We start from the raw sequence: 60,948 nt of genomic DNA, 5'->3' as shown, positions 1-60,948 counted from the left end.
CATTGACAGATCAAGATAAGCACATTATGATTAACCAGATCTACGATCTAGTGAATCTAAAAGAATATTGAACTGACTCCTGGATGTTGGATGTTGGATGTTGGATGTTGGATGCTGGATGCTGGATGCTGGATGGTGGATGCTGGATGCTGCATGAAGCAAGAATGAGCACAGACGTTATGATGCTTGATCCCAAATGATACACTTTGTTGAACCAATGAAGATGTGGTGACACAACAGGAACAATGACACTTAATTATGTTGTGCAGAAGTGTAAAGTTGCAGAATGTAGATGTTGTATTGCTTAATCAACAACCTACAAACGCAATCCTAGATGTAGACATAGTAATAAAATAATGACTAAAGTGATGAATATGCAGCACAGATGTGATAACAGTAGGCCACAGTTCCCAGGCATTCGAGCATTTAATGATTTAGGATCAGCTGGGCAGAGACCATTATCATTGTCATGTATTGATCATAAAGCACAATCGTCTAAAAGGGATAGCAAACCACTGCAGCAGTATGCAATAGTATTGGGAAAAGATGCTTCTCAATATTTCTTTTAACACCACCAAAGTCGATATCCTTCACAGATTGTGAAGATGCATCTTGATTAGGATAAAGACACCAAACCATGCATCTCCCTGTATTTTGAAAGGCTTTTTGCATACTTTCTTCATGTTCACAAATGCCAAAAAAAGGTACAAATGTGCATGTTCAACTCCAAATATTTGGCACAACAATTTTCCAGTATCATTTTGTCGCAGAAAATCCTTTGGGTGCATGTATAGCCAAAACCACAATCCATGCCATAAAGAGCAAGGTACAAGTTTCGAACATATACGATCTTCTTGAAGAGGGAGCCAACACTTTTTGGCAAAGATGTCCCCTACTCTCAGGTACACGATATGTTATTTGACGAGCAGCAAAGAATTGCAGCTTCTTTTCAGAGTCTATAAGAGCCTGGTATACAACTCGGTGTTGTTTTTCCTCTTGAGCCTTTAAAGTGCCAGAGTGGAGAGAAAATGGAAATCAAATTGTGTGCTAAGTGATAACATCTGTCATGTACATCAAGACGAAAAGTTAAATCATACACCACCAATCGCTTTGACCCCAACATTCATAGGATTCCACACCAAAACCTCACATCACCAGTCAATAATAGATTTCTTTCCAGTCAGTATGCGAGCAAGGTGGAGACTCCTGCTCAATGCCTCATTGAATAAGATCCATGTCTGCATTGATTGGAAGCCAGGCAACCGAGATAGGAGGGTTGTGGGAGCCATGACCATCATACCGAAAAGTATATCATATAGGCGAGCCAGAGCAACAACAATATTCCACACAAGAGTTTTCGCCAGCAAGGGCCTGAGCACTAGGGCTATTGATATCAAGCCCCACCCAGTGGGGATGAGTGCCAACAGACTTGTAAGCACGTCAACAAACGTGAAGCTAGTGAACTTCAACAAGAGGACCAAAACTAAAATCTCAAAGACTGACAAAGGATTGAATAGCTCGGTAATAGATGTGCTCCTTTGCAGCATACCTTTCTCTAGTATAGGACACAACTATATAAATTGCAAGGACCACTATCACATAAACCCAGGAAATTAGATACACTGATATATTGGTGTTGATGAAGAAGATGCCAATGCAAATGCTATGAAATGCAGAGGATTTCAGATGAAAAATGCAATGGACAGAAATCTAAAATGATGGACATAAATCTAAAATGATGATGCAATGAACAAATGCAAGATGATGCTGAACAAAGAATAGAATGCGTGAGATCTTGATGCACAAAATAAGAAGTGACTAGATGATGTTGGATACTTCTGGATACTTGTTGTGCAGGTCGGATGTCACTAAATGCAAGGGAAATACCGTGTTGGACAAACATGATGCAATGAGATGGAATGGCAATTGGTGCTATGCTATGAGACTCCAGCAACTCGGATGCATATGCTATGCGATGCAGGATGCTAACACAAAGCAACTGATGATGACGTTGATGAGCATGAGACACCAGATCGATACATCCATATATAAAATGCAACGATATGCAAAGGATGAATCAATGCAGAAAGGAGAAAATGAGGTATAATAATGGATGTAGAATGGGTGAAATATGAACGATGAAGAAAAACAAGAGATATGATACAACGAAATGGTGATCAATGATGATGTTGAATTGAAAATACTGATGATGATCTAAACAGATTGTGGAGAAGCAATAAGAAACTTGATGATAATGCTGAGAATGGAGGCAAATTAAAGATTAGAAATGCACATGAGGATGAAACAGAAGATAAGATGTATGTGTCGATGGACTATTTAATGCAGATGTAGAGGAAATGATGCAAATAAAGGGCTGGTGATGAATTGCAACAGAGTGTCGAGTCTAATGTGTAGTAGTATGAACATGTATCAAATGTACATAAGCAATAAAAGTTTAGCAGCAAATTGCCAAAAAAATTGTTGAAACACAAGTAATCTGAAAAGAAAAGAAATGAAACGAAAGGAATCGACATCATGTTGCATTATACAGATCGATACTGCTATAGGCATATCGATATTGTATCATATGCTTCCAATGGATAATGGAGAATGAAAAGAAAGAACAGAATGGTGCAGTGCTCGCGAGAATGTGTTCAATGCAACATATATTGCGATAACGAAATCAAAGCCATGGTGAAAACAAAATCACAACAAAAAGAAGAAACAAAAGGAATTGAAACTCGTAGGAGCATAAAAAGCAAAATGCAAAACTTACTACAATCGAGGAGTGAGTGGACCAAGTTCTCGATAATCTTTGGTGAAGAGGGGCAGACACGAAATTTTCGATGAAGAAGAAGGAAGGAGAGTGCAAGAGGGGAAAAGGGGAGAGGGAAGGGAAAAGAAAAATGGAGAAGGAGAACATCTCGATGGGGGATGTGAGAGGTGGATGATGGATGAGAGAGCGACTCCCCTGTGTTGGCTTATAACGAGGGAGGCCGTTACAAAATTTTCAAAAGTGGTCCTTCATTTTCTTGAAATTTTTCAAAAAGGAGGTTTCATTTACAATGGTTTCTCAAAAAGAGGGTAAAGCTATTTTCTGAAAATTTTCTTTTATGTTTTTGAAAGAAAAAGCTAAAAATATAAGAGAAATGTGAGGGATTTAAGAGATGGGGTCCATATGAGATTTTTTTGAAAAGTTTACGAAAGTATTGAATTTGAAATTTTGAGAATTTTACAAAAAAGGGGAGTTTTGAAATAGCAGGGGAAATTAGATTTTTAAACTAGATCATGATCCTAGATTTTTGAGCAAATATCGAGTTTGGATCTTGAATTGAGGAAATATGAGAGGAACGGATCCAAATGGAGATTGGATCTGGATAAAATACCTGAGTCGATATAGAGAATTGGATTCTGAAAATAGAAGATTCGGGCTTAGAATTGGATTTGGATATCTGATCTAGATCTAAGATTGGGTCAAATATAGAAAATGAAATTGGATTTTGGATCTTCAACAAGGAAGTGAATCCGAGAAATAATCAAGAGTTGATCAGAAGTTGACCCAATTACTCAGAAGGTGAGGGTTAGGGGCAAAAAGGGAATTTTTGAAATTTTGAAAATTTAGGGTATTCATAGATGCCCCTCTTTGTTGCTATGCCGGTTGAAAGGTGAGCTTAGTAACAAAGAAAACACACCAAATTTTAAAACAAAAATGCCCCAGTTAGAAAATCTAAACTAAGTGTGGAAGAATTGTTTTGTGAAAATTATTCTCAGGTTTAGCACCTTATCCTGAACGGCTTGGAAAAATATGAAATCCTCGAGAATAAAATAATTGAATAAAAAAGAATGAGAAAATCATGATGGGACTTTTGGATGAAGATCCCAAAATTGTGACAAAAGGAAGATTCTGAAGAAATCTCATGGTTGAGGCAAAACTAAGTTTTTTTTTTTTTAAAAAAACTCAGGTTTAGCCCTCTACCTGGATGGGATGAAAATATCTCAAAAAGTTGAGGTTCAGGTTTAACCCTTACCTGAATGAAAAAGAAATATATGGATTTCTCGTCAGAATGTGGAAACCATGATTGGACATTTCTGAAAAATACCTCATGAGACGAGGCTTAGGTACAATCCTTACCTAAATGGATATGAAAAATATGGATTCCTCATCTGGATGAGGAAACCATGATGGGCCTGAAAGAAATGCCTCATCAGAATAAGGCAACTATTTAAAAGATGTAAACAATGTCAGGTTGTATTAGAATAGACATCGAGTATTTATTTTATATTTGAGTAGCCAGAAAATTTTGCCAATAGGATGAAATTGTAGTTGATTCAAATGCTTCAAAAGTGTGCATTTATGTGCAAAAGGTATTCTCTCTTTTACCTAGAGTATTTTCTCCAATGAGGTTAACTCCATAGATTTCAAGAATCAAATTCAAATTTTAATGCTATTGATTTTCTTCAAGAAAGCTATCTATTTCCTTGATATGAAAAGAGAATAAATATTCTTAATTTCATAAAAGCAAGTAGTGAAAAGATATTGATAAAAGAATTTTGCATGAGAAAAGATGATTCTTTGCAATTTTGGCAATTTGATATCTAAGATATACTTTTTGCACTTTATGAGACATAAAAATGAATCATTTTATTGGGGTTTGGCGAGAATTTTATCATATCAACCTTCAACTTGGAGATGCTCTGATTTTCCCTAGAAGAACACTTCATACTCCTTCAACTTGGAGATAATTAGAGTCTTCATTGTCCCCAAAAATTGATAAAGATGTCTCTTTTGATTGAAATCTTTTGATAGTATGAATCAAATATCTTTTAGGGTTGGTTGGGAGGTTCATCGCATTGGCCTTCAACTTGGCAATGATTTGAACTTTCCCTGGAAGGATACGACACACACTCCTTCAACTCGGAGGTGATCTGAATCTTCTTTATCTCCGAGAGTCTAACTTGCATACCAGTCTTCAACTTGATGATAGTTGAGAGATCCCTTTTGCAGATAATCAATTATACTTGCTTTATTGAGAATTTTGAATGGATTCTTTATTTCTCAGAATATTTTTACTGCTTTCTTGTCAGAAGAATCAGCTTTTAGAAATGCATCATAGCTATCATCAATATCAATTCGCTTCTGGCTTTTTAAAATCATTGGAATTTTTTTTGCTCATCATACCAAGGATATTTCTCTTATCCTTTTGGTTGATCAACAGAGAAAATGTTTGAATTTTGTTCCTTTTCGCAGCAAGCTTCACCTTTTAGGAAAGAATACTAGAGATAATCTGAGGTGATTCTTTTGTACAATAAAATATTAAAATCGATGAATGTTTTTAGCAAATTGACAAAATATTCGAGAATCCTTTGTGAAACAATTACTCAACATCAATTTTGATAGAACCTTGGGTTGAAAATTAGATTTTGAAAATCCCGACCAGTAAAACCGGATTTTGATAATTCCGACCAATGAAAATACTGGATTTTGAAATCCTGACCAGTGAAAACACTAGATTTTGAAATCCCAACCAGTTGTAGAAATTGAATTTTGAAATCTTGACCAGTGAAAATACTGAATTTTGGTAATCCCAACCAGTTGTAGAAACTGGATTTTGAAATCCCGACCAGTTGTATAAACTGAAATTTGAAATCCCAACCAATTATAGAAACTGGATTTTGAAATCTCGACCAGTGAAAATACTGGATTTTGAAATCCTGACCAGTTATACAAACTGGATTTTGAAATCCCAACCAGTGAAAATACTAGATTTTGAAATCCTGATCAGTTATAGAAACTGGATTTTGAAATCCCGACCAATTGTAGAAACTGACTTTTAAAATCCTAACCAGTGAAAACACTGGATTTTGAAATTCCGACCAGTTGTAGAAACTGGATTTTGGTAATCTCGACCAGTTGTAGAAACTGGATTTTGAAATCCTGACCAGTTATAGAAACTAAATTTTGAAATCTCGACCAGTTGTAGAAACTGGATTTTGAAATTCTGACTAGTTGTATAAACTGGATTTTTGAAATCCCAACCAATTATATAAACTGGATTTTAAAATTCTGACCAGTAAAAACACTAGATTTTGAAATCCCGACCAGTTGTATAAACTGGATTTTGAAATCCCAACCAGTTGTATAAGATAGATTTTGGTTGACCTACAGATCTAAAAATGATTGGTTGAACTATGATCTTAATGAAAGACTGGGTTCAGAAAGAATTCAACTTAGAGATCATGTTTTTGAGGAAGAAATTGGTTCAGAAGGGGATTCAACCCAAGAACCGCAAATTTGGAAAAGAAATTGGTCCGAGAAGGGATTTACCCTAAAGCCAACAATTTTGAAGAAAAGAGATCGGTATGAGGACTAACCTCGAGAAATAGGCTTGATCTAAGATTGAGAATTTTGAGAAATAACCATTACGAGGACTGGGTTTTGCAAATGATTCAACTTGAACTTTGATTGAAAATTTTGAGAAATAACTAGTGCGAGGACTGGATTTTGAAAAATGGTATGATCTAAGATCGAAAAATCTGAAAATGACCAGTTCAAGGACTCGGTTCTAACAATGGTTCTATCTAGGATCAAAAATTTTAAAAATAACCAGTTTGAGGACTGGGTTTTGCGAAGGATTCAACTTGCAAACTAAATTTGGAAAATAAAGATTCTTGATGAAGATTCTGAATTTCAATAGACCATCATAATTAACTATATGTGGCCCGCTTTCAGGATTGTCCCCTTATCCGAAATGGGTATTGACGATACAAGAATTGATTTGATTTTGCCTGCATATAGAAATTTTGAAGTAAGATGAATGTATATAAAAAAAATACCCCAGTATAACGGAGAAGAATGTTGGGATAATAGGAGATCATTGTTATTGAAAAAGGCTCTTTGAAGAATACAAAGGCTGAAATGGATATTTTAAGTATTAAATTTCTTCAAATGTAGAGCATTGACAGGATCTGACAATTCTACCCCATCTGCATTGATCAAACAATATGCATTGTGAGGCAATGCTTCTTTAACCACGTAAGGACCTTACCAATTGGGTGACCATTTGCCACGTGGGTGGTGCTTGATATGAGCTATTGATCTGAGTACCAGGTCATTAACTAGAAATCTCCTCTTGAAGACGGACTTGGCATAATGCTGAGCTATCCTTTGATGATAAGCTTGAGCATGTTCGGCTGCCTTGAGTCTCCTTTCATCCAGTAGATCAAGTTATACCAATCTTTGTTGTTGATACTGATCAAGTGGCAATTCTATAAGTGAAGCAAATTTGAGAGCAGGTTTTTGAATGTCGAGAGGTAAAACCGCCTCAGTCCCATAAACGAGCTCTAAAGAAGTGGCATTGGTCGGAGTCTGAATAGTAGTTCGGTATGCCCAAAGTGCATCATGAATTTTTTTAAGCCAATCACGACTTGTTTTCACAGTTCTTTTCAAAATACGAAACAAAATTTTGTTGGTGGCCTCTGCCTGACCGTTCCCTTGAGGATAATAAGAAGCAGAGAAATGATGGTAAATTTTGAACAGAAGATCTTCATCCCCTCATTCTTGAAATGAGTGTCATTGTCTGAAACAATGTCATGTGGTATGCCAAAATGACAGAGAATATTTTTGTGAATGAAAGGAACCACATGGCGGCCTTCTACTATACGCAGAGTAACAACTTTAACACATTTGGTGAAATATTCTGTTGCGACAAGAAAATATTTGTGACCATTGGAAGCAGAAGGAGTAATTGGGCCTATGACATCGAAAGCCCACATAGAGAACGGCCAAGGAGAAACAACAGATTACAAATATGTGGCTGACACATGAATGGAAGGTGCATGCATTTGGCATTTGACGCACTTCTTCACAAATCGATAGCAGTCTTGCTACATGGTTTTCCAATAATACCCTACCCAGACGATCTGCTTGACGAGAGTTTGATAACCATCATGGCCACCATAAATTCCTTCATGTGTCTCTTGGACGATTTCCGTAGCTTCATCCTTGTCTAAGCATCTGGCATACTCATCACTGAATCCACGATGATAAAAGACATCGACAAGAATGAAATAGTGGGCGAACATACGCTGGACCGCTTGTCTTTTCTTTTTTGGCATTTTCGATGAAAATTCACCGGTTTCAACAAAATTCTTAATGTCTTGATACCAAGGCTTCTTCTTTTGATTGACTTGGTTTACTTGCACGGCTGAAATGAAGGCAGGTTGATCAAGTCTGCCAATTTCAAAAGAACGACAGGATTCACTGTCTTTAAAGGACAAAATGGCGCCCAGACTGGCCAAGCCGTCGGCTATTTGGTTGTGTTCTCTCCTGATGTGATTGAGCTAAAATTCTTTGAAGTTGTCTATAAGAGCTAGGACAATCTTTTGATAAGGGATTAATTTTGGATCTTTCACCTGCCACTCAGTGTTAACTTGACTGACGACAAGCAACGAATCGCCAAAGGCATGCACTCTCTTGACATTGAAGTCTTGCAAAATTTTTAGGCCTTGTATTAGAGCTTCATACTCGGCCATGTTATGAGTACATTGGAAACCAAGTTTGAGAGAATAAAAGATCATTTTTTTCTCTGGAGAAATCAATAATATTACAATCCCTATACCAGACATATTTTTAGAGTCATCGAAGAATAGGTTCCAAACTAAAAACTGTTGAACATTGCAGATACGATCATCAGGAAAATCATGTTTTGCCTTGATCTCTTCTGTCAAAGGAAAATCGGCGAATTGATCTGCGATAGCTTGGCCTTTTATCAACTTTTGAGAAACATATTCTAAGTTATATTGCATTAGAAGGACTTGTCCTTTTGCAATCCGTCCAGTGAGAAATGGTTGTTCAAGAATGTATTTGAGATGATTAAGCTTTGATAAAATTTTGACTTCTGTTGCCAACAAGTAATGCCTCAGTTTCTGACGCATCCATACTAAAGCTAGACATGTCTTTTTCATCTGAGAATATTTCTTTTCATAATCAATGAAAGTTTGCTCACATAATAGATGACATGTTCTATTCAACTGCCTTCTTCATACTGCACGAGACACCCACCACAAGCAACTTGATTAATTGAAATATACAACAGGAGTGCCTTCCCAATTCTAGTGGCTTCATAACTAGTGGATTAAGGAGATATTGCTTGATGCGCTCAAACGAAAGTTGACATTCTGGTCCCCATTCGAACTTTACTCTTTTTCTTAACAGATAATTGAAATGTTCGCATCTCATGGCCAAATGGAGATGAACCGCCAAATGGACTGAATGCGCCCCTGGAGGCTTCGCAACTCTTTGAGATTAGTTGAAGGTGGCATATCAATAATTGCTTTTGCTTTTGCTTTAGCAAGATCCATCTCTATTCCTTTCTTGCTGATTATGAAGCCAAGTAGCTTACCTGATTCTACCCCAAAGATGCATTTCTAAGGGTTGAGTCTCAATTTGTAGAGAATAAGTCTTTCAACGACTTGACCTAAAGCATCAAGATGATCCTCTTCTTCTTTAGACTTGACCAGTATGTCATCCACATAGGCATTCATGTTTTTATGCATTTGATCATGAAAAATAACGGTCATTGCTCTCTGATAGGTTGCCCCAGGATTCTTGACTCCAAACGGCATGACTGTGTAGCAAAAGGTTTCCCACGGTGTGGTGACGAAAGTTTTTGACTAATCATGAGCAACCAACTTGATTTGATTGTAGCCTAAATATCCATCCATAAAGAAAAATATGGCATCGCCTGTCGTGCTGTCGATCAGAAGATCAATATTGAGGAGTGGATAATCATCCTTCGGGGTGGCCTTGTTGAGATCCTTAAAATCAATATAGATTCAGACTTTTCCATTCTTTTTTAGAACTGCCACAATGTTTGCCAACCAATCTGGATAATCAATGGCTCAGATGAATCCCGCTTTTAGCAAATCTTTAAGTCCTTCCTTGACTTGCTGCTTAACTCGAGGATCCAATTTCCTTAGTTTTTGCTTGATTGGCCTGGAATACGATTTTAATTTGAGGCAATGCTTAAATAACTTGGGATCCAATCCTGGCATATCTTCATAAGTCCAGGCAAATACTTCTTGATGTTGCTTAAGAAAATGGATGAGTCTTCCTTTCTCATTTGAATTTGGACTTGAGCCAGTTTTGAGGATTTTTGGATCATCTTCTTAACCAATATTGATATCTTCTGTTGGATCCTGAACAAAGGACGATGATTATCCTGCTTCTAAATATGAGCGAATTCTGACAATTCTTGAATAGTCGAGTCAAATTCTGTTGGCTCTTCAATCTGTTCTATCACTTTGATGACCTCCACTCTTGCCTTTATCTTGTGAATCATTGCTGGCTTGGGGTTATTTTGAGAAAATTTAGGATTGATAATGAGCTTTTTTATTGGTTTAGGAGTCATGATTCGACAATCCTAAAAATGCAAAGAAAAGATTTTTAAGGAAAACTGTAAACCCCAAAACAACCGTTTGTACGAAAGCAAATGAATAATGATATAGACAAAATATAAGCAAGAATGATAGGCACCGAGATATAAAGAGAAGATCAAATTTTCATTGATTGAGTAAAGCTGAGAACAGCGACTGAGTATTTGCAGAAACTGACAAAAGACATAAAAGGTTGGGACTATGTTGTCCCTACAAGATGACTGAAAACAAAGAAAGAAACCAGAAAAACTATGGCATTATCCTTCTTATTTTGTTCCTTTGATGAATATGGTTCCTTTTTTGGATGTCTGGCCGGTGAACCCCAATCCTGAACCAGCGAAATGTTGAGCAAGGATGATTGGCTCCACCTTGTCGTCTTCATTCCTTCCCAGGCCTCTGAAGGGCTGATAGTCATGCTTTAGCAGAAGATCAAATCCTCTTTTGGCTTTAGAAAACTGAGGGAATAAGGGATGATCTTTGAAAGAAGTGCAAATGAGACATCCTTCTAGTTTAAAGAAATGTGGTCCTTGTCATTGGACCACCGCTGCGACATTTTTCTTTGTCTGAACTTCCTTCAACCTCAATATTTCCAAACTATCACTAAGATTGATTTCATCACTTTCCCTAATGCTAGGGATGTCTGCAGTAAAAGTAGGATGGGGGATCATGGGTTGCGGGAGTCTCTCTTCTGGATCTTCCCCCAGAATTGTGGTGATCATGTCACCTTTAGACCATTTAATGCACTGGTGAACGGTTGAATGAACAGCATTTGCATTGTATATCCATGTACGTCTCAGCAAAAGATTGTACGTTGGCGGCACATTAACGACATGGAACAAAACTGTATGCACTGAGTAAAAAAATTCCAGAAAGATCTTATCCTTGGTTGTATGCCTATGATTATCAAAATCGTAGATTATGATCGGGTCTGGCACGTATTCTTCTTCTTTCAGACCCAATGCTTTTGCAGTTATTTTTGGGCAAATATTGAGGTTGTTACCTCCATCAACAAGCACATGTGGAACCGTCATGCCTCTGGTCCTTACCATGATATATAATGCATTATTGTGAAAAGCATGAGGTTTTGGCAAATCCTCATCAGAAAAAGTGATAGGCGCATTGGTCATCGCCCGATTCACAATTTGTGCCATATCTTCTGGGGTGGTGTCTGGCTTCACTTTAATTTTCCTCAGCAAACCATTTAACATCTCATGATGTTTTGAAGAATCATGAGTTAGTTCAAAGATTGAAACATTGGAAAGTGCCATAACTGGCTTCTGGAGGAGTTTAGCTCACTCTTCTGCTTCTTTAGAAGTTTCTGCTTTTTTCTACAGGAATCTGTCTTTTGTTGAATTTCTAGGGGAAAGTAGGGATCTTTTTGGTTTCAGCTGAGGAGTTTATCTGATTCAGGATCAAGATGATGTCCACCTTCTTGGAGGCAAGTTGTGTTTGGTGAAGAACCATAACCCAATGCTGGAGACTTATATCCTCATTGGAGTATGAAAATATATGATTTTGTGGCAAAAAAGGATATTTTGAAATGGTCATTGCTGAATGATTTAGGAATGGTGCTGACAATATTTCTAGCTTGTTTTCCTCTTCATTTTCCACGAGGAGATTTTTATCAATGCAATCTTGAATTAAATGTTTGAGTATAAAGCAATACTCTGTATCATGCCCCATTGTCCTGTGGAATTTGCAAATTTGTTCTTTAAATCTTTCCATGATTATGGGGGGGTCTACAATTTTAGAGAGTTTGACCATTCCCTGAGCCAACATATATTTCAGGACTTTCTCTAAGGGCTGATCCAAAGGAGTGAATGTGCAGTCTCAGCTCCAATTGATGTGTTTGGGTTTTTCTTGAAGATCCCCTTTCTGTTGAGGGCCAGTTAGAAGGGGCTTATCATTGTTCCTAAAGAACTTTCTTTTTTGACCTTTGTTTTGATCAGATTTTGCACCGTTGTTGTTGTCATTCTTATTGCCCTTATTACCATGATTGTTTCCTGACGTGTCAGCTGAGTAGGTAAAGTATGCCTTCTTCTTCTTATCCTGAGTATTCTTGACAAGAGTAATACCTTCATATACCCTATTTTCTATTCCCATTTTGAGCCATTCGGCTCGCTCTGTCAACTCAATGAACGATTTTGATGGGGTGGTGGAGATAAGACTTCTTAATGGCTGAGAGAAATTATTGAGAATAATTTGGAGGACATGCTCCTCAGAAATGGGAGTCCTTATTTTGTTACAAATGCTTCTACATTTGCAAATAAAATCTCTAGCCTTCTCATTGTTTTCCTGCTTGAGGTTGTACAGATGATTGAGCGTGAGTCGAGCTTCTGTGTTGAACATGAATTACTCGATAAACAAATTGACAACCTTATCAAAGTCTGGCAATTCAATTGGATTAATGTGCTCTGCATACCATTTGGCGGTTGCGCCCTCCAAACTGCGCGGAAAGCATAAGAAGAGAGCATGGTTGTCCTCCTTGAATCTGACACACTCTACGAAAAACATTACGAGATGGGGTTTGGGATCGCTGGATCCGTCGAATTTAATGAATTTCCTATGGAGGTTTTCCAAGCTATCATCACCATCTAATCTAACATAGAAGTCTTCTCTGGTGTATACTTTCTTTCCCTTGTCTCGTACTTATAAGTCCTTAACTATCCTGGTCAGTGTCTGGATTGGATCTTCCATTGGGACCCCATATTTGGGTTTATTTACTGATTCAGGCTCTTCTGCCATCTTCTTAGACTATCGCAGAGGGTTTTGGATGAACACAGGATGTTTTTCTTCTGAATCCTCTTCTGTTGATTCTTTATCTTCAGAAGCATTGTCATATTGGACCTTCTTCTTGCCAATCTTAACATGTCTTTTCACAGGCTTTCTTATGATTTTATTTTTGGGAGATACCTTCTTTGGATTTGCCCCAGCCTGTTATGATATCATCTTTGTCATCATTTTCTGAAACAGACTGTATATGACTAGATCAACATTGTCTTCTGCTTTTTGGCCCTGTGCTCTGGATGATCTGGGGGAATTTGTTTCTTCTGCCTCACTGTCACTGTGCTGCTGAACGGTTTTCTTCCCCATCCTTGTCTGAACCATGTTAAATGTCAATGTTTCTCTGCAGAGATACATGAATGGTTAGACCACTGAAGAAGTTTTAGGATGAATTTGAGTAAAGAAAGAATTAGAGATTTGGTAGACAATTCAGAGATAATATCTCATTACCAGAGATTGGATCATCACAAGAATTGTGACAATTGCGTTATTATTTCTATAATAACTAAAAATGTGCCTTATTACCTAGGCGAGGTCGTCAACTATGATAAAAGGTATTGAAGAAAAATAAGAGAAGTATGAAGACTGAATTTGATTTTTAGAGAGAATGTCTCATTACTAGGGATGAAATCGTCACAAGAATTGTGACCATTTGTTTGTTTATTAGAAAGTAAAATAAAATTTGTCATGAAGCTTTGAGAGAAAAAAAGTAAATTTTATTGATAATAGATCAAAAACAAAGAGAGGGCGAGCAGACAGTTTGCCACCACTCTTGATATTCAGAAGATACATTGGGTCTTGGAAATATGGAAAGGGGAATAAAAGAATCTCAAGTATATTTGGCTGCATGGTATGCTCCATACCACTAATCTGACTGTAGATCGAATTATGGCATAATGTCTGTCGGGAAACGAGTGTTGATATGAATCTGCCGCTGCAAAAACTGTCTTAGACACCTTTCTGGCTGATAATCGACACAAAAGAACGGACCAAGTAATCGGTAACGCTTGCCACGCACATAGGTATAATGAGGAACTGATTCTTGTTGGTTGAAGTAGTCCTAAACAATCTCCTCTTGATGCAGACTTTCGATCAAGGCTCGATACTGAAGAGTGGATTATGGCTTATTGTTGTTGAATCTGAATGAATTGGCCTTTGATGGCACATGTCGCAGGAACCATGACTGTTGGGCATAGATGCATCCTTCTACCAAGATAGTCTCTCCAAGAGCAAAACGAGTTAAACCACGATAGAGAAAAGCTAAGGCTGTCATAAAAATTGAAATATGATGGGTCTGCTTACTTCTCCATCTTCACAGGAGTTGGATAACTCTAACATCAACAAATTTCTAGCCGTTTTGAAAGAAAGTTAATCCAACTGTGCATAGGATCATGGCATGTTGAATCCTTTCCTTGGTTGCTCGGGACAAGGTATCAACTTTTTCGTATGCCCCATACTTGCGATAGAGTCTGAATAGATCAATGAACTGACTTCCATCAATTTCAGTGAGCGGCCAAGATCTACTCCCAGTTGCTTTAGCTAAGGCATCTTGAATATCCACCTCTTTGACATTGATCAGGAACTGCTGCTCGACGGGATCATCTGGCTGACCAGCTAGCTCTGGTAGTCCCATGATGTCATTGAATTCATCCATCAATAGAGTCATCTTTCCCCCATGGAAACCAAAATATGCAGGTGCGTGGTTCGACCATTCTGCCAAGGCTTGAATCAAATTTCCATTGAAGGTTTGCTTGCATACTGCCGATGCCAGTTCCAATCCACAGTCATCCAAGTGGTCCGGGAATATACGCGAGAAGGTGGCAAACCAAGAATAATATCACTGAGGAAAGAAGGGAAGAGTATGAATGGCCCGATGATCTGGGAATCCTTGTCTTATCTCATATGAGATATGATCCTTGGGAAAGATAATATCAAGTGAATTGGATGCCATCGAATAATACTGGGGCAGAAAAAATGAAGAGGATTAGACAAAATGCAGGACTTTGTAAAAATAGAAGATAGAATTTAAAGAAATTGAGATCCAAAAGGAAGAAGAGATATACACCTGGAATTTTAAAAATCAAAGGAATTTTTAGAAAAGGATTTCTAGGGTTTGGGGAGATTTAAAGAGAATGAAGAAAATCTACACCTGGGTTTTGAAAGTAGCGAGGAAATTTTAAAAGAAATACCCAAGGTTTTAGAAAAAAAATAGTCTAGAGAATACAAGAAAATGTAAGAAATAAGTGAATATCACAGAATCAAGGTTGTACAAACAAGGCTGCGCAAGCAGCACTCCCTAAAAGTTGACTCTAAATGCAATATTCGAAAAGGCTCGTAGAACCTTAATCCTAACTCTAAGGTTTAGATCATCTAAATCCAATCAAGATACGCTAATATACTCAAGCTGAAGCTTGAAGTACGTGACATAAGAATAATTCTCCGGTTCTAAGGTAATGGTTTTTCCAACATCCTTGAGCACCTGCTGATATACTTCAGACTATGGCCCTTAGTACGTGGTAGGGGGTATTAACCCAAATAAGTGCTCCAGTTGTGAGACTCTTTCCCGAACTATGGTTCAGTGAGACAACTCTGCAATATGAAGACCGAGACAATATAGGTGGGGATGTTTTCGAAAACATGCTCAACATGAAAGAAATTAGATGGTTCTAATGCAAAGTCCTAAAGAAATAGAGTTTTGAAAATCATAAAGAAGCACAAACTTGCATACATTGTTTTCATTCAATCCCTAGATTGAGGAAAGTTGTATTTCAGACCTAAGTGTAAGTAAGCATGAATAAATCTCCTATATGCATTAATGTCAGCTGGGTTTGATGCTTGGTTTCTAAGGTTGCATGAAAATGAAGTTGACATTTGAAGAATAATAACTCAGTCAAATTTAAACAAGGCAAAGGCATTAATTTGATCAAATAAAAGATGAGTCCCATCTCGGTCGCCAAACTTGTGATCATTGCAAAAAAAATCTCTTTTCCTTTTCTTTTTCCTTTTCCTTTTCCTTTTGAGGGGAAAAGATGAGAGAAGAGAAACTCTTTGCAAGGTCTCACTTGACCTTTTATAAAGATGTTTTAAAATTACTCGCCTCCGGTTTAAAATTTTGTGGGAAATGGAGAGACAGGATTCTCTCGTCGGTACAAGGTTCAACTGTTTTTTGTGCCTTTACCAAGGGTAATTGAACCAAGGATCGAATCAATGCCTTTTGCTTTGCCTGAATTTGACTAAGGGACTATTCTAGAATCCTAAATGCATAGAGAATCATGCTTGTGCTGTGATATATGCTTTTAAAAATATTTCAAAATTTTGGATTTTCCAAGTGATTTTAAAAATGGACTTGAATAATATCTTTTTAGAAAAGTCTTTGAAGTTCAGAAAATGATTTTTGAAAGGTTAAAATTTGAAATGGACTCTGCTTTGAAAGCTTGTAATTGATTGAAAATTGAAGTTGAACTGATTTTTGAATTGAGATTTTGGACTTAGAAATCGATTTTGAGACCTCGAAATCATAATTGAAATTTGAACTTAAATTTAGAATTCAAATTTTGGATTTCTAAAAGATTGAATCTTGAAGAAAATGAACTTGTAAATTGAATCTGAATTAGAATTTGACAGTTTGAAATGAGGATTCAGTTGAGATTTGAAACTGAACTTCTGAATTTTGAAAATGAAATTTGAAATTAGAGTAAAGAGTTTAAATTTTTTAAAGTTTGAAATTAAGATAGAACTTTGAAATCAATTTTTTGATTTGAAATTGAGATTTTAAAGTAATTCTGAAATTTGATTTGATGTTTGAAATCAGAATTGTAATTTGAATTGGAAATCCAAAGTGGATTTCAAATTTAAATTGAGGATTGGAATAAAATTCAGATTTTGAAATTGAATTTGTAATGAAAATAGAATTTAAAATTTGGAATTTTTTAAAAGAAATAAAGAATTTGAATTTTAACATTTGAAGTTGAAATAAAAGTCAAAGTTAAAATGTGGAATTTAAAATGTAAAGTTCAGAAGTAAGAATTGAAAATTGGAATTTGAAGTAAGATTTAAAACTGAATAGAATCGGAAAATAAAAGATAAATTTGCATTTCTAAATGAAAGTTGAGAAATGATTTTGAATTTTGGAAATGAAAAACTATGTTTTTAAAAATTTATTTTAAAAAACACTTGGAATTTTGAAAATGACTTAAAATAATTTGAAAAGATGGCAAATCATGACGCAACTCTACCTTAAGTGATGAATGCATTGAAAGAATTTGTTTAAAATTGTTATTTTAAAAGCGAATTTCATTCTTTAATAGAGTTGAAATGAGATTAAATTTTAATATATTTGTGACTATGGTCACAAATATATTTTAATTCAATCTCCATTTAAATTTCAAGAAAGAATAAAATTAATTTTTTTGCTTTTATAGAATTTAAAGCAAGATTAAATTTCAATATATTCATGACTATGGCCACAAATATATCTTGATTTAATCTTTACTTTTAATTTTGATAAAAGAGAAAAATATATTTTTGAAAATATGATGATTTTAGAAAGGACCTAAAGTGTAGGTCAAAATTTATTCCATAAAAGATAAAAATCCTAAGTATTGTTCGCATTTTGACTATGGTCATAAATGTGAATCATTTACTTAGGGTTATTTACCTCTTATTAGAATGGTGCACGTGCCATTCGTGTTATCTCACAATATTTTTTTGAAAAATAAGGTAAAACAAAATGCCACAAGCAAGTACTAGAATTTAAAATGCAACTATATGCTCATACATTTTATTCTATACAGAAAAATAGAAATTCTCATTAATACAAAGTTATTACAATTGAAATGGAATATTGAAATTCCTAATCTAGGAAAAGAAATCAACATCTTTCAGGCTTCCCTACAAACACAAGATAACACAAGGCAACAGAAACGCAAAATATAGAAAAGAAATTGAAAATATCATGTTAAAACTATTATGCATATGGTTATGCCTAAGTTGTAATGGAAATGCATATGCTAATATGAAGATGCAATGCCTAAGGATGAGATGCATATACATTTGCCAAAGTGTAATGCTTATGCTAAATCAAGAAATGCATATGAGAATGCATTGGCTATGAATGGCAATTCCAGACTTGTCTTCATACTCTCAACCAGACCAAAAACATTGTTCTTTCTAAATCTCTTAGTTTGAGATTTAAATCATTTTCCTCTTTTGTTAGGCAAGAATAGCCTATAATAGAACCATAGATGTTATCAGGGGAATGATGTTGGACATGCCCAGAATCCTATTATGGAACAGGGCTCCCACTCAATGAAGAACTGTTCGTGGCTGGAGAACTGAAAAGAGATGGTCCTATAACACATGATGATGACTCAAGAGTGCAGTATTGCACTTGAGACATGGAAATGGGAAGATTCCCTCCTTGAAACTCATCTGAGCACTATGGACCAGTAGAACCTTGATGCATGAGATATGATCAATAGGTGGGACATATGCAAAATACCTAACTGGACTGAATGCATATGCAGAATTAATCTGCAAATGACAAATTAATATGCAAGTGACTGACTTACTGTGCAACTTGTACAGATGTTGAGTGATATTTCAACTAACACTCAGCAATGCAACTATATATGCAAAGTAACACAACAATGCAGCTAGTGTGTGTGCAAACTAACATATGCTATGAAGCTAATGTATATAAATACAGAATATATGCAAGAACTAGAAATACTATGACAAAACAGAATCTGCAAAACAGGTAAAACAAAATAAACTAGACCACAGCAACTCAATGAATATATTTTTCACAGCAAACAGTGTTTATTTTCACTACAAATCTCAATGTAATTTTACTAACACCAAACACATACTGAAATTCCAATAGGTACGAACAGAGAATCAAATTTTAGTGCAAAGTTTTAATAGATATAAACAAAGAATTTCAGGAAATGTGGATGCTAAAATGCATGCTATGGATCGACTAATGCAAAGAATGATAAGAAAAAAAAGAACTCTGTAGCTTAGATGTTGAGCAGATCTGGATTCCTCCTTCATTGACAGATCAAGATAAGAACTTTATGATTAACCAGATCTACAATCTAGTGAATCTGAAAGAATATTGAACTGACTCCTGGATGCTGGATGCAGCATGAAGCAAGAATGAGCACAGACGTTATGATGCTTGATCCCAAATGATACACTCTGTTGAACCAATGAAGATATGGTGACACAACAGGAACAATGACACTTAATTATGTTGTGCAGAAGTGTAAAGTTGCAGAATGTAGATGTTGTATTGCTTAATCAACAACCTACAGACGCAATCCTAGATGCAGACATAGTAATAAAATAATGACTAAAGTGATGAATATGCAGCACAGATGTGATAACAGTAGGCCACAGTTCCCAGGCATTCGAGCATTTAATGATTTAGGATCAGCTGGGCAGATACCATTATCATTGTCATGTATTGATCATAAAGCACAATCGGCTAAAAGGGATAGCAAACCACTGCAGCAGTATGCAATAGTATTGGGAAAAGATGCTTCTCAATATTTCTTTTAACACCACCAAAGTTGATATCCTTCACAGATTGTGAAGATGCATCTTGATTAGGATAAAGACACCAAACCATGCATCTCCCTGTATTTTGAAAGGCTTTTTGCATACTTTCTTCATGTTCACAAATGCCAAAAAAAGGCACAAATGTGCATGTTCAACTCCAAATATTTGGCACAACAATTTTCTAGTATCATTTTGTCGCAGAAAATCCTTTGGGTGCATGTATAGCCAAAACCACAATCCATGCCATAAAGAGCAAGGTACAAGTTTCGAACATATACGATCTTCTTGAAGAGGGAGCCAGCACTTTTTGGCAAAGATGTCCCCTACTCTCAGGTACACGATATGCTATTTGACGAGCAGCAAAGAATTGCAGCTTCTTTTCAGAGTCTACAAGAGCCTAGTATGCAACTCGGTGTTGTTTTTCCTCTTGAGCCTTTAAAGTGCCAGAGTGGAGACAAAATGGAAATCAAATTGTGTGCTAAGTGATAACATTTGTCATATACATCAAGACGAAAAGTTAAATCATACACCACCAATCGCTTTGACCCCAACATTCATAGGATTCCACACCAAAACCTCACATCACCAGTCAATAATAGATTTCTTTTCAGTCAGTATGAGAGCAAGGTGGAGACTCCTGTTGAATGCCTCATTGAATAAGATCCATGTCTGCTTTGATTGGAAGCCAAGCAACCGAGATAGGAGGGTTGTGGGAGCCATGACTATCATACCGAAAAGTATATCATATAGGCGAGCCAGAGGAACAACAATATTCCACACAAGAGTTTTCGCCAGCAAGGGCCTGAGCACCAGGGCTATTGATATCAAGCCCCACTCAGTGGGGATGAGTGCCAACAGACTTGTAAGGACGTCAACAAACGTGAAGCTAGTGAACTTCAACAAGAGGACCAAAACTAAAATCACAAAGACTATGACAAAGGATTGAATAGCTCGGTAATAGATGTGCTCCTTTGCAGCCTACCTTTCTCTAGTATAGGACACAACTATATAAACTGCAAGGACCACTATCACATAAACCCAGGAAATTAGATACACCGATATATTGGTGTTCATGAAGAAGATGCCAATGCAAATGCTGTGAAATGTAGAGGATTTCAGATGAAAAATGCAATGGACAGAAATCTAAAACGATGGACATAAACCTAAAATGATGATGCAATGGACAGATGCAAGATGATGCTGAACAAAGAATAGAATGTGTGAGATCTTGACGCACAAAACAAGAAGTGACTAGATGATGTTGGATACTTGTTGTGCAGGTCGGATGTCACTAAATGCAGGGGAAATACCATGTTGGACAAACACGATGCAATGAGATGGAATGGCAATTGACGCTATGCTATGAGACTCCAGCAACTCGGATGCATATGCTATGTGATGCAGGATGCTAACACAAAGCAACTGATGACGACGTTGATGAGCAGGAGACACCAGATCAATACGGCCATATATAAAATACAACGATATATAAAGGATGAATCAATGCAGAAAGAAGAAAATGAGGTATAATAATGGATGCAGAAATGGGTGAAATATGAACGATGAAGAAAAACAAGAGACATGATACAGTGAAATGGTGACCAATGATGATATAGAATTGAAAATACGGATGATGATCTAAACAGATTGTGGAGAAGCAATAAGAAACTTGATGATAATGCTGAGAATGGAGTCAAATCGAAGATTAGAAATGCACATGAGGATGAAACAGAAGATAAGATGTATGTGCCGATGGACTATTCAATGCAGATGCCGAGGAAATGATGTAAATAAAGGGCTGATGATGAATTGCAACAGAGTGCCGAGTCTAATGTGCAGTAGTATGAACAGGTATCAAATGTACATAAGCAATGAAAGTTTAGCAGCAAATTGCCAAAAAAAATGTTGAAACACAAGTAATTTGAAAAGAAAAGAAATGAAACGAAAGGAATCGACACCATGTTGCATTATACAGATCGATATTGTATCATCTGCTTTCGATGAATAATGGAGAATGAAAGGAAAGAACAGAACGGTGTGGTGCTCGCGAGAATGTGTTGAATGCAGCATATATTGCGATAACGAAATCAAAGCCATGGTGAAAACAAAATTACAACAAAAAGAAGAAACTGAAGGAATTGCACCTCGTAGGAGCATAAAAAGCAAAATGCAAAACTTTCCACAATCGAGGAGTGAGTGGACCAAGTTCTCGATAATCTTCGATGAAGAGGGGCAGACACGAAATTTCTGATGAAGAAGAAGGAAGGAGAGTGCAAGAGGGGGAAAGGGGAGAGGGAGAAGGAGAAAAGCTTGATGGGGGATGCGAGAGGTGGATGATGGATGAGAGAGTGCCTCCCCTGCGTTGGTTTATAACGGGGAAGGCCGTTACAAAATTTTCAAAAGTGGTCCTTCATTTTTTTAAAATTTTTCAAAAAGGGGGTTTCATTTACAAAGATTTCTCAAAAAGAAGGTAAAGCTATTTTCTGAAAATTTTCGTTTATGTTTTTGAAAGAAAAACCTAAAAATACGACGGAAATGTGAGGGATTTAAGAGATGGGGTCCAGATGAGATTTTTTTGAAAAGTTTACGAAAGTATTGAATTTGAAATTTTGAGAATTTTACAAAAAGAGGAGTTTTAAAATAGCAGGGAAAATTCGATTTTCAAACTAGATCTGGATCCAAGATTTTTTAGCAATTATCGAGTTTGGATCTTGAATTGAGGAAATATGAGAGAAATTCCAAATGGAGAATTGATCTGGATAAAATACATGAACCAATACAGAGAATTGGATTCTGAAAATAGAAGATTCGGGCTTCGAATTGGATTTGGTTATCTAATCTGGATCAGAGATTTGGTCAAATATAGAAAATGAAATTGGATTTCGGATCTTCAACAAGAAAGTGAATCCGAGAAATAATCAGGAGTTGATCAGAAGTTGACCCAATTACTCAGAAGGTGGGGGCCAGAGGCTAAAAGAGAATTTTTCAAATTTTGAAAATTTGGGGTGTTCACACCCTTCCATATATATATATATATATATATATATATATATATATATATATATATATATATATATATATATATATATATATATATATATATATATATATATATATATGTGTGTGTGTGTGTGTGTGTGTGTTTGTGTTATTAATAAAGGTACAAAACTATTGAGTAAAAATCACTCTTTTATTAAAAAAAACAATATTTTGTAGTTTAAATATTATAGATGTGATCTACATGATTTGCTTAGTAGGAAATGTGTTTTGAATCATGTAACTAGGACAATAAGCAAGTTTTTAAAAGAATTCAAAAATCAACGGTCCACAATGTGCTAAAACTTCATAACTTAAGAAATCATGCTTTTACATCAAAAAAACATGATCCAAGTCTTGATCTTTGGCAAAAAAACTATGTTGAACACTTCTATGTGGTTAGATTGAGTTAATACAGGTTTATGTATATCTCAATAGTTTCTTATTGATCAAACCCTATAGATATGGTCTACAATCATTATTTAGTGATAAACAAGATTTGAATCATGTGATTATGGCATACATATAAGTTTTTTAAGATTTTAAAAATAAATAACTCATAATGTACCAAAATTTCATGACTTAAAAAACCTATTTTGATGTCCAAAAAATGTGATTCAACACATGACTCGTATGAAATAAATTATGTTAAGTACATCGATAAGGTCTGATTGAGAAGATGGAACCTACTCTTATGATTTTTAGTAGGTAGTAGTTGGTCCTCCTGGAGCACCGGAGAATTACTATATATATATATATATATATATATATATATATATATATATATATATAGAGAGAGAGAGAGAGAGAGAGAGAGCAACGAACACCCTTCTCGTCGGCCACGCCTAGCAAGTTCGTTTCAAATTTTTACCTATTTTTTACCTTTAGCGGCAGTTATGACTTCCGCTAAAGGTTTGGGCAAAAAAAAACTGGTGGCCATGAATGCCTCTAAAGGCTCTTTTTTACAAAAAAAAACATGTTCCGCCACTGATCTTGCATGATCAGCAGTGGAAAAGCATATGATTTTCATCGGACGCTTTGTGTGTTTTACGATACACCTCTCTCTCTCTCTCTCTCTCTCTCTCTCTCTCTCTCTATATATATATATATATATATATATATATATATATATATATATATATATATATATATATATATATATATATCGTAATGGTGACATGAGATACAAATGACTCTTTTTTAATTTTAATTTTTTTTTGTTGTTTTTCATGAAACTAACCTTACATAAGTGATCTACATGTTTCACTTAGTGGGAATTGGATCTTGAATCGTCCTATGACACGTAGGCACGATTTTATAAGGCTCAAAAAATCAATGGTTTGTAATGTGTGATACTTTCCCGGGTTATAAAATCATGTTTTATGTAAAAAAAAACACATGATGCAAAAGCCAATTCCCACTATTTTGAACATGTCGAATCCTTTCATAAGGTAGGATTGGATAAAAACTACCTATGCACGGGAGATTCATAGACATTTGTGTGTAATGATGCCATTACCAAGTGTTGTTCACACACACAGACACACACACACACATATATATGTATATATATATATATATATATATATGTGTGTGTGTGTGTGTGCGCGTCGGGGGGGGGGTGCAAGATAAGTCGCTAGTGTGGATGTGCATACATGATCAATGAGTTTAAATGAGCAATCTTTTAAGTGAATCTAACCTTATAGATATGGTCTACATGGTCTGTTTGGTAGGGATCTACCTTTGAATCACTCGAATCTGGTGTGTACAAATTCTTTTAGTGATTCAAAAATCAACGGCCATAAAGGCAGTATTTTTTTCATAGTTTAAAAAAGGCATTTTTTGTTGTTTAAAAACCATGATCAAGGGTCGATCTCTAACAAATTGATTATGTTGAACACATTGAGTAAAATAGTTTAACCTCATTGATACTATTCACATATGCACTAGAGGCTTATATATATTGTGACGCAAATATTTTAAATAAAACATGTTAAATGGATTTTTTTGTTTTATTTTAAAATTCTGACCTCACAGATGTCATCTACGTACTCAATTTTATAAGGATCAACGCTTGGTGCATTCGATTCGAAAGAAAAATCAACGGTTCAAAGTTTTTGAAAAGTTTTGAGGCTCCAAATATCATTTTTCATCAAAACACATGATTCGGGTGTTAATTTTTAGTAAACGGATCATGATGAATAGCATATTTCATTTAGCATATATGTGTTTGTGTGTGATGAAAACATGTTAAATGGGTTTTTCAAAATTGTTGATGCTTTTTTTTTTTGCAATTATAACCTCATAGATGCATTCCGTATGGTCCATTTACAATGAATAGACATTTGGACCGTATGATTTCGATACAAAAAAATGATATTTGGAGTCTTTAAGATTTATAAAGATTTAAGCGGTCCTGTGCTGAACATCGAATGCTCCAAGAGATGATCCCTATAAAATCAAGCACATAGATCACATCTTTGCAATCAAAATTTAAAAATATTGCAATCAAAATTTAAAAATAAAACAAGAAAAAAAGCTTGAGAAACCCATTTAACATGTTTGCATCACTTTTATAAATATATATATATATATACACCCTCTGTGGGTAAGGAACCCTTAGTTAAAACTCATAGGGAGAGGTTGTTTTGACCAAATCTGAAACATGATTAAAATAGTAGCTATTAACCCTTGGATCATAGTTTTTTTGACATAAAATATGGTCTTTTGAGGTTTGAAATTTGGTACATTGTGGGTCATTGTTTCTTCAACCCTCATAAATCTGACATGTGTCAAAAAACATGATCTAAAGGTCAGTTTATACTAAAGTTAACAAATTAAAAAAATAAAAATATTGCATTTTCTCAGTAGAGGGTTTCATGCACCCTCACTTCAAGAATGCGGAACGACACTACAATTAAAGTAAAAAAAAAAAAACTAGAAATTCAATGAAATAAATGAAGAATAACATTGAAAAATAGCAAGGGAAAGAAATAAGGTTTTGGGTTTCAGAGACAAAAAAGGGATAGATCTTTTGAATTTACAGGGAAGCCCTGAATCTGGCGTGTAGATAGATCTTTACCAGCTCGAGTCTAAGGTACAGGCCTTTGAATAGCACAACCTAAGGAGATGGGCTGTAAGCACGTTACATTTGTCCCCTTGTGTTCCTTATAGATCTATGCATGGTTGGCTCTTATCGATCCAACACTAGATCCGACACAGAATAGGCATGAGAATTCAGGTTAACCAGACCTACTGGATCTAGGATACTTGTTCCCTTTGGATCTTCTAGGTCCTGGTATTCTTGACTAGCCCCTGCACCATTAATTCTCCCCTGGCTAAAAATAATTGGATCTGACCAATTGACTTTTTCATGATAGAGAAATAAGTCACAAACATTGGAAATTAATGAAACCTGCCAATCTTGATTGAGTATGCATGACTACTTTAGGACTCTAAACAGAACATATATATATATATGTGCTAGAACTCAGCTTCCCATTTGTCCCTATGAAAATCATTGTAGATGCAAATAAATATAACCAAGTCACCCTCCTCAAAACTGATATCCCGATGACCACTATCGACACAATATTTATAGATCACAACTTTCTTCACGCTTTCTTCGACTTAAGAACATATTTTATGCATGTATTCGATAACATTTCAAGCCGCAGGCATAGGCTCAATGATACTGCAAACCGAAGCAGATCCACAATATGGGTTGGTGATCGCCCATAGACAGTCTGAAAATGTGATTTACTAGTGGACCGATCCACATTATTATAAGAGAATTCTGCATAGGGCAACACGAGGGCCTAGGTCTTTATGTTATCACCAACTAAAGTCTGTAAAAGATTTCCCAGAGTGCGATTATATCACCTCAATTTGTCTATCAATCTGAGGGTGATAAGCACTGCTAAATTGAAATTAAGTTTTCATAAACGCCCATAAAGATATCTAAAAATAGCCCAAAAACCGAGTATGGCCTTCGATGCGATAAAATCGGGTAAACCATGATAACACACCACATTGCGAGCGAAAATAATAAGATGCAACCAAAGATGCATCAGCAATATGCTTACAAGGTATGAAAATGGCCGTATTGGAGAACCTAACCCCCACCACTAAAATGGAATCAAAACTTCATGTCGTCTTAAGGAGCATCTATTCCCATTGGCTGTAAAGACATGTATTCTGCCTATGCCTATGACCCTTAGACACTTGAGAAATATCAAATGAACTTCTCTACATCTCGCCTCATCTTAGAACAGTAACGATGGTCAACCAAGAGGGTATAAGTTTTTTCTTGGCCCAAATGCCTAGCTAACTCGGCTCCATGTAATTCTGAAGTTGAATACAATATGAAGGAGAAGTTAGGTATGCATAACCTGTTGGGTTCAGCCTGCGCACAAACAGAACACAGCAGGAAAGCGGTGGAGAGCATACCTGAGGCAGCCATCGTAAAGCCGGGTCCGATGGTGATAACGTTGATGGCTGGAATAGGGTGAGTTTCGCTCCTCAGTCGGACTGCAGCCCTCCAATGAGCGCAAACTCCTTCAGCAGTCTGTGAGCAGGATCCCTCTTTCCTTTTTAGTTGAAAAAGCTCAAAAAGGTATGATTCCTTAACCCTTCTCTGTGATTTTTCTCTGCATACGGGTTTCTCATTGACACCCTTTTATATAACCTGTAGCATGAGGGGTCGGTTAGCATAACCGTTCCCTCCCTAAACTTCCGTATGTTTTTCGGAAGGAACACAAAATGGAAAACTTATCAAATTGTGGGTAACTTCCACAATGTGTCGCTTATCCCAACATAACCTATTCCTTGTGACTAAATACCCCTCATGAATTTAAAATTGGTGATCATGAGAGTACTTATCAGAGGCTACAGTCAGAGCCAGACGAATACAGTTCCTGACATGTATAATACCAACAACCTGAAGCACCCTCACTCTGAAAATACAAAACTACGCTACAATTAAACTAAAGAAAACTGAAAATTCAATGAAATAAATGAAGATAAATAGTAACAATGGAAAATAATAAGAGAAAGAAAGAAGGTTAAGGTTTGAGTGAGAGACAAAAAAAAGGAAGATCACAACCAATCTAAGGTCTCCCTAGGTTCCCTCTTGAATTTATAGGGAAACCCTAAATATGGAGTTAATCAGATCTTTACCTTCTTTCATGTATGAACCTCTAAATAACACAACCTAAGGAGACGAGCTATAAGCACACCTACTTTACCCCCCTCATTTTCTTCATAAATCTACACACGGTTGGCTCTTCTCGACCCAATATTGGATCTGACACAAAATATACATGGGAATTTGAGTCAACTTGCCTTCATGGATCGGGGTACTAGTTCCCTCTGGATCTTTTGGATCATGGTAATCTTGGCTCACCCTTTTGTCAGGATTCCTTACCCATGAGATTTTTCATATATATATATATATATATATATATATATATATATATATATATATATAGAGAGAGAGAGAGAGAGAAGGTGGTAGCTGCTAACTACCATGCTAACTGCATTTTTAAAGGGTTTTTCCATATGTTTCTTAAATCTGACCATACAGATGCATTCTACGTACTTGATTTTAAAGGAATCAACTCCCGGATCATCTGATTCTAATACACATAGTCTTAGATTTTTTTAAATATTCAAGGCTTAAAAAAACACATTTTTCATTGAAAAAATATGATCCAAGTATCCTTTCCTAATAAATTAACCATGTCTAACACATAAGTACAGTTAAATTTAAGTAATACACGGGGAAAACCCTTTGAAATCCCCGTTAACATAACGGTTAGCTAGAAAAGTGATTAGCAGCTATCACCTTCTCTCTCTGGATATATATACTGCCTATTCCATTTTGTGCCTACTGCAGCTTATTGCGAGCTAACAGGGGGGTTCTACATTGTTTTTCACAAGTCTTTGCAGAATGCATTCAACTTGGTCGATTTGCTAAGAAATGACGCTTAGATCATGTTTTTGATAAAAAAAAAAACAAATTTTTAAGCCTTGGATATTTATGATATTTATAAAAAATTTACACCATTGATTTTCAAACCTCATAAAAGCCTATCAACGCATTGAAATCAGACTATGCAATAGTTTGTTCCTGTAAAATCAAGCACGTAAAATACAGCTGTATGGTAAAAAATATGGACAAAAAAACCCTTAAAAATCTATGTAGGTTGTGGTAGGCACAAATCGGCGTCCATTCTCTACTCTCTCTCTCTCTCTCTAAATATTGGCTATTAATGAAGGTAAGAAACTAATGAGTAGAATTACTTTTTTCTTCAAAATTTTGCAACTTTTGTAGATCAAATGTTAGGGGTGTGATCTATATTGTTTGTTTAGTAAGAAACTTGTATTGAATCATTTGATTATGACAAGTAATTAGGCTTTTAAAAGAGTCTAAAAATCAATGGCCCGCAGTGTGCCAAAATTTAAAAGATCATATTTTTTACATTAGAAAAAGCATGATCCAATCCAACAAACAAACCATGATGAACACATTTATGTGGTTAGATTGAGTCCACGCAGATTAGTTCTGTACCCATTATATATATATATCCATTCGGGCATTCTATCAATTGATTTGACAACAACATAATATTTTATTTTGTACATTTTAGTCATTTGTGTAGATTATATTATTTAATTTAAACATCTAATTAATGACCAATTAATCATTCTGTCAAGACCAACCAATGTTCCTTCCTCTGGTTGCCCATTGATCACCCAACCAAAAACAATAGAACTCATTCTGGCGAGAGTACCAGCCGGTTGTCTGTCACATTCATCTATAACAATAGAACTTTCTCTCTCATGCGACCAGGGAGCGTAGCTAGGATTCATGGGGGGGGGGGTGAGCAAACAGGGGTGTAGAAAAAAAAATGGTGTGATAGTCTGGGGTTCGGGGGCAGCGCCCCCAAAATATAAAAATCTATTTCATATGGACAAATCAAACTATTTGCTGCAGTCACGGCTGGGCTTTTAAAAAAAAAAAACTGGGCAGGGAGGCAGGACTGGCCCAGTTCTGCCCCCCCAAGCTCCGCCTATGCATGCGACTGTTGTGTGTTGTGCCCTACTTCCAAAGGGTGTCTGATGAACTTTATACGACTAATTTGAAGAATACGAGGGCCAGCCTCCCTACTATTATAGGATGTCCATTGAATTCCTTTCGGTGCAGTAATTGTCGTAATAGGTTAGCTGACATGTTCTTCTCTCGAGAGTAAGCATTTGGCTAACAATACCCGGAATGATGAGAAGTTTGAACGCAATTGCCTGTGGTAGTTCTTGGGAATCAAATGACAGGGATGTCTTACCTTTTCTCTCTATTAATCTCGGTGGTCCTGCGGCCCTCTTTAGGAATGTTGTGGATCGTATTGCTTGTATGTTCTTTTCTTCTGGATTTCTGTTGATTGGTGGAATTTCTGAAGTTTTGGTTAAGTAAAATTTTGATTGATGTTGTTTGGTACAGGTACCAATGTTATTCCGTCATGCCCGGTTTTACCTTCAGAAATTCTAAATTCTCTCTCTCGCCTTTAGCGACTTGACAATCCTTGACTTGAGTAAAACTGGTTTGAAATTTTGAATAAATTGTGCATATGATAGAACTCCATTTAGATGTGCATGCTCCCATAGTTTGAAGAGCATATTTATGGTAATGTTGCATGATGCAATCTGCAGATTTTCCTTGATGAAAATTATACATGCAAATTTGGCTACATACGACTTCCAAATGTTTAACTAAAAACAGAAACTAGATTGCCGCACATATTCTAAATGCGATAGGTAAACCTGAAATAACCAGGCCGGGTGACCATTTTATTTACTATAACTGGACCTCTGGTTTCCTTGAGTTGAAATCTGATTTTTGATTGATAAGATTTTGGCAGAAAAAATTCAGAAAATTACCAGAAAGCTGAGTCAAAGTAACTAGCTTCTTATAAAGTTTCAAAATTAGAAGCAAGCTAACTGCTATCATTTGGCTAATTAAGTACATAGCCTTTGGGCAAAGATTTTACATGCTTGTAATAAGCAGCAAATTTGCATATCCCCTGCTGCATACACGATAATATCCATTCACTTATGGGAAACCAGATGATGTTTATTCACAGACACAAAACAGAAGGATACATTGACAAATGGTGCATTTGTTGTATAAATTTGCTTGCAGAAGTTGCTACTTGAGCACTTTTCTCTTTTTAAAGAGGCCACAGAAATTCAAGGGGATATAGAACGAGTGTCAAATTCAAGGGCCTTGAAGATTGCTTTTCTAGATGGCTTCGATAATACTTCCTAACTGATAACCATGACAGTTATTAATATACAATATCAATATGATGCAGCTATGCACAGAGTTAAGACGGGCACATGTATTGATGGATGGAAGGAAGGATATATAGATTTTGCTCCCACGTAATCATCAGCTTGGTACTTCTTCAAGACTTTCCTGTCATGCATGATACACACGCTAAATAATTCAAAATGTTCCTGCTCATTAGGTTAATACCTTTTTTTCACACCGTACTTTTGTGTCTTGCAAAGTTTTTTTTTTTCTGTCCTGCTCATTAGAGATACCTTTACTTTTTTGGTTTCCTACTTTTTTAACCCCTTTGTTGATCTTCTTGATGGTTCTGAATTTATGAATGAAAAAAATATCATTTACTACGGCCATGGGTGTTTTGTGTTATGAGATCTGTTCAGCTTCTTGAGATAAGGTGTGCTTTGGTTTTATATATCAGCTCCAGCAGAGTGTAGATTGTGTGACAAATATGATCTGCTCCCTATGTGGTTTTGAATTAGGTGGCTTTGAACGTTACAGAATATATCTCGTCTTATATTTTGCTATTTTGATTTTTTGTTATTTTCCTTGTATCTTAGTTTATCCTACAATTTTGTGGTTATAGTGCTTTTTCCTGTTTATTTGTCTATTACTTGCTTATGATTGATATTAGCGTCTATGAGACTGGTGTTTTGTACTTTTCTAAATTGCTGTGCTGGTTGGGGTCAAGGATGTTTAGAAGGTCATAAAATTGGATAGCAATTGACACAAGTCTTACATGCTTATCTCTCAAACTTGTCAGACTTAAATATATGAATAATTGTGCAAGGTTAATGGGAAACTTAGAAATTTCAATATATATATATATGTTGTTTATGTTGTTTATGTTGTTTATGTGCTCAAACTGCTACAAGCCACCACAAGCACTAAAATGATAATTAGTGATAAAATGCCTCGCATCAGAAAGAAGCGCAATTCAAAGAACATGCACATATGAGTATTGTATGCAGTTATTCAAAGAACAGTAGTCCTATTTAGTTTGTCATTAAAAAAATATGAGAGAAGAAACCCTGAAGCAACTAAGAGTATTTTATAAGTTGTATGGTAAAAGTTGAAAATGGTCAGAATGCTTGATACCTACAATAAAAGCTCAAGGAAATCATTGTTGTTATTACTATAACCTTTTTTTTTAATTCTGTTTCGTGGAGATGTTGGGAAATGCTTCAGAAGATTTAAGATCCATTTTCTTTGATTATCAATGTAAACCTTGAGTTATTGATCAAATTTCTTAAAAGATGCAGAAATTTGTGCTTAAAAATAAGTAGACATATTATGACGGTGTGCTACCTATTTACTTTTCGTCCTTTTCTATGATGTGTATTTATCAGTATAAAAAGAAAAACTATGTTTTCAAGTGTGAAACAAATACAATCATATAAAATAATGTGAAGATAAAATAGCTAGAGATCTTTTTATCTTCTTAAACTGATTTTTACCTTGCCAATGTGACCTGTCTGTAAAGATGTGCCGTTTTATAGCAAAATCCTTATCTGTAGCCTTGTGGCTTCAATAAGTGTGTGTTTTTCATGTCTTTTGTTCCTTCTCTCTTTATTTTGTCACCAATGCTCATAGTTCGGAGTCTTTTCATTTCATCTTCACCATCACCACCAGCATCTAGATCACGAGCACCATTACCACTACCACTATGGTCATCATCTTCATTGCCATTATCATTACCACCATTGGTTTTTCATTCTTTTTGCTTCTCATTATTGTGAGTTCCTTAATTTGATTTTTCTACGTGAACAGTTTTGTCCAGCAGGGTTTAAAATTCTGGGCCTTCCTCCAACCCACCAATTTTGGAAATTCTGGAAGGTCTAACAACGACAAATGGGTGTTGAGATATAGCTAAAATAGGAGAAGAATAGGTGCTGGAAAGCCTATTCTGATTGTTCTAAGCTATTTTCTGGCCAACAGTGCCAAAAATCTAGAAAACTGTACAAATAACAGAGAAATCTTGAGAGGTCATATTTTCAACGTCACCAATATCACCCCTAACGGATGAACGATTAGATAGAAATGACTTCTAGAAGATAGACTATGTGGCAGCTATTGTTGTCTGTAGGGCAGATTTTTATCTCAATTTTGGAACTCAATAATGAGAACCTTAGAAGGGTTTTCAGTTCTAACTCAAAATAGGAAGTTTTAGGTCTATATCTCTGCTTTTTAACAAATGTAAAAGCACTGATTTTAGACAGCGAACCACTGAGATATGGCTTAAGAAACAAAAATTGTTCTACAGAAAACAGTTAAAAAAGTGATTGTTTTCTCTTTTTTTGCATTTTTTGAGACCATAGAGGCAAAATCCAAACTCGTGCTGAAAATGAGAGCTGAAGATCCGATGTCTAATTTTTGGCAAGCCCTTGAATGCGAAGATATGACTTATGGATAGGTAGATACAACTCTGCCAACAGGACAGGGTCGAACAAGACAGAAAACAAAATTTTGGATTTTGGATCTGAGGTGGATCCAATATCTAAAAATAAAATAAATGAAATAAAATACTAACCTCGTAATGCTACAAATCTCACAGATGTCGATTTTAGAGTCTATGCAAGCGGTCTCACCATGATCGCCATTTTGTGGATCCTTAAATTTTGAAAAGAACAAAATAGGATTTAAAAAAAAAATTATTTAGATCTTAAAATCAGATCCGAACTTGAGAGTTATGGGGTTCGTTCTTCAAGTTGCACACATTTTCTCATCCATTGAGCAGGGATCAGCCACACCAGGAGCTCAAAATCTTCAACATGGGCTTCAGTTTGTGAGTGCACATACCTCATGCATGGATCCTAATGAGAAAAGCGAGTTTGATGGCGCAAGCTACCAAGGCTCAGAAAAAATGTATAACAAAGCTTAGAAAAAACTCTAATTATAAAATAAATGAAATAAATAAAAAAATAAAATGAATCTCACCTTGGGCTTAGGTAGCGCTTTCCTACATTAATGACAAGTATGATGGAACTCAAGCAACACTCTGGCTCGGCGCAGGCTCCAAAGATGGTTGAGATAGGGGATTTGGGTCCTAGGTTGGAATAAGTGGGATAAGGTAGGCTAGGTTTAGTTGTGCAGAGAATTCGATAAAGTATAGGTATGGCTAGATCTAAAACTTCATATGCTGGAATATGGGTAGACAAACCCCTATTTATAGTTTCTTTGACAAATTCTGACACATTTTTTTAGTACTTGAGATCCACAAATCTGGATCCATCCAGAAAACGACATGGTGGGACCCTATTGGCTAGGGTTCAAATGGGCTCTTATGATTGGCTAAGGGTCATTTTAGGCTAATTTTAATGATTAGATAGCCTAGATAGGATCTAGGTGGTTTAGGATTTAGGTTAAATCATATTTTTTGTTCTTTAGGGAAAATAATTGGATTTTGGAGGGATCTCTTCAAAGGGTGAGCGTGGATGAGACTTCTAGAGGTTTCCTTTGGATGGATATAAGAATTTTGGATCTCCATGTTCAAATCGAGTTGTACTTCATATCCATTATGATAGTCTAACATGGTTTGGCCATAACTTTCTATCTGGATGCCAAATTGAGGCACAATTTGGTGCATTAGAAAGATAACATCTTCAAATTTAATTAATCATTTAAGTGAAAAATAAAAATTGACTTTTTGGTAGTAAAAAATGTGCTCAAATGGGTTCTACCTAAAAGTTATAATTTTTATTAAACAAGTCACCTTTTTTTGTCATACCTTTCTACCCTAATGTCATATTGACTTGATATTTGGCTTGTTGGAAAGCTAAGATCCTCTAATTTAATTGATATTTTGGATAAAAATCTTGATAATGTAATTTTGGAGGTAGAAAATGAAGTTAAAATTAACATAACTTTGAAATGTTTAAAAAACACTGAATTTTAATATGTGACTCTTAACATGAAATGACTCTATCTGAATTGGGGTGTTTACATATCTAAAAGATTGATTAAACTAGAGAATGTTTCAAAGCATTAAACCACAACTCAAAAGGATGAACAGTTAGAGAGATATGGTTAAAACAAGTTAACATGTTCAAGCAATCAAGGCATGTCTGTCTAACGACAAGTCAATTGTCGTCAGACCTCACTTGTTGTTAGAGGTACCTCCAATTATGATCAGACCTGGCTCAAAATCCCAATTGTCATCATACACACTGACTTGTCATCTGACAAAGTTTCTTGGTTTGGCCCAGGACTTGCGAGAATGAGGATAACCTTACCAAAACCTTTCAAAATCCTCAGATTTTATTATTAGACCTTCCATAAGCTAAAACATGTCCTCCTAGCATGCCAAAGACCTTGTTTCTTATTCTTTAAGCAACCCACCAGCCAATTAGAGCCTGCCACCTTAAACCCTCAACCAAGCAAAGCGAGGCTACTACATAGAGATATTTGGATCCACAATCTACCAACTAGGGTCCAAAATCTAGTTGTGAACCTATAAATAGGGGTCCTTTTCCTACTTTTCTAGCATTTAGAACCTATTATCTATGACCTATGATTTAGCTTATGAAGCTTGAGAATAAGAGTGCCACTCTTGTGAGATCATCCTAGCCATACACCCTCACCCTGTTGAGCTCTCTCTAGTTGTCCTCTAGGTCTAGATCTACCGCCCCATCTGGTCCATTCTATTGGATTTGAACCTTATGGAAGCTTTGCTGAATTTGTTGTGCTTGTTGAAGTCATTAGGAGGGCTTCCTAATCCTATGGTAAGCTTTATTTTTTATTCATTTTCATTTATTACCATTTATTTTATTTATTATAGTGTGTTCATCTCTAATTTTCATATTCTTTGTCATTTTCTCGTGTTTTCAACTGTTGATGGTGCCCCACACCATCAACCTCACTTTTTTTTAGGAAATCGGGTCAAGGTACGTCGAATCGCATGCTATGAACCATAAGATAAAAAGTTGCACCCCTAAATAGCTTGATCCCTGCTCATAAGAGGAGAAAAGACTCATATTCTTGAATAAAAAAACCCTTGTCTCTCAAAAGTCTAAAACCCAGATCCATTTTACAAAATAAATGTTTTAAAATCCAATTTCCAAAATATATGTTTTAAAATCTATTTTCCAAAATCTTTCTAAAAATAGGGATCCACAGTATGGTGATCTAGAACATGTTATTTTTCTCCTGCAATATAGTAATAATAAAAAAACTATCTTGTTGTAAACACAACCTTAAAAAGAGAGATAGATAACAACCCGATTGTAAGATACATTTTATCACTTTCTTGGCATCTTTGATTTCTTAAGAAACCCATTAAAGACTCTAGAATCTGAACCCAATATATTTAATTTGCAGCAACTATTGATACAGATCCATTAGTGAACTAATCTGTATTGACAATGAATGGAGTAGAGCAAGCAAAGATCCAACCCAATTCAGCCTTGGACAGAGCGGAGCGCAGAGCAGAGCATGAGGCAGAGTGGAGCTGCCATGGTGGACCCAGATCCAAGGAGGAGCCAGCCAACGCATATGGGGCCCACCTAGATGTCAACCTCCCCTTGGGAGGAGTCTAAATGGGCATGCAAGGGGAGAGACTCCAAAGAGCCCTTGGTTATACGAGAGCCTCTTGGTTTTGTCAAAGGCTATTAGGATTTTCAATTTCATGTTTAATTTTATTTAAGTCTTTCTTGTTAGAAGTAATGACTTTAAGAGCCCCTTGAGCTTTTATATAGTACTCATTTTTGTAAGCTCAAGAAGAAAATATATGGAATTATCTCTTTCTCATTCTCAAGAAATTGCCCCCTTATTATAATGTTTTTCTCTAACTTTCTTGCCTTCTCTTGGCTTCTAGGCCTTCAATCTCTTTCCTCTCTTCTACCCTTGCAAATCCCGTCCTGTAGACTTATTCACTGTATCCAAGGGCTCATCCAGTTCATGTAAAGTGGTCTCAACCCTTCTGAGGATTGAAACTACATAAAGCACTAACTAGATCTAACTCTACTTAGTAGATTACATCAACTCTCACATTGAGGTATTTGTGTGCTTAATTCAGATGGACCATATCTTCCCTCAACCTTAGAACATCCACCCCAAGTTGTGTAAGTCCCTAGAACCTAGTCACTAAGTCCATCTTAGCCTAAAACCCCACCTAAACACAAATCTGGAAACAACATTCTGTTGTGATTTCCAGAACTTACTTTAACTTAGAAATTTCATTTCTCCCAATCTGTAACTAGTCCTAACCTTCCAATTTAACCTTAGACTCCCTACATGTCCTAAACCTACCCTCCAAAATTCGGATATAAATTCTTTTCCATTGAGGAGAATTAAATCTGACACTGAAAGTGGTTCTGCCTAAAAACCAGTCCTAAATCAGACATGAATTCAACTCGTGTTTTGACCTTATTGATTTTTAAAACCCAAACCAGAACGACCTAGCCTTTAAAATTTCACCCAGACTTTCCTAACCTATCCCCAGCCTAACCTTATTTTATAGAATTTTTCTAAATTTTATTCTCAGGAAAATAACTCACTCTCTCAAGGTCTATAAAAAACTGAACAAAATCCAGATCTAAAACAAAACCCAAACTTTGCAGAATTTTATCTCTGTAACCCAAACTCTCCTTAACCTCAATTTTTAACCACAACTTTCCTGACGTGTCCTAAGCCATCCTCTGATTTTTCAGTATTTATAGAGTTGTATTTTAGGAGAAACTGGTTTTTCTTTAGAATCTGTCAAGCCTATCTAAACCTGTTTTTTTAAAACTTGACCTTTGACTTAACTCAAGCTTATCCTAACATAGTCAAACTCCTAAAACTTAACCTAGGCTCACCAGAATGTATCAACCTTGGTATTAGAGCAAAAGTCATGACTCCTAAGAAGGGTAATATTGGTAACCCTTCCGATATGAACCTTGAATGAATCCAAAAACTTGTCGAAGAAACCCTCGATCGAATGGGTGGTTTGAAACAAGGACAACCATTCTAGAAATCAATATACAAGGCACGTAAGAGTAGTTGCAGCAAATCTGTGGACTCCTCCTAGCAAATCTATTTCAGAACTAGGATGGTGGTGATGGGACTCATGAAGAGGAGCACCATGATCGAAAGGAGGATAAGGTGCAAGGATCAATCCTTAGGCGATTCTGGGAGGAAGGAAAAGGTAGTTCGCAAACCAACAACTCTGGAAACTATCTCCCTTAACCACTCAAGATTATATTTCATACTTTTTCAGAAAAAGAGCTGCATGAATGGCTGTATAAGGCCAACCAATTTTTTATAACCCAAAATATATTAATGAAAAGTAGAATAGGGTGTGCAGTAGCCAACCTCGATAGTGAGGTCATTCATCAATGTCATTGGCATGAACAATGCCATGGGATCCCGACATAGTTTGAATTTGAGCGAGAAGTGTTCAAGCACTTTGAACAATCTCCTTACATTAACCACAATCTAGAGATGAAGAACCTAATGCAAAAGTGGTTAGTCTCAGATTATCCATCAGAATTTGAAGACCTTTGCACCATGTGTGGTGATTGGTCTGAATCTGCATTGATAGGCACTTTTATAGAAGGAATCTGGGATGAAATCTGGATTAAGTTAATGGCATTGGACCCACAGACCCTTGAGGAGTGTTATGTCAAGGCAAGGGTGATAGAGGAACACATAAAGAAGTTGACACATGTGAAGAGGCCCAACCGACCCCTTGATGGGTATGGTAATAAAAAACCAGGTAAAGATGTTGGGCCCAAATCAAAACTGGGTCTCAATGTCCAAATTGAGTTTATCTCTAAGACCCAAATGGTAGATTATAGGAGCAAGAGTCTTTGTTATAGTTGTGATGAAAAGTGGACACTGGGTCATAAGTGCAAGACCCTCAAGATGTTCGTGTTGTGTGAGAGTGACGATGAGAAAGAATTGGGAGATTCAAAGGAGGAATCCGAGGAAGGACATAGAATCTCATTTCATGCCTTGGTCGGGGTGTTCATCCCAAACTTCATGCAAATTAAGAGATGTTGAAAAAAGAAAAACATGAAGGTGTTGATCGACACGGGATCAACCCATAATTTTATGAGGGAAGATCTCGTGTAAACCATGGAATGGCCAACCAAAGATCAACCAAGGTTCAATGTCATGGTGGAAGACAGAAGTCACCTCAAGTCACCATAAAAAAGCAAGTACATTATTGAGTAAGTTATGTTATTATGTTGTTTGTTTGAGGTTTTTATCTATTAAATATGTGTTCAACATGGAATTATATAGCCTGAAGTCCTTTTCTTTCATGTTCATTTCTCAAAGAACCCAGTGTTTGTTGCCCCAGTTAAAAGGAATTAAGAGCTACAACATAAATCTCGTATAACCAAATTGTGCACATGAAAATTTATTTGTAAGTATGCAAAGTTGTATAAAAACATATCTTGTCAGCATCAAAAAAATGATACGAAAAGTCATTGCTCTCCAACTACTCAGCTGCCCCCACCTTGTTGCCCCTTTAGTTGCGACCATTTGTTGTGAATAAAAAAGGTTTACCAGTTAGTTTTTATTAATCGATAGTAAAACAATATAAACATCACTTTTATAACTCACAGAGAAGTACGAGGTAAGGTAAATAATCTTTGGCAAGTTATCACTTTCTTTGTCCTCATTGTGAGCCACTTAGAGTCTTTCTATGAATCTTCTTAGATGTTGCGTAGTAAATCCAGTATGGTAACAAAAAAACAAACAAAATTATGTATAAACATAACAAATAAATAAATAAATAAATATACAAAACTAACACTTACATCACTTGCCAAGAGAGTTTCTTTGTCAAACTCATATTCTTTCGACTCTGAGATGTTTTCTTCTAGAGTTTTTCCTTTCGTATTAACATGCTTTTAACCACAAAATAAAATGTATACGTTTAATATCAAATATATATACATGATTCAGGATATTGCTTATACCTCATATACGACTGGTTGTTCCTCGCTCTTCAAAACTTGAAGCTCTTTGATTCCTTTTTTTTTGTAAAAACATGTATGGCCATACATCTTGAACTACCTAGATATACACATAAAGAAGTAATTCATTAAAAGATACTAGATATACGCATAAATAAGAAATTCATTAAACGACACTGGATATACACACAAATAAGCAATTCATTAAACAACACTAGATATACACACAAAAAAGCAATTCATTAAACAATACTGAATATATATACATATTGTTATTCATGATGCCGCCTATTGTGACCAATCTCACCATATATATTGCACTTGTATGGCACAACATCCCTGCATTCAGTTCTTCGTTTATTAACCTTAGGTCATTCTGCTTTGCAAACCACTTTTGGTGGATAGACAGCTATAAGAATAGGTGAAGCGATCTGTAGATCATTATCTACCAACGAGAAGAATGAATATTGATTATATGCAGCTCGATCATGTTTGGGACACATGGTTTTGTATCATTTATAGTGATCGGTCGATCATGTACAACATCAATATCGTTCACTGTTTAGAATAGTTAGATAATTGGCAAAGGACTCAGCTCGATAGATGGTGCCTGAGATATATGCACATTCTTCACGAAATTCGCATCATTTCGTTGATCAACTACTCCTTGTTTAACTGCTCCTTTATTAACTTTTGAATACTTTCAAGTAAACATCGCTACTAGTTAACATCGATTCTACATCATCATCATCCTCAGCATCTATCCACATTTCTTAGTTGTTTAGAGAATAACTATACTGGAGGCTCAATACGTCTGTCATATATCTGGTTTTATGAGACATCAAAGCTGCAAATTCATTAAAGGTAATATTTTTGTAGACCAGTAAAGATTTTAAATTAGTATAATCAGACCTACAGTAGTGTACTTTAGCCCTTTCAACGTTTATGCACAATGAACCTTAGCCCTATTACATCAACACAAGAACAACAAATATTAACTGAAGGACAAGCAAATAATCATAAATCATCTATAATAATATATAAATTTCTATAAAAAAAAAACTCATAAACATAGTAAACCCTAAACATTAAATTTGGTGACTAGGGAATGTCAATGACAACACAGAGAAACTTACAAAAAGCATCCACAATAACAACCAATCACAAATACGTATGGGAATATTCAATGATCATGAGCTAGATCCGTTCACACCCCTGATTGTAGGTTGTCATATCAAACAAAAATATGCATGAGGATACCCACGTATATAGTGTATGGAACTCACCTTTCAAAAGTGTAGATGGGAAGTGGATCACAAGAATGATACTGCAACCTCCTCGGAATGCAGTGCTGCAAGGGTTCTATAGAGAAGTTCTTTGCAGACATAAATGAGAAGAATAAACCCTCGAAAAAAAATTATATATATATATATATATATATATATGATTCGACAAAATCACAACTATTAAGAAAAATCACATATAATAAAAAATTCATAAATATCTAAGTAGCATATTTCTCATTTTGTTGATTTTCTTTAAGTGGAGTTTTGCATATAAATTTATGTGATTTGGGGATATATGCAAAATAGTATGATATTTATGTGAGGTATTTTGCAAATATTTTTATGCAAAATATTGATGTATATACAAAACTAACACTTACATCACTTGCCAAGAGAGTTTCTTTGTCAAACTCATATTCTTTCGACTCTGAGATGTTTTCTTCTATAGTTTTTCCTTTCGTATTAACTTGTTCTTAACCACAAAATAAAATGTATATGTTTAATATCAAATATATATACATGATTCAGGATATTGCTTATACCTCATATACGACTGGTTGTTCCTTGCTCTTCGAAACTCGAGGCTTTTTTATTCCTTTTTTTTTGTAAAAACATATATGGCCATACATCTTGAACTACCTAGATATACACATAAAGAAGTAATTCATTAAAAAATACTAGATATATGCATAAATAAGAAATTCATTAAATAACACTGGATATATACACAAATAAGCAATTCATTAAACAACACTAGATATACACTCAAAAAAGCAATTCATTAAACAATACTGAATATATATACATATTGTTATTCATGATGCCGCCTATTGTGACCAATCTCACCATATATATTGCACTTGTATGGCACAACATCCCTGCATTCAGTTCTTCGTTTATTAACCTTAGGTCATTCTGCTTTGCAAACCACTTTTGGTGGATAGACAGCTATAAGAATAGGTGAAGCGATCTGTAGATCATTATCTACCAACGAGAAGAATGAATATTGATTATATGCAGCTCAATCATGTTTGGGACACATGGTTTTGTATCATTTATAGTGATCGGTCGATCATGTACAACATCAATATCGTTCACTGTTTAGAATAGTTAGATAATTGGCAAAGGACTCAGCTCGATAGATGGTGCCTGAGATATATGCACATTCTTCACGAAATTCGCATCATTTCGTTGATCAACTACTCCTTGTTTAATTGCTCCTTTATTAACTTTTGAATACTTTCAAGTAAACATCGCTACTAGTTAACATCAATTCTACATCATCATCATCCTCAGCATCTATCCACATTTCTTAGTTGTTTAGAGAATAACTATACTGGAGGCTCAATACGTCTGTCATATATCTGGTTTTATGAGACATCAAAGCTGCAAATTCATTAAAGGTAATATTTTTGTAGACCAGTAAAGATTTTCAATTAGTATAATCAGACCTACAGTAGTGTACTTTATCCCTTTCAACGTTTATGCACAATGAACCTTAGCCCTATTACATTAACACAAGAACAACAAATATTAACTGAAGGATAAGCAAATGATCATAAATCATCTATAATAATGTATAAATTTCTATAAAAAAAAACTCATAAACATAGTAAACCCTAAACATTAAATATGGTGGCTGGGGGATGTCGATGGCAACACAAAGAAACATACAAAAAACATCCATAGCAACAACCAGTCACAAATACGTATGGGGATTTTCAATGATCATGAGCTGGATCCGTTCACACCCCTGATTGTAGGTTGTCATATTAAACAAAAATATGCATGGGGATACCCCCGTATATAGTGTATGGAACTCACCTTTCAAAATTGTAGATGGGAAGTCGATCACAAGAATGATACTGCAACCTCCTCAGAATGCCGTGCAAGGGTTCTATAGAGAAGTTCTTTGGAGACATAAATGAGAAGAATAAACCCTCGAACAAAAATTTATATATATATATATATATATATATATATATATATATGATTCGACAAAATCACAACTATTAAGAAAAAACACATGTAATAAAAATTTCATAAATATTTAAGTAGCATGTTTGTGATTTTGTTGATTTTTTTTAAGTGGAGTTTTGCATATAAATTTATGTAATTTTGGGATATATGCAAAATAGTATGATATTTATGAGAGGTATTTTGCAAATATTTTTATGCAAAATATTGATGTATATGCGAAAGAGTAGGATATTTGTGATTTTGGTGGTTTCAGCTTCACCAAAATTTTACAAATAAATTTATGTGAATTCACGAGTTTTTGCATAAAAAAATGTGATTCTCGATTTAAGTGGGTGTTGGACATAGCCAACAGGCAATACAATTTTATCGCAAAATGGTCTAAATTCGCAGTTGCGAAAAGTAAAAGGGTCGTAATGATGTCGGATATTTGCAATTTTGGACATTGAGAGAATATAAGAAATTGTAGGGTTTTTACGATTATGTTGTGATCTTTTGGGTGAACATCATGATCTATGAAAATTTCTGCAATTTCAAGGTGCATAATTGAATTTTTTGCAATTGTGTTTTGAAAGAGCATCTTTCTTGCAAGCTGAATATGAATAACAGGTAGTTGGCTCGTCTCAACTCGTACAAGCTTGTTGAGTGTTAAAAATATATATTTTTCACATTTAATTTGTATACATTTTGTACATGTATTTTTTTGTAATATTCTTGTTTCTTCCAGCACTAAAGCAATGTATTTTTCTATAAACAAGCAAGCTAGAACTCTGCTCATTTAACTGGGTTCATTATGAGCTCAAAATTGGCTCGGCTCGCTACATGAATATGCCAAATTTGAACACGTCAAGCTCAGTTCGTCCAACTCGTTTACCAGCCCTAGTAGTGGGTAGGGGAGTCAATGGTGCAGTTCTGGTTCAAACCTGGATCTGATTTGTGGTGCAGGTATCGGTTCTCATCGGGTCTGCCATAAGATAAACCATACTCAGGTTCTATAAGGATTGCATGAGGCAGACCTGAGCTATACTCGGTAAAATAATATTTTTTATCTTTTATATAATGAAAAATCATGAGTCTTAATCAAAACTTGGCTCAAACCTGGGTCTGATATGAAATTTCACAAACTATACCCAGCTTCATATACTAATGGAACCCTTTGGATCAGACCTGGTTTCTAACCAGACCTCCTTCTTTATCACCAAACCCTGGCCCTATAGGCTTGGTATGGGTGGGGTTGAGGTCAAACCCAACTCATTGACACAGCTAGGCAGTGGGGCCATCCACATGGCAGTATGGCAATAATTATTGGACCCCATTCCTTCCTCTCTTTTTTGAGTTTGGTTTTCATAAATGTCAAAGCCAAATAAATTCGCCTTAATTGATCACTATTTTCATATCATACGCACATGGTTGATACTCCTATGGGGTGAATTAATTATCACCATGTTCTCAAACGAGTTAGTGATAAGGCTTACCAGCGGGGGCTCCGCTTGCCTGGTAGGAACAGCTAGTGCGCGTCAACTTGTGGTGGGACGTTGCAGGTTCAAAACCCAATGGTATAGTTGTTTAACTGGCAGGGGGTCTGCCTAACCCCAGCTTGCCTTTCAAAAAAAAAAAATAATGTGTCAAGCTTCTGATTACCAGTGGATCACTTTGAGCTGTTGAGCATTAAGCCACCGTGTCAAGAAGATGACGTTTGTTTTGCAAGAGTAAACTCAAGTAAGGTTTATGTAAGGCAGCTGCCCGACATACAAAATCCAGCAACAAGTGCATGCTTCACCCACAAATTAATATAAGGAATATGGTAGTCAATTTTTAACGATGAAAATCACGAAATTAACTTCGGGTTAAGATGTACCTTGCAATTGTGTAAGGATAAAAGAAAAAAAATCCTTGCCCATAAGCTTTAGTTGTTTTTATAATGTGGATGATGATAAAAAGATTTGGATCGCAAATCTTTAGTAGTAGTTAAATATGGGAATAGAAATCTAATATCGTAATCCATTTGTAAGCCAACGGGATCCAAGGTTTTTCACTACAAGAAAAAAAAAAGATTTTACTGGCGCACAAATAGCGCCAGTGTAAAACTTTACTGGCGCAAATGTGCGCCACAAGTTGCGCCAGTAAAAATCCCGCCAGCAATATGTTTTACTGGTGCACTTTTTATTCGCCAGTAAAATAAAATTTTACTGGCGTAATTTCTGCCCCAGTAAACAATTTTTCCTGGCGCAAACTTGCACCAGTGAAGATTCTCTAAGCAGACAAAAAACATTTTCACTGGCACAAATCTGGGCCAGTGAAAATTACACCCTGGCGCAAATATGCAGCAATGAAAATATTTTCATTGGCGTAGATTTTCACCAGTGAAAACTTTTTACTGGTGCAATCTTGGCCAGTGAAAATATTTTCACTGGCAAAAATCTGCACCAGTGAAAATCTAATTTTTTTTTTCTGGCATCATCGGCGCCAGTGAAAACGTTTCATATAATTAACAATGCTAGGAAAGAGAATGTCAATATGTACATTTGGAGACTTTTAACATTGACAATTTAACAATATGCTGGGAAAAAGATTTTAACATTTCATATGTAGTTAATGTCAATATATACATGTGGAGATATAACAATTTTGAGGATATCCAAAGACTCAAATGGACATGATGTAAGCAATGCAACAAGTGCTGTTTGCCTCTCTTGCTCAGCAGATTCTTCCTCTCCTTCAACAGCTATCATAGCAACGAACGTGCATCTCAACAGCCACAAATTTCTTTAATGCTAGTCCCAGGTCACCTTCCTGAAGCAAGTTCATACCTTACCAAGAAAGAAAATATAAAAGCTACAATATATGTATACATCCTTGTAACAGATACTAAGGTCTAAGTGTGCATAGGAACATCTGAATGAATGAAAAGTGGTTTGCATATGAACTAAAACAGTCACAATGGATCAAGTCAGTGAAGTGATGCAGCAGTACATTCAAGAGTATCGTTGAGTTATTAAAAAAAATGCAGCAGTATATATAATGGAACTTTGATGTGTTATACACCGGCACTTCCACTAGATGATTAAGATCACCATTTCTTTCCACAAAAAATAACTATTCCACGAAAATAAGGAATTATGATAAGGAACTCCCGGACCAGCACATTGTCCTCGAAAACTTTGAGTGTTACCACAGGGCCAGAAAATACCTGAAGTCGGACATAAATTTAGAAAATTAGCTGAAGTGCACGCAGCTCACCGCTCACAATCAGCTGTGGGTTTGTAACACAAAGTTCAGGTGTAGTTAATGCAGCCATCAGAACACCTAGGGACCTATTCAAATAGACTGTTAATGTCCAGCACACAGCTTGATCAAGAATGGAGTAGAAAATATTCTAGACATGCAATTATCAAAAAATTGAAAACTAGAAGTATACATTAGGATAATGATTTAGGTTTTCTTCTCATGTTAAAACAGGAAATCAGAGAATTGGACTTTATATAGACAAGATGAACAGGAACCTAAAATGATGTATTGATTTCATTGTCAATCTTTGTCTCATTTGCAAGATCAACAGCAGTGTGCAGCAGAGAGCAAGAAGTGAAAACAGCATCAGCAAACTTTCACGTAACTCTTTTTTTTCCTTAAAAAACGAACTTCCACCACTAGCTTGGAGCAGTGCATCAAGTGAAAAGATCAAAGAATGATGGCATACCCTTGCCTACAACAGCCTCAAGCTCAGGCAGGTGCTAACAGATGCAGCCAGATCATTAGCCCAGATATTCCTTCCATCAACAACTCCAGAAAATAGGAATTTGTCCGCAGGGAAAGAACTCTTGATCAAGTCAATGGTCACTTTTCGAGCACAGATATTTGGTGTGCACTAGTTTATGAGCACAATAACTTTTTTTATATAAAGCTAATTGTGCACAGACTTTGTTGTGCACAGGTTTATGCTTAATCTAGATTTTATATAGCGGTTGTGTGTAGATTCATATGTGAATCAGGCTGTGTTGTGCACTAATTCATAAGTGAATCAGATTCATGCATGAATCTTGTTTTGTTGTAAACAGACTTATACCTAAACCTGATGTGTATAAAACAAACTATGTACAGACTTGCACATAAATCTGATTTTAATGTGCATAGTCTTGCACATGAATCAGATTTTAATATGCACTGATTTGCATATAAATTTGGTCTTAATGTGCATGGTTTTGCACATAAATCTTATTTTAATGTGCACAGTTTTGCACATAAATCTTATTTTAATGTGCACAGTTTTGCACGTGAATCAGATTTTGAAGTTAGCTCATAAATTAGATTTCCATAAAATACGATGTGCACAGAATTTTAACGCAAATCAGATTACATGATTTTCTCAGATGTATACGTGAACCAGACTAACTCCGCCTGTGTAGTTATACACTGCCGGTCCCAAGCCCGGATAAAGGAGGAGGGTTGCGGTAGGCCTGTGACAGCCAGCATAAAAACTTTGTCATATCCTATGAAAATGAACCAATATGAGAATTTCGTTGGGGCGTTCCCTACTGAGCGACGCGTTGTACTCTCTAGGCCCGGAGGCAGTGATAAATGTGCAAGGGTTGCTAGGTCGTCGCCCAGAAGCGACGCGTCACACCGGCGCCCGGGTGTGGTGTCAAATAGGCAAGGGTTCCCTCACTTTGTTGGACGGGTGGGGGTAAAGAAGTTAGTCCAAGACCATAAAATTAGGTTAGCCACTTGGAACATAGGGTCTTTAACTGGTAAGTTGGTAGAGTTAGTAGATGTTATGTGTAGGAGAAAGATTGATATTTTATGTCTTCAAGAGACCAAATGGGTAGGTGAGAAAGCTAAAGTGATAGAACCTTGGGGATATAAGATTTGGTATACAGGAATAAATAGGAATAGGAATGGAGTAGGGATTGTTATGAGTCGTCAGTTTATAGATAATGTAGTTGAGGTCCGTAGGAAGGGTGATAGAATTTTACTTATTAAATTAGTATTAGGTACGGATATTATTAATATTATTAGTGTTTATGCACCTCAAGTAGGTTTAGATGATTCCATTAAGCATCAATTTTGGGAAGATTTAGATGGAGTAGTACAAGAGACATCTTATGGAGAAAAGCTTTTCATCGGCAGTGACCTTAATGGACATGTAGGCATTAGTAGGGATGGATTTGAGAATATCCATGGAGGCTATGGTATAGGAGAAAGAAATGAAAGTGGAGAAAGGATTTTAGATTTTTGTTTGTCCTATGATATGATCTTAGCAAACACTTGGTTTAGGAAGAGGGAGTCTCACCTAGTAACATTTAAAAGTGGGGTTAATACGAGTCAGATAGATTTTTTCCTACTTAGAAAGAGAGATAGGGGTTGTTGCATCGATTGTAAGGTTATACCAGGAGAAAGTGTAGCTACACAACATAGAGTCTTAATTTTAGATCTTAGAATTAGACAATGCCGCAAAAGGGATAGACATAGGATAGATCCTAGAATTAAGTGGTGGGCACTGAAAGGAGCTAAACAAGGAATGTTTGTAGAGCAGGTAGTTAAGGAAGTTGATTGGTGTCTCGAGGAGGATTCAGAATCAATGTGGAATAAGATAGCGGGTGGTATGAGAAAAGTAGCTAAGGAGGTATTGGGTGAGTCTAAAGGCGGTGCACCACTAGGTAAGGATACATCATGGTGGAACGAGGATGTCAAATTAGCTATTAAGGTTAAAAGAGAGTGTTATAGAAATCTAAGTAAGAGTCGTGATAATGAGAATTTGGAGAAGTATATGATAGCAAAGAAGGAAGCTAAAAAAGTTGTTCGAAACGCGAGGGCTAAGGTATATAAGGAGGTTTATGACAAGTTGGATACCAAAGAAGGCGAGAAGGATATTTATAGGCTTGCAAAGATGAGAGATAGGAAATCGAAGGATTTGGGTATGGTTAGATGTATCAAAGATGAAACGCAAAGGGTTTTAGTCAAAGATGAGGAGATTAAGGAGAGATGGAAAGATTATTTTGATAAGCTATTTAATGATAGTCATGCTCAAGATCTTGGAGACTTCTCCATTCCTTTTCATGAGATAAATCGTGACTTCATGCGCAAGATTCAAAAGAAAGAAATTGCAGAGGCTTTGAAGAAAATGAAATCAAGAAGGGCAGTTGGCCCAGATGGTATACCTATCGAGGCTTGGAAATGCTTGGGAGAGAAAGGTTTAGAATGGTTGACAAATCTTTTTAACTTGATTTGGCGAACAAATAAGATGCCTAATGAGTGGAGGAAGAGTACTTTGGTGCCTTTATATAAGAATAAGGGTGATATACAAGATTGCACAAACTATCGTGGTATAAAACTCATGAGTCATACTATGAAACTTTGGGAGAGGGTGATTGAGTCTAGGTTGAGGAAGGTTGTCATGATATCGGAGAATCAATTTGGTTTTATGCCTGGAAGATCAACTATGGAAGCTATACATCTTCTTAGACAACTTATTGAAAGATATAAAGAGAGGAACAAAGATTTGCATATGGTTTTTATTGATTTAGAGAAGGCATACGATAGAGTACCTAGGGACGTTCTCTGGTGGACAATGATGAAGAAAGGTGTTTCTCTCAAGTACATTAGTATAATTAAAGATATGTATGAAGGAGTAGTAACCAATGTCCGCACTTGTGGAGGGGTGACAACCAATTTCCCGATAACGGTTGGGTTACATCAAGGATCTGCTTTAAGCCCTTTCCTATTTGCAATAGTGATGGATGAGCTTACGAGATCAATTCAAGAAAATGTATCGTGGTGTATGTTGTTTGCTGATGATATTGTTTTGATTGATGAGTCTAGAGCTGGGGTTAATGCTAAGTTAGAATTATGGAGACAGACATTGGAAGCTAGAGGTTTTAAGTTGAGTAAGAGTAAGACTGAATATATGGAATGTCGGTTTAGTAAGCAACGAAGTAGTGATGGGAGTGTAGTGAAGCTTGGTGAGCAAGATATACCGGTGAATAATTATTTCAAATATTTGGGATCCATCATTCAAAAGTATGGAGAAATTGATGGAGATGTAAATCATAGGATAAAGGTTGGGTGGATGAAATGGAAAAGTGCTACTGGAGTGCTGTGCGATCGTAGAATGCCATTGCGGTTGAAGGGAAAGTTTTATAGGACGACTATTAGACCCGCTTTACTATATGGTACGGAATGTTGGGCTGCCAAGAGACATCATATTCAAAAAATGAGTGTAGCTGAGATGCGGATGCTTAGATGGATGTGTGGAAATACAATAAAAGATAAGATTCGGAACGAAGAGATACGTAAGAAGGTAGGTGTTGCACCCATTGAAAATAAGATGCGAGAGAATCGTTTACGGTGGTTTGGACATATTCGGCGAAGGCCTAATGATGCTCCAGTTAGAAGGTTGGAGAAATGGGAAAATATATTAGTTAAAAGAGGTCGGGGTAGGCCTAGGAAGACTTGGATGGAGATGATAGGAAAGGATATGAATGCTTTGAACCTCACCGAGGACATGGCGTTGGATAGAAATGATTGGAGGAAAAGGATTCATGTGGAAGACCCAAAATGAATTTCTTTTTTGGTTCATATCGCTGACCCCAATTGTTTTGGGATGAAGGCGTAGTTGTTGTTGTTGTTGTTGTTGTTGTATACGTGAACCAGACTGCATGTTTTGCTATGCACAGATTCATATGTGTATACAAGATTTTATAAAGGTGGTGTGATCAAGTTTATACATGTGAACCAAAATTTTGTTATCATGTGTTGTGTAATCTGATCAGGTCTACCATTGTGCTTTGTTGTGCAGTCTAATTAAATTTGGCTGATGTATCAATCAGATTTGCCAAGGTTTTGTGTCTGTGTAATTTAATCAGATTTGGCTATGTGTATGTATGTGCATTCTGATCAGATTTGCCAATGGTTGGTGCTTATACTGTAATATCGTGTATTTTTTTTATACTTAGTCAAATTAGATATTTCTAAAAATTTGACTAAGTGTTGAAGAAAAATTGATAAATGCTCGATATTAGCGATATGATATTTGAGTTTGGGCCTGGCTCAGGTCTTATTAACAAGACCTAAACGAGCCAACTAAAATATGATATAAAGTTTATTTTCAACCTTTAAATTTGAGCAAACAGGTCCTGAACAAAATCAACCTGGAAAGAAACCTCCGCTCCAGCAAGGCTCATAGATGCATTGAAGATGTTTAACCTCATCTTCCTGTTATCATACGAGACATCCATTGCACCAATGCAACAATTGATGCACGTATTGGCAGTAGCCAGGAAGGGGCAACCTAGAATAATGGTCAGCCCTCTCAAAAAATCTTAGCCTTCTTCACTCTATCATGAGCAAGTACAACCCTCTCAAAACATGAGGCTAAAGCATGGTGCATCAAATTCATGTTAAGGGTCTCAAACAAGGCCCACACTTCATTATTACTCTTCAACATGAAAGTGCCCCTACAAGTTGCATCAACCATTTAACGATTCTTCTTAATCAGCCCATCGTAAAAGTATTGCACCTATTGTCAATGGGGCACCTAGTGATAGGGACACTTTCGAAGAAGATCTTTCATCCTCTCCCATATCTCATGAAATTGTTCATTCTCAATCTGAGAAAAAATGGTGATGGCTTTTCAAAACTGGTTCATCCAACCAATTGAGAAGTATTTCTTGAGAAACTCTCTATGCATTCATTCTCAAGTAGTAATTTGAACTTTGTCTAAAGCTTTCAGCTAATGCTTGGCTTTGTCCTTGAGAGAGAACGGGAACAAGATCAACCTTAATGTATCATCTCTGAAATTGTTGATCTGCATCGTAGAGCGGATCTCGATGAACTCATCAAGATGATGGTAGGGGTCTTCGTTACTAAGGCCATAAAAGGAAGGTAACATCTAGATAATATTGGCCTTGATCTCGAACTGGTTTGCTCCTATAACGGGTCTAGCAATGCAGGAGGCAGGAGTGTATTGATTATGCATAATTTTATGCATATTTTTATAGGTTTACACGCATAATTACGTGTGAAAATGATTCAAAAATACTTTTTGTTTGTGGTTTCATTGATTTCCATCAAATTATATTTTGAGCAATTTGAGCCCCCTTTAAGCTTTTTTGTTAAATTGAATAGGATTTTAAAAAATATTTTGAGAAAACAGTCTTTTGAAATAGTTGAAAATTTTAGGAACTCTTTCTGAAACTTTTCTAACAAAACCTAATTAACCCTAACTGCTAACTATAAATAAGAGGTTTGAGAAAGAGGGGGGCATCTCTCACCTTGAAGTTCACACCCTCCCTTCCCAATCTCTCTCTCTCTCTCTCTCTCTCTCTCTCTCTCTCTCTCTCTCTCTCTCTCTCTCTCTCTCTCTCTCTCTCTCTCTCTCTCTCTTCTTCTCTCCCTATTTCTCTCTACCAGTTCTTCTCAATCTCTCTCTTCTCGACCTTCTTCCTCTTCTTCTTACCCCTTCTTCGCTGGTATCCTCGTTTCCTTTCATCGGGGAGGCCTTTGCAACAAGTGGAAAGGTCATCTGCTTCTCAACCCCTCTGTCAGAAGCGGCTGCAAGGTTTGTTTCTTCTCCCCCATCTCTTTATTTGATTCATAGTTTGTTTAGATCCAATTTTAGTTGTTACATGCATAATAAAAATATAAAAAAAAAATATTTTTGCATTGTATATCATATATTCTATTTTCTACAATATTGTTTCATCTAGAATAGCTGATTTTTTATTTTTTTACTTCTGCATATTGGATTAGAAACATACTACATCGTAGAATAGTTCTCGTATTTTGTTTTCGTCTAGTTAATATTCTGTTAGAATACGTAGCCTATATTAATCTTTCTGAAAACCAGCAAACATATTTGCATATTCACGCAGATCGGTGTGATCTTGCGAGCATTAAAAGATTAGCGTGAACCTCGAGTTTCATGCTAAAATTTGATCAAACTATTTTTAGAGAAAAAAAGGGAAAAAATGTCATCTGTAAATACACAAATTTGTGTGATTTGCAGATCGCATTTTTTGTTGATCTATAATGTTATGCATAAGGGAAAACAAGTTTTGCCAAAATAGAGTTACTTTTTTTATCAAATTCGATAAATAATGTTGTTCACGTGATTGCCAAAATCACGCAGAACGGTGTGTTTAACGAATTTGGCATGGACCTATACCCTTGGAATTCTGTTTTGGATCAGCAAGATTCTCGATCTGCGGAACCCAGCAAATACATTATTTAAAATAAAAACTTTTATTGTCAGTTAATTTGTTAATTTATTTGTTATTCAGTTAGTTTAGTTGTTACATGTCAGTTACATAGTTTGTTACATGTTAGTTATTTGTTACAAGATTACTAGATTAGTTTCTTGATTTTTCTTGTTTGAAATATTAGATTTTGGTATTGTTTTTTTGCATTGTTCTGCTCAGTTTTTTTTTTGTTTTGCAGGAAAGTGGTTGAACGTGCGGTGAGCCCTCAAACAAGCCCCTAAAGAGCCCTCTGAGGTCCCCAAAAGGTCCCCTCAAAAGGCCTTTTGAGCGCCTCAGTGAGCCCTCAATAAGCATGAAGAACATAAATCAAATTCAAGAAAGAGACTAGAAGCTTTGAAGACCCTTCTTCTTTTATTTTTAGCTTAGGATTTATTTATTGTATTTGATTCATTGGGTTTGTAATAAGGCCACTTAATTATTTTTATTTGTTTAAGCCCTCCGCAGAGGGACGCACTCTTAGTTAATTAATTAATTAATTTTATTATTTTTGAAGACAATAAAGAGTAGATTAGTTTTCTATGGAATACAAAGTATTTCTCTCATTCCTTGAGATCAACCCGAACTCCACCACTCATGCGAGCCAGTTTTTAGTATTTGGTGTTTGGCTTTCATATTATTTTTATTGAAAATATTGTTTTAAAAATCTATTTCATAAAACTTATACTAAATTTTTGGCGTTGTTGGGAATCAGACGTTCCCTGTCAAGATTTTAGCAGACCTTACTGACACTCGAGAATGTTAGCTTCTGCAGATTCTACACGAGCATAAAGAGGCGATTGAATGGTCTGTGGCGGATCTGAACGGGATAGACCCCTCCTTTTGCATGCACTGGATTATCATGTATGAGGGTGCCAAGCCCTCAAGAGAGATGCAAAGGAGGTTAAATCTCTACATGAAGGAGGTGGTGAAGATAGTCAAATGGTTGGATGTAGTGATCATTTATTTCATCTCCGATAGTTAGTGGGTGAGCCCCACCCAGGTTGTCCCCAAAAAGTTTGGGCCCACTGTCGCGATTAATGATAAAGGAGAAAGCATCCTCATGAGGACTACCATGGGGTGGCGAGTATGCATTGATTATTAGAAGCTGAACAATGCAACATGGAAGGATTACTTTCCAATGTCGTTCATCGATTAGATTTTAGAGAGACTTACAGGCCAGCATTATTTTTGTTTCCTAGATGGTTATTTAGGATATAATCAGGTGGTCGTTCACCCCGAGTATTAGGAGAAGACGACATTCACTTGTCCATATGGCACCTTTGCCTTTAGGAGAATGTCGTTCGGGCTCTACAATGCCATGGCAACATTTCAGTGATGCATGATGATGATTTTCTCCCACATGGTTGATGACAATCTTGTAATATTCATGGACGACTTTTCGATGTATGGCTCTTTATTTGATGATTGTCTCCAAAAGTTAGTGAGAGTGCTAAAATGATGCATGGAGACAAATCTTGTGCCCAGCTGGGAGAAGAGTCATTTTATGGTCCAACAGGGAATTGTTCTTGGATATATTGTGTTTGAGAAAGGGATTGAGGTCGATAAGGCCAAAGTGGAGTCGATTGCCAAATTATATCCACTGACCTCTGTGTGGCAGGTATGTTCATTCTTTGGGCATGTTGGTTTCTATTGACGGTTCATCAAGGATTTTAGCAAGATTTTTAGACCGTTATACAACCTGCTCTCTAAATATCAGTCATTGTGTTTTGATGATGCATGTCTAATGGCATTTTTGTCTCTGAAGAAGGCCCTAACCACTGCACCTATTCTTCAATCTCCTAATTAGTTAGTACCTTTTGAAATCATGTGTGATGCTTCAGATTATGTGATAGGATTTATTTTGGGCCAGAAGATAGAACAGAGGTCTCATGTCATTTATTACGCTAGCAGAACCCTCTCCGATGCTTAGATAAATTATACGACCAATGAGAAGGAACTGTTAGCTGTAGTATTTGCCCTCAAGAAGTTGCATTCATATTTATTGGGTTTCAAGGTTATCATTCACTCTAATCATCCCACTTTGCGGTATTTGATGAGTAAAAAAGATACCAAACAGTGCCTCATTCGGTGGATCCTTTTGCTACAAGAATTTGATCTCGAAATTCAAGATAAGAGTGGATGTGAGAATCTTGTAGCAGACCATCTGTCTAGACTGACGGTAGAGGCATCCACTGATCAGGGACAGATTGATGATTCCTTCACAGATGAGCAGCTGCTTCACGTCAAGCGTCTGCCCTGGTTCACGCATATCATCAATTTCTTGGTGACCGGAGAGTTCCCTGCACATTAGAACAGGAACGATAGAGATTGCTTCATGTCGTAGGTGAAACACTATTTCTGTGAGGGTCAAGAGTTGTTTCAATTATGTCCTAACCAGATGATTCAAAGGTGCATCCCCGAGGAGGAGTTTGTGTCTATTCTGGAGTTTTGTCATTCCTTGGCCTGTGGTGGCCACTTTTCTAATCAAAAGACCGTTGCAAAGGTCCTCCAGTCTGGATTTTGGTGGCTGACACAGTATAGAGATGCTCATGATTTCTATAAGAGATGCTTACGCTGTCAGTAGACAAGGAGTATTTCCAAGCGCAATATGATTTTCCGTCTTCTCATTCTTGTCATAGAGATTTTTGATATTTAGGGCATTGACTTTATGGGTCCCTTCACCACCATCGTTTGGCTTTGTTTACATTTTAGTGGCGGTTGATTATGTGTCCAAATGGGTCGAGGTCATGGCCACACGAACTAATGATCACAAGGAGGTGCTTCGATTTATCAAGCACAACATCTTTAGTAGGTTTGGTATCCCGAGACCTATGATTAGTGATGGAGGTAAGCACTTCAAGAATGTGCATGTTGCTTCCTTACTCAAGAAGTACTTTGTACATCATCGAATTGCTACACCATATCATCCATAGACAAGTGGCCAGGTCGAGGTCTTCAATAAAGAGATCAAACAGATTCTTGAAAAGACAGTCCAACCAAACCAAAAGGATTGATCCCAGTGCTTAGACGATGCATTATGAGCATACAGAACTACTTTTAAGACTCTAATTGGCATGTCTCCTTACCAATTTGTCTTCGGGAAGCCATGTCATCTCGCTATTGAGTTGGAGCATAGGGCGTGTTGGGCAATTAAGAAGTTCAATTTTGATATGGCCCAAGCTGGCGTGAAGCACAAGTTACAAATGAGTGGGCTTGAGGAGTTGCGAAATGATGAGTACGAGAGCACAAAAATCTATAAGGCTCAAACTAAGCATTTTCATAATCAGGATATTTTGAGGAAGCAGTTTGAGACTGGTCAGAAGGTTTGACTTTTTAATTCATGACTCCAGCTATTTCTAGGAAAGTTGAAGTTTAGATTGGATGGCTCATTCATAGTCCATACAGTTTTTCCACATTTTGCTATTGATATTTTGGACCCACGAATGGGCAGCGCGTTCAAGGTCAATGGGCAACGGTTGAAGCCCTACATTTCTGAGGCCATTACTAGTTAGGACATCAAGATCATTGGCCTCATTGATGTATGAGGCAGTGCACAGTGTTTGTATATTATTATATTTTTAGGATTAGATTTTTTTTGTTCTTTTGTAGTTTTCTTAGGACGTGTTTGCTAATTTCCTTGTTCATGAGCATGAATATTAGATCATGTATGCATTGCATTTTATGTATTTTTATGAGTTATAAACATTGAGACAGGTGAAATCTCTGCAGAGCCAGTACAGAGTAGCATCAGGTAAAATTTCATAGGGCAGATCAGGTGACTTCTACTACTTTCCTCCTATTTTTTCTATTTCTCATGTGTATTCATATAGTTTTATGCAAGCATGGGGGAGTGTCATTAAGAACAATGTCGTTCAAGCATGAGGGAGGGTGTAGTTCGCACACCCAATTTTTTTTTTGTCCATGTATTTGCACAGATGAAACCTCATAAAAATTGGGCTTTTAAGGAATGGGTTTGACCTTATATGAATGTTTTACATAATCTAATGTTTTTAGAGAATTTTTAAGCCCAAAAAAAAAATCCGACAATAATCTAAATAAACATGGTTATTTATGTAAATTTTAAAGAAATGGTGATAGATGCATGTTAGAGTTTATTTTGAATCACAAGTATGAATACGCATTGTTTATCTTTGAAAACTAAGCAAATGAACAATATTGAAAAGAAGAGCTCAAAAGTGAAAAAGTGCATATGTTTAGTTGTTTGATCTCTTTGTATTCCCCAGTAGCTGGGCTCAGACACAAGTTGAAGTGTTTGATTCACATGTCAAAGAGGATAACGAAGAAAGTCACTTCTTTATCGAAGTTAATATCTATCGCCTATTTTGTTCGAGCGAGTAGAGCCTAAGAGGTGTTTACACCTGGTGCCCTAAAGCCATCTAGTTTGGGAGCCACTGGTTTGAAAGCCTGTTACATGGACTTTATAAAGAGCCTAATAGATGTTGACATTGTACATGACAAGAAGCAAGTTATATGTAAAACTATTAAAATAGAAGGTTTAGTGACTCGAGCAATTAATTCTGAGGGATACTTTGTATCTGGTACTCTAAGGTCGTCTGGCCTGAAAGTCACTGACCCGAAGCTCATTACACGGGTCATGAAAACTGGAAATTTGATATAGTTTCAACAAAAAGAAAGAAAGTATAGAAAATTGAAAATCTGGAAAAAAAAAAAAGAAACTTAAGAGCAAGAAAGATTAAGTTCACTGCTTAGGAATAATTTTTGAGAAACCCGTGCAGAAAATATATGAGTGAGGATAAGTAAATAATGACATGTATATATTTGATTTTCTGAGAATAGAGCATAAATGATTATAATATTTAAAAATATAAAAGAAAAAGGTTTTATTCTGTGGTGGCCTATAAAAGACCCTAATTATGTTTTGATAACGTAATGTCATGTAATATTTATGAAAATCAACTCCTCAATTGCCTAATGCTTTTTGAAGTTGAAACTTTATGCATACATGACAGAGATGTTTGTGGGTAGCAACACTACAAACCCTAACGACCTTACTCGTCCACTGGGGTAACCCAGGGGTTTAAAGGGCTTGTTGCATGCGCTAAAGGCAGCCGTGATTCCTACGAATGTGAGTTAGGTTTTTGCTTAGTTTATCCTTTGTTTTTTGTTCAGAGTCAGTTTGCTCGAGTACTAGCAAACGATAAGCATGGGGCAATTTGATCATGCATAATTTTTATAAGTTTACATACATGATTATGGGTGAAAATGATTAAAAATATTTGTTTGTTAGTGGTTTCATTGATTTCCATCAAATTGTAATTTGAGCAAATTGAGCCCCCTTTAAGCCTTTTTGTTAAATTGAATAGGTTTTAGAAAATATTTTGAGAAAACGAAGCCTTTTGAAATAGTTTAAAATTTTAGGGATTCTTTCTGAAATTTTTCTAACAAAACTTAATTAACCCTAACTACTAACTATAAATAAGAGGTTTGAGAAAGAGAGGGCATCTCTCACCTTGAAGTTCACACCCCCCCCTTCTCAATCTCTCGCTCTCTCTTTTTTCTCTTCTTCTCTCCTTATCTCTCTCTACCGGTTCGTCACAATCTCTCTCTTCTCTCTACCTTCTTCCTCTTCTTCTTACCCCTTCACTGATATCCTTGTTTCCTTTTGTCGGGGAGGTGTTTGCGACAAGTGCCCAACCCCTCCGTCGAAAGCAGCTGCAAGGTTTGTTTCTTCTCCTTCATCTCTTTATTTGATTCGTAGTTTGTTTAGATTCAATTTTAGTTGGTACATGCATAATAAAAATTAAAAAAACATATTTTTGTATTGCATATCATATATTCTATTTTCTGCAACACTGTTTCATCTAGAATAGCTGATTTCTGATTTTTTTACTTTTGCATATTAGATTAGAAATATACTGCATCGTAGAATAGTTCTCATATTTTGTTTTTGTCTAGTTAATATTCTATTAGAATATGCAACCTATATTAATCTTTCTGAAAACCAGCAAACAGATTTGCGTATTCACGCAGATCGGTGTGATCTTGCGAGCATTAAAAGATTAGCGTGAACCTTAAGTTTCATGCTAAAATTTGATTAAAAAAATTTTAGAGACAAAAAGGGAAAAAATGTCATCTGTAATTCACGCAGATTTGCGTGATTTGCATATCATGATTTTTGTTTATCCATAATGTTGTGCACAAGGGAAAACAAGTTTTGTCAAAACAAAGTTTTTTTTATCAAATTCTTTAAATAATGTTGTTCACGTGATTGCTAAAATCACGTAGAATAGTGTGCTTGACGTATTTGGCATGGACCTTGTGATCATTGCAAAAATTTTCCTCTTGTATTCATCTTTTCCTTCTCTTTACCTTTCTAACCTCTATTCCCTTTTTAAAGGGGAATAAAAGATAGAAAAGAAGAGAGAAGAAAGAAGAGAGAGGAACTCTTTTGCAAGGTCTCACTTGACCTTAATTTTAAAAATATTTTGAAATTACTCGCCTCCATTTTTGAAAAGTTTGCGGGAAAATGGAAAGACAAGATTCGCTCGTTGGTACGAGGTTCGATTGTTCCTAGCGCCTTTACCAGAGGTAATCGAACCAAGGATCGAACTTATGCCTTTTTTATTTGCCTAATATTACCTAAGAATTTATTCTAAGTAAAAATGCACAAAGAATCATGCTTATGCAATACAAATGCAGAAATATATGCTTTTAAGAAGAATAATTTAGAAATTTTTGAATTTTCCAAGTGATTTTGAAATGCATTTGAAGATACTTGAAGAAATGATTCAAAGGGTTGAAGTTGGTTTTGAAAAAGTTAGATTTTGAATCTAACTCAGAACTTGAACAATGGATCTGGAAGAAGAGACTTTGAAATTCAAAGTCTTGGAATAATCAAAGTTTGGAAAATAAATCTTGGATTGGAGAAATGAAGAGAAAGGGAGATTTGAAGCTAAGATAGAATTTTTTTGAAGTCAAGAATGAGATTTCAAAAATGAACTTTGATTTTGAATTTGATTCTCAAAAATCGATTTTGAGAAGGGATCTTTGATCTTGAGTAGGGGTGGCAATCGGGTCGGGTTGGCGGGTTGGCGGGCCGGGTTGGCGGGTTGGCGTGTCAGCATACCTCAACCCGAACCCGACCCGTTTATTAAACGGGTCGGCTGTGGCAAACACGAACCCGACCCGTTTAATAAACGGGTAACCCGACACGACCCACCAACCCATTTAATAAATGGGTTGGGTCGGGTAAACGGGTTTTCAGGTTCGCGGGTCAGGTTGGCGGGTCGGGTTGGCGGATTGGGTTGGCGGGTCGGGTTGGCGGGTTGGCGGGTCGGGTTGGCGGGTTGACCCACCCGCCTAACCCGTTTATTAAACGGGTCAGCCGGGTTGGCGGATTGGCATAC

At 36.2% G+C, this 60,948-nt stretch overlaps 1 protein-coding gene and 1 pseudogene across 1 annotated transcript; both read right to left on the bottom strand.

Moving 5' to 3' along the window:
- Positions 1-1,151: 1,151 nt before the first annotated feature.
- Positions 1,152-1,547, bottom strand: LOC149837522 (callose synthase 11 pseudogene; annotated as a pseudogene).
- Positions 1,548-20,364: 18,817 nt separating this feature from the next.
- Positions 20,365-29,598, bottom strand: LOC149837521 (callose synthase 11-like). Its single transcript, XM_090008056.1, has 2 exons — positions 29,542-29,598; positions 20,365-20,676 (listed from the first exon to the last, which is right to left on the bottom strand). The coding sequence occupies exons 1-2, from the start codon at positions 29,596-29,598 to the stop codon at positions 20,365-20,367; spliced, it is 369 nt and encodes a 122-aa protein (XP_089864182.1).
- Between the last annotated feature and the right edge of the window lie 31,350 nt (positions 29,599-60,948).

Source organism: Nuphar pumila, chromosome 5 (genome assembly GCF_984573655.1).
Source record: "Nuphar pumila chromosome 5, dmNupPumi1.hap1.1, whole genome shotgun sequence".
Classification (NCBI taxonomy): Eukaryota; Viridiplantae; Streptophyta; class Magnoliopsida; order Nymphaeales; family Nymphaeaceae; genus Nuphar; species Nuphar pumila.
The sequence above is the reverse complement of the archived record's forward strand: the minus strand, read 5'-3'. Positions and strand labels throughout refer to the sequence as shown.

Coding starts and splice junctions, on each gene's coding strand:
- LOC149837521 (XM_090008056.1), bottom strand. CDS start 29,598: ATGAGTTCTATTGTTTTTGGTTGGGTGATCAATGGGCAACCAGAGGAA. Junction 20,677..29,541: donor AACCAGAGGAAGGAACATTG/GTTGGTCTTGAC, acceptor CTCTTGTTGAAG/TTCACTAGCTTCACGTTTGT.